Source organism: Pelophylax lessonae, assembly GCF_965119305.1.
Source record: "Pelophylax lessonae genome assembly, chromosome: 4".
Lineage (NCBI taxonomy): Eukaryota > Metazoa > Chordata > Amphibia > Anura > Ranidae > Pelophylax > Pelophylax lessonae.
Window position 1 is genome coordinate 168812068 of NC_138771.1, and position 72089 is coordinate 168884156.

The following is a 72089-nucleotide window of genomic DNA, read 5'->3' on the forward strand; positions in this document are numbered from 1 at the left end:
GTTTGCGCAAAAGTTATTGCATTTACTAACTAAGGGAAAGATTTTTGTCATTTTTGTTGATTTTTTTTAACGCGTAATGGCGGCGATCTGCGATTTTTTTGCGGGACTGCGACATTGTGGCGGACAGATCGGACCCATGACTGACATTTTTGACACTTTTGGGGTTACCAGTGACATTACTACAGTAATCAGTGCTATACATATGCACTGTTACTGTAAAAATGACACTGACAGTGAAGGGGTTAACTTTTTTTTAGAGGGAGGGGTTAAGTGTGTCCCTAGGGGCGTGCTTCTAACTGTGATTGGATGTGGCTTGAGGTGTAAGAACAGAGATCAACGGTCCTACATAGCAGAACCGTATGATCTCCATTCTCACACAGGGGAGAATGACAGGCGGCTGTGTTTACATTAGCCGCCTGCCTTTCTCCCGCTGTAACAGACAATCGCGAGTGCCCGGCGGACATCGGGTCCGCCGGGCACACGCGTGGGGGGGGTCAGTGGGCGAGCAGGAGCGCGCCTCCTTAGGCGCGCGCTCGCTCCTTAGAGCCTCACAGGTTAGCGACGTAGACCTACGTCGCTTTGCCTGTGAGGGGCTGACTCCCGACGTAAATCATCATTAGGCAGTCGGCAAGTAGTTAAGGAGGATACAGTATATTCAACATAGGTGAGTTATTTAGAGCTGTATCCAAGTGAACCCTGCACAAGTACAGACCTAACTATAATATTTTGTGTGCTGTACATAATTATTTAAGGCCCCTTTCACACTTATGCATCCTAAAAGTCACGCGATTTTACCGTGATTTTGCCTCATTTTTTTTCCACGATTTTGACTGGATTTGAACCAATGCCTATGGACCACTTTGAAGTCGTTGCGACTTGAAGTCATATAGATATGAATTGTACTCATTGGAAATCATGGAGTACAACTTGTCATGCGACTTTGGAGTCCCAAGTCACAGGACAAGTCGCACAAGTGTAAAAGGGGCCTTAATCAACCTCTGGATACCTCATTATCTTTGATAATTTTGGAAAAAATAGGGGAGAGATCTGACACATAAATCGTCTAAATGTATGTCTAGTTGCCTCCATCCCTGAGTTTATATTTGCAAAAGGAAAGGAAGTATGGGACTTTAATTGAGTGCAGCTAGACATATAAGATTCCAATGAAAAAATCATGAAAAACCCCTACAAAGGGGACCTATAGTGAGCTGACATATAATTAGATGTACAATTTATAATATACCACATTTATTAATCACATATACAATTATTATAATTAAGAATAAATACTCTTGTCACATATATAATAAAAATCTGTAAAAATATAGTGGATTACATATGACACCAAATTCTCTATAGGTACATGGTCTGGAAACATATAAAACACTTGAATAGAATATCTGAGTAAATGCAGGCTCGACGCGTTTCATGGACCTCCGTCCATTCATCAGGAGCTTAGAGGTAGGTGGGGTATCTAAAAATAATGATAGATCTGAATTATAACATAATGTTACTATGACCCCACCTACTTCTAAGCTCCTGATGAATGGACGGAGGTCCATGAAACGCGTTGAACCTGCATTTACTCAGATATTCTATTCAAGTGTTTTATATGTTTCCAGACCATGTACCTATAGAGAATTTGGTGTCATATGTAATCCACTATATTTTTACAGATTTGTATTATATATGTGACAAGTGTATTTATTCTTATTTATAATAATTGTATATGTGATTAATAAATGTGGTATATTATAAATTGTACATCTGATTAAATGTCAGCTCTCTATAGGTCCCCTTTGTAGGGGTTTTTCATGATTTTTTCATTGGAAACTTATATGTCTAGCTGCACTCAATTAAAGTCCCATACTTCCTTTCCTTTTGCAAATCTTTGATAATTTTATTAAGAAAAGCAGTTTCAAAGAAGAAGAACCAAAACTTTTTTCAACATTTCTTTTAAACGTACACGAAATGATGCATTTACCTTAGGCATCCCAGCAATCCCAGCAGTAAATTTACATTTTTTTTCTTAAATTAATAAATAATTTGAGCTAGATAGAGACTATACAATTATATTTTTATGTTTGTGGCCAGCCTACGGAGGTAAGAGTCAATATAGGTACGTTTATTAGAGCTGAACCTAATTGAAACCTGAAGGGCAGAAGTGCAAACCTGACTTTGCTATGTTGTGGACTGTGCATATTTAGATGAATTAACCTCTGGATACTCCATTGTTTTTGTAAATGGGTTGAAATTGTTGTTTTAAATAAATAATTAAATGAAGATAAATATTTTCAAAGGAGAAAAACCAAACCTTTATTTTTAGTATTGCTTTTAAATTTATACAAAGGCGATGCATGTAGCTAAGGTAGCCTAGCAATGTCTAAAAGGCAATTTTCTGTTTTTTTCTTTGATTATTCGATAATATAAGCAATTAGGCATTTTTTCATAATTAACAGTGCAGTTGGATGAGTAGCTTCCTATTTCAATGCAGACCGGCTTTTGTTTGTAATTGATTTGGTTTAAAAGGAAACACATATTCACTGCTTTTGACTTTTACGTCTAATGAAATGTTTCAGGTATGGGTGAGTTTTATGCCAGCCTCCTTCAGGCATGGGAAGTTCTTAATGAATGTCTCAACAGGAATGCCTGTCCAATATGACCTCCCTGACCTCTTACAGTCTTTTAGAAAAGTTTTCAAGCTTCTTTTGAGATCACGTGACTAAATCTTGTTCATATACTGCCTACTCGTCTGATCTCTATCTACACATGTATTGCCTACAGTGTATAGGCCATGTTAGGCAGGATACAATATGTATAAAAACAGAGAGAGGTCACGAGCTTAGGTCAATGTAAGATCTAGTGTAATAGGTAATTACACCTCTATTTGGCATAGGATATAGATTGGGCATAAATCAAAGTTGTGATAGCTAAGTTTGTGCCACTCCTTGTTATTAGATGTGTGTCAGTGAGCAAAGTTCTGATCAAAGCCAACAAACAGGCAGCCAGGGGTCGTGAAGCATGGCTGAGGACTAATTGCTAGTCTGAGTGGTGAAGGAAGTTTGTAATAAAAGACTATTACCTAACCTACTCTCAAACCACTGGAGCGAAAATATGGGAGATTATATTTATCAATAGTTTTCTGTCAAGGAATCTGAATTTCTTGTCTAGAGACAAGACCAAAAAAACTATCAGGTTTACATAGAGGGATTCACCTTTTTATCCATTACATTAAAAAAAGAATCCATTTCTCAAGCCCTCTAAACTTTTCATCAGCTGTAATAATAATAGTAATAATAGTCATCATTCTATTATTAATAATGTCATTATTACTAGTAGTATTTAAAATGAAACTCAGCATTGCTGTTAAAGTGGTTTCAAAGCCTGAACGTTTTTTTTTAACCTTAAAGTAGAACTATAGACAATTTTTTTTTTTTTTTCCATTTTGGATAGAGCAAGGGAGGATTATAACCTCTGTCAGATTTTTTTTGCCATCTGTGTTCCATTGAGGAGATTTCCCTTTACAATAGCCAAACAGGATGTGAGAGGAAATCCCTAAAAATTAAGGGAATTCCTTGGGGACCCCCAGGTCACCAGAACTAGTGTCCCCATTGGAAAATTTCCACTCTATTACTTTTCTTTGGAAAACCCAAAATTTGGGATTTTCTTTTACTTTCACTTTAAATGATAATGGTAAACAGGACAAAAAGAGAGGGTGAATCTCCTTAGTGTGGGTACAGACAGCAATAAAAACTGACAGGTGTTCTAATACCTCCCCACTCTATCCAAAACAGAAAAAAGAAAGTTTTGGCTTTACTTATACTTTAATGCATTCTCTGCATTAGGGTAAAAGAACAGGGGCGTAACTACAGGGGTTGCAGGGGTTGCAATCGCTACCGGGCCCCATGCTCCAGTAGGCCCGGTAGCAAACCAGTGGGTGAACTTCTAGGATCTCAAAGGTCACACTTGCGACCGGGCCCTGGCATTTCACCACTGTGGGGAGGCCCCAAGATTGCAGGAAGGGGGCCCACTGCAGAACTTGTGAAAGGATCCTGATGGCCATGCAATGAGATTAAAGAGCCCCAGGATTAGTGGGAAGAGCCCCGGGCTTGAAGGGAAGGGCCCCGGCCAGGGGTCTGGGGGGCCCTTCATGGTTTCTTGCATCGGGGCCCTGAAGGTTCTAGTTACGCCTCTGTAAAAGAACCTTCTTTGTCCAGCCCCCCCCCCCCAAATACTTACCTGTGCCAAATCTCAATCCAGCAATGTGCACAAAATCAGAGGCTTTCTCTGCTCTCTCAGTCCTCATTGTTTCTGAAGCAGCAGTTGGAATCACAGCAAGTGAGGAGGGAGCAAGGGGTGAGCGAGCAGGGCTGAGCTACACTCTGTGAGCCTTATGGACATATAGAGCCTGCTCGAGAGTGAGCATGTGCACCTGAGTGCCCCAGAGCAAGCTGCTTGCTATGTGGGCACTAGGCGTGGGAGGAGCCAGGAGCACCAGCGGGGACCTGAGCAGAGGAGAATCTGGGCTGCTCTATGCAAAGCCATTGCACATAGCAAGTGAGTATGACATGTGTGGAGTATATCAAAGCAGTTCAGGGAAATTAAAAGAATGTAACATTAAGGTAAATGCATACACAAACACATGTAATAATATGAATGAAAAGCCTGCTAAAATGAGCTTACAATCTAGGGGGAGGATGTGATGTATTAGATAAGGGAAATTGAAGAGTACTAGGTGCACTGCAAGAACAGTGCTTGTGGCAGAAGTCTAGGAAATAAATACATTCAAATAGGGATGTTGTAGGTCTAGCCTAAATACCACTTTGACAGAGAGGAAGAGAAAAATAAAATGTTCATGGGTATGGTGAAACTACAAATTGTTCAAAAGCTTAAAATACTCCAAAGAAATAAACGACCATCTCCAGATTTTTCCATCTAAGCCCCCGTTCACACCGAATGTCAGTGCGACTTCAGGTGCAACTTGGCTGACAGAGATGTCTATGCAAGTTGCACCTGAAATCACCGAAAATAGTGCAGGAACCTATTTTTAAAATCAGTGCAGCACTGCAAAGTTGCGTCACAGCAGTTTCAAAAGCTTCATTGCCGACAATAGGGTGTGACTTGCCATGTGATTTGGACCTGTCAAATCACATGACAAATTGCACCGGTGTGAATGGGGGTCTACTGGATCAGGAGAAAATTGGGATATTTTTATGGAAATCTAAATAGGAGATTTCTTAAGAGCTAAGTTCAACTTTTCAGACAAAATTTCACTTTTCATAATAAATAAAAGCCTTTTCTAATGTCTTTTCAGCTCAAGCCTGCCAATGTGCTTATCTGTCACTTACCTAGTCCATGGCAGCTTTGAATCTTCACTTATCTATTCAACATTTTTAAAAATGCATTCTATATGACCTGACTTTCTGTATCATCATGTGATAATCCAGGAAACATCATATCCCACCATGCACTGCCTTACTGCATCATAGACTAGGGTGTGTTTTACTTCTGTGCACCTCCCTCATTACTTCTCCTTCTCTTTTTTATTCCCACTTACTTTTCTTTCTTTTAAGGTGGCCATACAGTATATTGTAAAATCTGATTATATAATATCCTTTAGATCTACAATCAGCTATGTAATGCATGGGCCTACTTGATTTGATACAAAATGAGTGGATTGTTTAGATGTGTCCTCCTATTTCATAGATTGGGTAAATCTAAAGGAAATTGTACATAAATTGTACACAATCAGATTGCAAAGCGTATGACTAACTTCATAATGTATAACTACCCATTTCACTTTCAGGCCCATTCACAGATATGTAGAGGGAGTGCGTGTTTTTCGTGCATTTTTCCCATGACACGCATAGGGTCGCCTGTTGATTTCAATGGGCTGCCCTATGTGCAACAAATGCAGCTCACTGGGCATTCTTGTGTGTTGCAGTTTGCATGTTTTTTACCATACATTTTGCCAAGTTTGTTGCATATTTTTGAACATGAAAAAATGTGATTGCTTCTGTGTTTGGGGTCATGTTGACAATTAATGGCACCAAAAAAGTGATTAGATCATTTTAGGTGTATAAAGGTGGCCATACACTATGCAATCTTGCTATGTACAATCTCCTTTAGATTTACTGAAATTATATAATTGGAGGACACACCTATCTATCCAGTATCCTCTGTTTATCTTCTGTATCCATTCAGACAGGCCCTTGCACTACATAGTTAATGGTACATCCAAAAGGAGATTGTACAATCGTATTGTATATTGTATGGTGAGCTTTGCAGACTTCCAGGGACACACTTGTCCTGTTTTCAGTACTACAGTTCTGCTCCATATTAAATGTTAGGCTCCTATGTGATAACTCAGCTCCTGCACACACTGCTAAATGAATGATCAATGCAAGAAGAAAATAAGGTATAAAACAAATAATTCAGTGGAGGAACACACTGGCATTGTATTCAGTAAGAATGGCACTCCCGAACAGTGATTGCATGCAACTAGGAGGGGGAGGGCAGGTGCAGGGTGTGTGTTAATGAGGTTAGATACTGAACTACTTCCTGCCTTTTAGCAGCTTTTTTGTCCCACTTCCATGGACATATGCCAGGAATTAATGGAGGAATTTTTTTTAGTGCAAACTGAAGGCTGGCATATGTCTGACTTAGAATATATAGAAAGCTTTTTCTTCTTTGCAACAGAAGTGAAATAATGGTATATTGGTACATAGGGAAGGTGGAATTTAGGGAAAAAAAGGTAAACTTAGCCTATAACCATTTCAGCTCCAGAAGGTTTTACCCCCTTAATGACCAGGCCATTTTTTGTGATTCGGCACTGCTATACTTTAACTAACAATTGTCGTGTGATGCATGTACCCAAATACAATTGATGCCCCTTTTTTCCCCACAAACATAGCTTTCTTTTGGTGGTATTTGATCACCTCTGTGTTTTTTAGATTTTGCGCTATAAACAAAAAAGAGTGACAATTTTGAAAAAAACACAATATTTTTTACTTTCTGCCATAAAACAGTCCCAATAAAAAAATAAAGTTTTTTTTATCAGTTTAGGCCAATTTGTATTTGTATTCTGTTACATATTTTTGGTAAACAAAATCCCAAAAAGCTCATTTTAATTGGTTTGCGCAAAAGGTATTGCATTTACAAACTATAGCATACATTTGTGGACTTTTATTTATTTATTTTTTATTAGTAAAGATGGCGATCAGCGGTTTTTGGCGGGACTGCGACAATGCCGCGGACAGATCGGACCCCCAACTGACATTTTTGACACTTTTTGGGGACCAGGGATATTAATACAGTAATCAGTGCAAAATAATATCCACTGTTACTGTATGAATGACACTGGCAGGGAAGGGGTAATACTGGGGGTGATCAAAGGGTTAAATGTATGTCTAAATGTGCTTACTAACTGTCAGGGGGGGGGGGGGCTCTGTGACAGGCACAGAGAGATCAGTGTTTCAGCTTGGCTGAAACATACAATCTTGGTGTGCCTGTCTGACAGAAGAGCCATCTGCTTTGTTTACATATGCAGGCGGCTCTCCTGTCAGTTTCTCTGAAGATCGCAGGGGTCCCGTGATGATCAAGCCTGCACCTCCCATGGTCTGGCTCCCGCTGTGTCCAATAACAGCTGGAGCACGGCTCAGGCAGTGCGCACGTGCCTCCAAAACCGCGGAACATGATCTACATAACAACATGATTATGCGCAGCCGAGCCGCCCTGCCGCAGTAAATCTGCGTGGGGTGGTCGGCAAGTTATGCAAAAGGATAATAGCAATATTGGTATTGCTTTGCCAATAGAGTTTGGCTATCCCATAACTTTCAAAGTCACAGTTTTTGTTTTGAAAAAGTTACACAATATTCTTAGGCAGTCCATAGATGAGTGATTTTATTCAGTTGGTTGAACAAAAAGAATTGGATTACCCCATTCACACAATCAATGAGAATGAGGGAATCCTCCCCACTAAGCTATTGCATTAAGACAGATGGGAGACATCCCCGTCATCAGAATATACTGATCAGTAGAGTTGGGAGAATGGTTTGGCCAAAGCATGAGTTCAGGCTGAATATTGGCTGTTCGCCTATCCGACGACTATCCAAATTGTCAGGGCGTTTGATGGTTTGTTCAGCCCGCCGAACGACCACAATGCACTGCGCAGCTGCACAGGGCATTGGAAGCCCTGATTGGCTGAAGCAATTAAAGCTTTGCCCAATCAGGGCACATAGAACTGTCAGAGCCATGATTGGACACTGTCATGAAGACTCTATGCAATCATGGCTTGTTGCTTTTAATCCCACCCCACACTATAAAAATATTCTTCCCATAGCGGCCATTTTCAGTGTGATATTGGCATGGAGAGAGGTAGAACAGGGCTCTGTCAAGTGCTGCTAGTGAGTTAGTGTGCTATAGTGTGCTATTGTGATTTTATTGCGAGTGTAGAGCATCAGTTTAGTGTGAATCTAGTTATAGAACAGTGTGAGTGTAGTGCAGCCATTCATTTTTACTTTAGTGACAGTTTAGTGTGCATTTAGTGATAGTGCAGCGTGAGTGTAGTGCGACCATTCCTTTTTACTTTAGTGTCAGTTTATTTTGTTAGGGCAGGTTTCCTGCAGCATCTTTCAGTGCGTTACTACACGTTTAACGCAGCATATTTCAGTGTGTTAGTGCACGTTTAACAGTGTATTTCAGTGCATTGGTGCGCGTTTACCGCAGTATATTGCAGTGCATTAGTGGACTTTTAACACAGTATATTTCTGTGCGTTATTGCACGTTTATCACAGTATATTGCAGTGTGTTAGTGCATGTTTAATACAGAATAATGTGCAGTATATTTTAGTGCATTAGTGCACATTTAACACAGTAGATTTCAGTGCATTATATTTCAGTGTGTTAGTGCACATTTAACGCAGTATATTTCAGTGCAGTATATTACAGTGATGTATATTTCAGTGCGATAGTGCATGTTTAATGCAGTATGTTTCAGTGCAGTATATTGCAGTGCGTTAGTGCACAATTACCGCAGTATATTGCAGTGCGTTAGTGGATGTTTAACACAGTATATTTCAGTGCATTATATTTCAGTGTGTCAGTGCACATTTAACGCAGTATATTTCAGTTATGTATATTTCAGTCTGTTAGTGCAGGTTTAACTCAGTACATTTCAATGCAGTATATTTCAGTGTGTTAGTGCATGCTTAATGCAGTATATTTCATTGCAGTATATTTCAGTGCGTTAGTGCACATTTAATGCAGTATATTTACATGCAGTATATTTCAGAGCATAAGTGCATATTCACCGAAGTATATTGCAGTGCGTTAGTGCACGTTTTTCACAGTATATTTCAGTATGTTGGTGTATGTTTAACACAGTATATTGCAGTGCGTTAGTGCACGTTCAATGCAGTATATTTCAGTGCAGTACAATTCAGTCCGTCGGTGCACGTTTAACGCAGTATATTTCAGTGCATTAGTGCACGTTTGATGCAGTATATTTCAGTGCGTTGGTGCATGTCTAACGCAGTATATTTTAGAGCAGTATATTTCAGTGTGCTAGTGCACGTTTACCGCAGGATATTGCAGTGTATCAGTGCAGTTTTAAGATAGTATATTGTAGTGTATCAGTGGAGTGTGTCTGTGTAGTGAGTACTCAAGTTAAAGTTCACTAAACACCACTTTTCATTGTTTAAAGTGCATCAACGTACACATTTCCCCTTCTTTATTACATTTTGTTATTAAACCCCCTATCGTGCCTGGGAGGCTAACAAGGAGAGGCAGATGTTCCAATAGCACTGTGAGGGAGCCAGCAGTGTCTGTGTCCACAGGCAAAGGTGGATGTGGTCAGTCATCAGGCAGAGCATCATTTCCTCTGTTTAGTGATGTTGCCTGTGCTATCCAGCCACATCATGCAGAGTAGGTGGTGGACTGGCTTAGTAAAGCATCCTCATCCTCCATCACCCAAGCAGAGACTAGTGCCCAGTCCACTGCAGCTGCAAGAGTGGCTTATTCTGCCTCTTTGTCAACAGCTACTCCTGCCATAGCCACAGTATTAGGCATGGAGAAATGAAATGAGTTATTTGAACACAGCATCAGCCAGGAAGATGCATGGCCATTTCTTGATTCAGATCTTGGTTCTACATTTGAGGAAAGTAGAAACATGAGTTTACAGAGAGGAGAGAACACTGGTAAAAAACAAATTGGCAGTCATGTTTCCCCAGCCACAGCGTATTGCCAAGTTGGCTCAAGTGATGATGAGAATGGAGGGGATGATGATGATGATGATAATGAGGCCACTGACATGTCTAGGAGCAGAGGAGGAAACTGAGGGAGAGGCACAACCCCAATGAGGCAGCCATCATGGAAGAATAGAGAGCAGCCATGCTATTCCACCAGATTGTGGAGTTGTTATCTCCCTGCCCACTTCCCACAGCTCAGCTGTCTGGGCCTTTTTTAGTACATGTGCAGCCGATTGCACTGTTGCATCTTGCAAACTTTGCCTCAAGCAGATCGAGCGTGGCAGAAACACCAGCCATTTGGGTACCACATGCTTGACAACGCATTTAACCTCCCACCACTCAGCAGGTTGGCAAGAGCACCTGAAAGCCACACAAGAAGGATGCAATCTGCTTCTCCTCACTTCTGACCTTTCCAGTGTACCCCCGCTATACCTCATGACCTCTCAGCAGCCTCTACTGACAGGGATGATAGTATAGCTAAGGGTGTCACAGGTCCCTAAAAAACACAACAAAAAGGCGCAGACACTACAGTTCTCATAGGCTTATAGGTAAAATCCATAAAAGTCCATGTAATATGCAGTATACACTAGAAAGTCCAATCACTGAGGGCTGCCAACAACATTGGAATAGAAGCAAGATTCCAGCAAGGCTGCAGGTAAACAAGAAGGAGAGACGCCTCTAAGTGTAGGATTAAAAGCAATTTTAATAGAAATCATGTGATTGGCAATTTCATGTTATCAGATAAAAACAGGCACATCTTATGATATGGATATCCAAAGGATTGTCAATATACATGGAGTCCGTCTGCTTGTAGCGCCATGAAGAGAGTACCCCTCTGGTCACTGTGACTAGGAAGCCGACCATGCGGTGGATGGATTCTCAGACCGAGGTTTGAGGCACAGATGACTAAGTGGCATAGGGCAATGATGTCCCTGAAGTGTGGCGCGTTTCCGAGCATGCACGCTGCGAATGTTATGGCAGTTGCGCTCCTTCATCAAGCATAATACAGGGATATGCGCTAAGCTATAAATACCACTAGGGGGAGGTACCAAAGAATCAAATTATCATACAACACAGTCAACTCACAAAATTGAGAAGCAAACAAAGCTCAATTGCTACATGATTTGAATAAGAACTTATAAATAGAAATGTATATATAAAATAATTAATATTATGTATCTACATCATTAACCAGGCTAGCGGTAAACCCGAGCGTGACTCGGGGTAGGAATTTCCTGCTATTATCGGTATCCCCGAGTCACGCTCGGGGTGGATGTGCAGACAGCGCAGCGGAGTGTCTTACCTTTTCCTGGCGATCCAGCGATGAGCTCTCATTGCTGTGACCGCCAGCCGAGATCTCCGCCGCTCGTCTGTCGGAAGGAGGACTTCCTAGTTCCGTTCCCTGCAGCAGCAATGCTGCATGGGAGCGGAACTAGGGAGGGAAATTAAAAAAAAAAAAAAAAAACGTTGCACAAAACACAAACACATTTTATATTATATATATATGCATATATGTATATATGTGTATATATATATATATATATATATATATATAAAATTATATTATTGATTCGATTATAATTCATGCGTTATATATATATATATATACACACACACACACACACACATATATATATATATATATATAATATATAACGCATGAATTATAATCTAATCAATAATATAATTTTATTATATATATTATATATTCTATAATAAAATTATATTATTGATTAGATTATAATTCATGCGTTTGTGTTTCAAATTTATCACATCTGGGATGTCTACTAGAGTCTTGTTTTGGTCAGGTTTAAGTCAGTAATTACTAAGAATTGTAGGCCTATAATACATAACGCCAAATTTCCATGAAAAAAATTGTACCGCTTTTGGTACAGAATTCCTGACAGAATCATACCGCCAGGGAGGTTAACAGCAATTAGTTAAAAATATATATCTTTGGATATACAAGCACAAAGGCAAGACAGAAAGCAAAAAAAGGAGGGTATATAAGACATAAATGTATCAAAATAAGAATATAAGGATAGGAAATATATATATGGCTCTCTGCACATGTGGGGACTCATACATGTTGGGGAATAAAATAAAAGCTGATACTGTAAAGGAGGCATGTACAATCTCCACATATACTACTATGTATGTATGAATGTGAGTTAGGGACCTTAGATTGTACGCTCCTTTTGGGCAGGGACTGATGTGAATGTGTAATGTATATGTAAAGCGCTGCGTAAATTGACAGCGCTATATAAGTACCTGAAATAATAATAATAATAAAAATATACAAAAATATATGTCTACAGATTTTGATACGAAAAGGGGGAAGGGGGAAGGGGGAAGGGAAGAAATTAATTAAGCAATGGAAACTTTAAATAAGGACTATAAAAGAGATAAAAGCCCTATTGTTAGGTGCATGTGCAGACATACATAAAGAGCACCTTTTACAGGTCCTTATAGCATGTCTGGCAGTAGCACACCACCAGCTGTAGACTATAGCAGGCAAATTTCTCTGCCCCATCTGCTGCATTGAAAAAACAATACAGCCACATGCCCAGCATCTAAATTTCAGCTTGTCAAAGCTGCTGGATTTACAACTCCCTTCTTTCCATTTGGTGGATTCTGCCCCTTTCATGAATTTGAAGAATGTAGTTTCAACCTCACTAACTATGTAACTATTAAAGACCACAACATACAGGGGTATACAATGTGCGGTTAACAGTAAACACCCACACACATCATAGGTTGAACTGGATGGACTGATGTCTTTTTCAACCTCACTAACTATGTAACTGCTGTACCACAATGGCAGGTTCCAAGGCGCTATTTATTTGTACATAAGGCCATTCCAGCTCTGTACCATCACTTGGAAAGCAATGTTGTGGCATCGTTGGGCAAAGTAGTCAGCTACAAGGTCCACGTTACTGCTGAAATGTGGTTCAGCGAGCATGGTCAGGTACGCTATATTTTGTTCATGGCACACTGGATAACTTTGCTTGCAACTCGGACAGGTGCAGGACAGGGCTCAGTGCTGCAGCTTGTTGTGCTATATGTCTCCATACAGCTAGTGGTGATGATGCAAGACTTGTCTTCTCCACCTCCTCCTCCCCCTCCATGCCTTCCTCTGCTTAATTATGCTATGAACCACAAGTATCTCCTAAGTGTTCAATGGGCTATTTAATGAGTCAGGCTAAAAGGTGCCATGCAGTGCTTCAGCTGGTGTGTCTGGGGGACAGGAGCCACACTGCAGCAGAGATTCTTGCAGCTCTGCATGGGCAGGCCCAGGGGTGGTTCATGCCATGTCAGCTGGAGCCAAGAATGGTGGCGTGCAATAATCCTGTCCATCTTTAGATGGGGAAAGTTGACACATGTGCCATGCCTGGCACAAGTCCTCAATTTGGTGGTGCCGTGTTTCTTAAATAGGTACCCAGGGTTGGAAGATCTGCTAAAGCAGGCCAGAAGAGTCTTTAGCCGATTCAGGTAGTCATATACAGTGGTGTAGTGGTTAGCACATTCACCTAGCAGCAAGAGGGTCGCTGGTTCAAATCCCAACCACGACACTACCTGCCTGGAGTTTGCATGTTCTCCCTGTGCCTGCGTGGGTTCCCTCCGGGCACTCCGGGGGGCTAGATTTGCCCCAAGCGTCGCCAATCTCTTCATGGCCCATTGGGAACAGGAGCACATCTTAAAGGACCGCCCACCGGAATTGATACGTTACAGAAGATTCATGGATGACCTCCTGATTATCTGGAAAGGGGATTATAGATCCTTCAACATGTTTAAAGAGAAAATGAATCAGAATAATAAGAATATACAACTCATCTGGAATATCAATGAAGAAAAAATAGTCTTCTTAGACCTGGAAATTTTCAATAGTCAGGGAAGACTATATACAAAAAACCACTTCAAATCCACTGATAGGAATTCCTATCTTCCAGTTGATAGTTGTCATCATAAAATGTGGCTCTGCAATATCCCCAAGGGTCAATTTGTCAGACTACGAAGAAACTGTACAAATGAAATGGATTACGTAGCCCAATCAGAAATGTTGGGGAAGAGATTTTTGGAAAAAGGTTACACCGTCGAAAATATAGAAACAGCTAGAAGAAAAGTCCAACAAATGGATAGAAACTCTCTGGTAGGAAGGAATAATGGAGGAAGAAGAGAGAATCAGAATAAGGACTTTGAATTCAAATTCATTATGGATTATAATGTGCAATATAAACAAGTCGAAAAAATAGTGAGAAAACACTGGGACATTTAGAAAAAAGACAAAGTACTTGGATCAGTTTTGCCTGAGAGACCGAAGTTCATTTATAAAAAAGCCCCAATTTTAAAAGCTATATTGGCCCCAGGAGCTATTGATCCTATTTATAAGAAAGAAGGATTGTTTTCATTTGTTACTGGCTTTCACGCATGTGGAAGATGTTCGGTCTGTAGGCATGCAGTGAATAACCAGAAGAAAAAGAAAGAATTCATTTCGAACAGTACGAAGAAGAAATACCCCATAAAAGATCTGATAACATGTAATACTGTAGGGGTAGTCTACATGCTTGAATGTGGCTGTGTACTTCAGTACATTGGTCGCACATCTAGGAGTCTTAGCGTGAGGATCGGGGAACATGTTAAAAATATTAAAAAAGGTTCCATAACACATAATGTATCAAAACATTTCTGACTAGTTCATGACCGCAACCCCAGCTCTTTAAAATTTTGGGGGATTGAGCGTGTAGTCAAACACTGGCGTGGTGGTAATTTTATCAGACAAGTAAAAGAGAGTCGTATTGGATATACGAGACCAAAGTTCTTATGCCTAGAGGTTTGAACGTTGAGTTTGATCTTAACTGTTTTATCAGCGACAAATAAACTGCTCTTTATCCCCCCTTTTTTTTATTTTAATAATTTAATTTATTATTATTATAGGTTAATTTTAATAATTATATAAAGATAATATTAGGGTCTCTTGCCGATAAAATAAAATGATTTTAATATTAATATTATTTATTTCATATATGTCTTTAGGGGGTATTATGAATTAATTATTCATGTTTATTTTGGAATAAATTTATGTCAATGTATGTATATTTATGCTTGTTTTTCACAGTAGGCAATGAATGAGTTAATGTAATTAGATAGAACCTCCGTGGATTCGATGTGAGTAGGCTCCTGAATATGAAATATGCCGTAATGTGGATTTATCTATGCGGTCTCTTTTCTTTAAAATGTACAATATATTTGTCCAAATAAATGATTGTCCTGCTGTTAGTACCGCTATACCTAATGCGAGTATAGTCAGGGAATGGCGCCGTACATCACAGCATCTTTGCCAGCAGTTGGGCGGGCAATCCTTAGTATTGTACTGTATAGGACTGACGGCTACGTTTGGCTCCACCCCGCTGACGAAGTCATCTGACGTAAGGGTGGAGGAGCCTACTAGCAGCACGTTGGTCCTCAGAGGTTCAGAGATTGTTTACTGTCTGACACTGGAAGCCCGCACTGCTTAAGTGCTGAAATATGTAAGTCGATTTTTTACATTGGATTGAATAAAGCATTAGAAACAGAGAGCACTAGATCCCTTTTTCTATTTATTTTATGCTGAGTTCCTGGCGTACTTGGAGGGTCAGCTGGAGCAGAAGGAGAGGGGTGACCAGGCTGTATATCCATAACATCTTTAAGCGTGTATGACTCCTTTGAGTCTATCCCTAAGGTGAGGTGCTAATCCTGCACCAATCACCGGGAGCACCTGAGTGAAGCATGGAGCACTTTTTGCACTGTTAGATCACAGATGAAGATATACCTCTTTATATGATCTTTTTGCCCACTTATTATATAAGTTTTGCACTATTGGGACTTTTATTTATCACTTGATTTATAGCACTGATTGCTGAATGTTTTTATTTATATAAGCATTGGTTTGCTTTCATATTATGATTTTTATATGCATATTTATTTATCATTTTGATTAATTCACTTGGCGCAGCAATATTTATTATTTATTTACTCCCGTTTCCTCCCACACTCCAAAGACATGCTGGTAGGTTAATTGGATCCTGTATAAAAAAATTGGCCCTACTGTGTATGTATGTGAGTTAGGGACCTTAGATTGTAAGCTCCTTGAGGGCAGGGACTGATGTGAATGTGCAATGTATATGTAAAGCGCTGCGTAAATTGACAGCGCTATATAAGTACCTGAAATAAATAAATAAATAAATAAATATACAGCCTGTGCTCAGCTGGCTGAAATTCAGCAGGAATTCCACCTGCCTGTAAACCGTCTGGTTTGTGACATGGACATCAGATGGAACTCGACTTTGGCAATGCTGCAGCGGCTGCACATAAAGGAGAAGGCCGTGAACGAGTACCTGCTTCAGTATGGCACAACGACAGGCTCAGGCTGGCTCAGCTTATCTTCCCCACACCAATGACTGCTGATAAAGGATGAATGCACTGTACTGTTACTATTTGAGGAGGCAACAAGGATGGTGAGCCATGACAGTGCATGCATCAGTGAAACAATCCCTGTTGTGTTCTGCTGGAGCAGACTTTGCGTGGCATTATGGACAGGGCATTTAAAGCAGGGCAGCAGGAGGAAGAGGAGGACTTCCTTACCTCTCAAGGCCCACTTTATGCAGACACCATTCTTGCGGAACACACAAGAGAAGGAGGATTCTGGCAGTTTTGGAGGCATTACATAAACTTCTCTTAAAGGTGTCCTCAAGCGATTTCATCTTTTTCTCCCTCTGTGAGGATGGAATGGGTTCCGAGACTTTCCTCTTGTAACGGTGGTCAAGGCGGGTTGCCAACTAATAGTGATCCTTCTCCTTGATGCCATGTATTCTCTGGCCCTTTTGCAGGCTTTGAAAAATGAGGGAGACTATGCACCGCAAGTTTGCAGAGGCATGAGAAGCAGACTCTTCAGGATCACTGCGGATTACAGTATCTGGAACTGCCTCCTCCCAGCCACTTACTACTCTCAAGGGTTCTGGGGATAAAGAACACACATGGAGAGCTCTCTAGCTGACAATCCACTGGGTTTTTTGGCAAGCGGGTCTTTTTTTTTCAGCAATTTCACTTCCGGGTTGAGTGGATCGCACGCAGAAGTGTGCACGCTGCTGTGTTATACACCGACACAGAACTTAATGCCTCCAAAGTGCCTCCATTCTCAGCATCTAATATGGAATGCGAACATACATCTGTCTTTATTGTAAGTGCAATTTCTTGTATACTCTTTAATAAATCAAGAACATATTACACTATGTGGATCTTTTCTGTCTTACATACTATGAGTGACAGCCATTAGGATGCTCCAGAAAGCATCATCTCTATACTTACCAGATAAAGCTTGATAGACCCATTTGCAGTACTGCTAAGGGGTTCACACCTTTTGGTAAGTGGATTCACATTGGGGTGTGGAACACAGTTTACTGCATGAGAGTCACAGATTGGCACGGATTGCCTGATTTAAGAGCACATTTTATGGACTTTCACTGGATACATGCTTGTTGGATTTTTTGGGGATTTTTTCAATTTTGGGAATTTTTTTCTTTTTTATAGACTTACAGTATCTCACAAAAGTGAGTACACCCCTCACATTTTTGTAAATATTTTATTATATCTTTTCATGTGACAACACTGAAGAAATGACACTTTGCTACAATGTAAAGTAGTGAGTGTACAGCTTGTATAACAGTGTAAATTTGCTGTCCCCTCAAAATAACTCAACACACAGCCATTAAAGTCTAAACCGCTGGCAACAAAAGTGAGTACACCCCTAAGTGAAAATGTTTCAATTGGGCCCAGTTAGCAAATTCCCTTCCCCAGTGTCATGTGACTTGTTAATGTTACAAGGTCTCAGGTGTGAATGGGGAGCAGGTGTGTTAAATTAGGTGTTATCGCTTTCACTCTGTCATACTGGTCCCTGGAAGTGGAAGGCACCTCATGGCAGATAACTCTCTGAGGATCTGAAAAAAAGAATTGTTGATCTACATAAAGATGGCCTAGGCTATAAGAAGATTGCAAAGACCCTGAAACAGAGCTGCAGCACATTGGCTAAGACCATACAGCAGTTTAACAGGACAGATTCCACTCAGAACAGGTCTCACCATGGTCGACCAAAGAAGCTGAGTGCACGTGCTCAGCGTCATGTCCAGAGGTTGTCTTTGGGAAATAGACGTATGAGTGCTGCCAGCATTGCTGGAGTGATTGAAGGGGTGGGGGGTCAGCCTGTCAGTGCTCAGACCATACGCCGCACACTGCATCAAATTAGTCTGCATGGCTGTTGTCCCAGAAGGAAGCCTCTTCTAACGATGATGCACAAGAAAGCCTCGAAAACAGTTTGCTGAAGACAAGCAGACTAAGGACATGGATTACTGGAACCATATCCTGTGGTATGATGAGACCAAGATAAATGTATTTGGTTCAGATGGTGTCAAGTGTGTGTGGTGGTAGTGTTATGGTCTGTGGCTGCATGAGTGCTGCCAGCACTGGGGAGCTACAGTTCATTGAGGGAACCATGAATGCCAACATGTACTGTACTTTGTGCTGTGGTATATGTTTTTTTTTATTAGAATCCACTGGGTTACTGGGTCATGAGAAAAGACAACTGGCCAGAATTTGCCCAGGATGCAATTGAGCTGCTGGGCTGCACTGCATCCAGTGTGCTTTCTGAATGGGCATTCAGTGCTGTCAAAGGTTTTGTGACAGATAAGAGAGCACGTCTGTTCACAGACTTCTTGGACCGGCTGACATTGATCAAAATTAATCAGTCCTAGATTAGCAGCAGCTATCAAGCCCCTGATGCCGATGTCACTGATTAAGTGCTTTCTGGATCTTATATCTCTGAAATACTGTCTAGGCTACCTAGATTTGTGGGTGTTGATTTTTGACAGCTAGTCCAATTCTTGCTTTCATCAAGATTACTTCTATAGGATTATGGTGTGAAGGTACCACCGACACCCAAAGACTAATTTTCCCGCACCAGTTTGACAGGTGCATATCATTTCAATTTTTCACAGCAATTCTTGCTTTCATCAATAGTACCTCTATAGGGTTATGGTACGAAGGCACCACCAACACCTAAAGCCTAATTTTTCCATACTTGTTACTTCTATCCAAACACAAGTCAAAATATCCTAAAAGAAAGGAGTAATCTTACTAACCCAGTGACATATTGCGATAGCACATATGAGGTGAGCATGTCCAAAATATTATTGCCATCATATACAATTAAAAGTCGTAATTGTACTGTATATGATGCAATTTAATATGCTTGCTCAAGGACAAGGATGTTTAAAGAAATGAAATTATATTATTAACATGATGCCCACCATACCTGGGGGCAGAGGAGGGTAGACTAAGCATTAGGTTGCAGTGCCACACTTATTAGCATTGGCGGCCATCAGGCCAGTTGTAATAAGTGTAGTCGGCGGCCTGCGGTCTGTCCCAATGTCCTCATCAGCCAGTATTATCATACCGGCAGGTAGCAGTGTGACTGCTTTATGGGGCTGCCAAACTGATTTGCCTCCTAGAACCTGCCCTCCAGCCCAATTTGCCCCATAAGATTGGAATTATACTAAAAGTGCAGTGCAAGCCGGCGGGGACCCTTTTAGTGCGGAGGCCCGGAAAAGGCTGTTTTTTTTTTTGTGCGGGGTGCAGCTTTTTTGTTGCCCTCCTGCAAAGTGCCACCCTAGGCCTGGTCCTCGTTGGCCTAGGCCAAGATACAGCACTGTGTGTACACATGTGGACATGTATACATCATGCGTGGCTATGTAAACTATATGAACTTACAGTGATGGGTATGAATCATGATTATGACACTATATATGAAGAATATAAAAAAGGAACCTGAAAACATAAAAAAGATAAATAGAACATGATAATGTATCTGTAAATGTTATACAGACAAAATTATATTTGACATTTATAAAAGGGTTTCAATTTCCAAATCCTCATTAGTGATTGGCCGAACAACCCCCCTTGTTTGGTTCGCACCAGAACATCTCGAACAGGGAAAAGGTTCTAGCAAACATGCAAACTCTATTAAAGTCTATGGGACACGAACATGAAAAATTAAAAGTCCTCATTTTAAAGGCTTATATGCAAGTTATTGCCATATAACGTGCATGGGGACCCAGGAAATGCCCTGGGGGACATGTATCAATGCAAACATTTTTTTAAAAAACAATCCTTTTTACAGGAGCATTGTTTTTAATAAAGCTTTAAAGCGGAGTTCCGGCCACGAAAAACATTTTTCAATAAAAATACCCCCGGGACAGTCAGGGCTAGTACATTCCACAATGGATAGCCTCTGAACTGTCCCAGGTCGCACTTAACTGCAAGAAGAAATACTTACCTTTGAAATTTCTTCTCCAGCGCTGCCATCTCGGATGTGGGCAGCTGGAGCCAGCGCGTCCTCTTCTGGGTCCTCTTCCGTGTCCTCTTCTCCCAGAATGCAGCTGCACCGGCCCCGCTCGTCACTTCCGGTGCGGCGCCACATTCCTCCACAGCTTCTGGGCATGCTGGGTCTGGTATGGATTTTAAGGGGAACCCCACGCCAAAATTAAAAAAAAAAATGGCATGGGTCCCCGCCAAAATCCATACCAGACCCTTACCTGAGCATCCAGCCTGGCAGGCAGGATAGGGGGAAACAAGTGATCGCCGCCCCTCTTGAACCATACCAGGCTGCTTGCCCTCAACATGGGGACTCGAACATCCAGCCCATCCCTAATCCTCATTTAGAGACCACCAGAAGACAAAACATCCAAGGCATAAATCAATAGGTCTCCCTCTAATAGAACTCAATTGATCGGCCATGGGGAGGTCCCTGGATTCAGCCTCAATGACCCAGACCCTCAGGCCCTCATTTGCTTTATTGTGGTGTTCCAGAAAGTGTCTAGGTACACTGTGTTTATCCTTGCCCTCTGTGATGAAGTGGCGGTGCTCTCCAAACTGCTTAGGTAATGTCCTTATGGTTCTATCTACATAAAGTAGATCACAAGGACAGGACAAGCCATACACCACATAGTCAGATGAGCATGTGTGGAATTCTTTGATTAGATAGATCTTATCTTTGGTATGAAATGCTTTCTGTCCACGCTGAAACAAAACAGCAGGGTTTTTTTTTTCCGGGTTGACAGTGGTGGCGGGCATAGTGATTGACGATGGATTTACACCTGGGGACATTTTTTTGTTTGTTTTTTTAATGAATGACTTGTCAAAAACTGCCTCCTGTCTTTTTTTATGTGACACTTTTTCACATGGGGATTTGCAGGGATCTGGGGGCCCCCTTGTTAACCACTTGTGGACCACCCACCGTACATATACTGCCACAGAGCAGCCGCTCTGCTCCGGATCACGTACCTAGTATAGGATCCGACCCTTCCAGGTTGGGGGCACACAATGGGAGCTGATCTGTGGGTACCACAGACTTGATGCCCACCGGCACCCGCCGATCATTAGGCAGAGAGCTAAAACAGCGATCTGCCTATGTAAACAAGGCAGATTGCTGTTCTGTCAGTAGGGAAGGCATTAATCCTGTGTTGTTAATCCTGCAGGAACATGGATCAATGCCTTCCCCTAGTAAAAGTACCTCCCACACAGTTAGAAAACACTGGTTGGGCACACAGTTAACCCTTTGATCTCCACTGATGTGTAACCCACTTCCCAGCAAGGGTTAGTAGTACAGTGACAGTGAATATTTTTAGCACTGATCACTGTATTAGTGTCACTGGTCCACAAAAAGTGTCAAAGTGTCAGTTAGTGTCCCGACTGTCCTCTGTAATATCGCAGTCCCGCTGATCGCCACTATTACTAGTAAAAAAAAAAATTTAAAATAAATAAAAATATCCAATTAGTTGTAGATGCTATAAACCAATCAGTATATACTTTTTATTTATTTTTTGTTACCAAATATATGTAGCAGAATACATATTGGTCTAAATTGATGAAGAAATTTGATTTTTTGTTAATTGTTTTATTAGATATGTTTTGTAGCAGAAATGAAAAAATATTGTTTTTTTTTTCAATATTGTCAGTCTTTTTCTTTTGATTTTTTTTAGCGCAAAAAAAAAAAAACATGTTGATGATTAAATACCACCAAAGAAAAGCTCTATTTGTTAGAAAAAAAGAACACAAAAAATTGCCTGATCATAAAGGGTGATAAATCTTCCAGCGTTAAAGTGGTTAAAGGGGGCTTCCAGATTTGGATAAGCTCCCCATCCGCTGAGACCTGCAACCATCAGCTAGGGTTGTGGGAAGAGGTCCTTGTCCCCATCAATATGAAAACAAAGTGATTTGCCTCCCTCCCCCTTTCCTAAAATGCCAGGCTACATGCTTAGATAAGGATCTAATGTGGATTTTGAGGGGACCCCACGTCAATCTTTTTTTTACATTCAGTTTTCAGTGGGGAACCCCGCTAATAGCTAATGACTTATTGGTTATTAAAGACGCAACGGCCGCCTGCTCCTTAACAACCATGACAGTTACTGGTTGTTAAGGAAGCCAGGGGCCACCCAATCTTTAACAACTTGATATTTACTACTGGTAATAAATACACCAGCTACTGTCAAATGTTAAATTACCACATGTTTTCACTACTAAAATACTACTAAAATTACTTTATAAAATGCGGTATTTTAGTGAATGCCAGAAAACTTTTGAAAAACATTATGAGGTATCATAGCGCATACTCGGATGCGGTAATAAACCAATTTGTGAATGGAGCCCATTGTAAGCATTAACCACTTAGACTTATTTGATGGTATTTGCTGATAATTGTCCTTAAATTTCTGCATAGAGTAAGCAAAAACCCATCCTTACCTTTATCCCCAACCCCTCCAGCACCTTAATATGATGATTTGGCTCAGGAAGCTGACAGAGTAATTTTCCTTTTTTTTCTTATGCATATTTTTGACCAGTAACAGTAATAAAACAAGCACTGTTTTTTAGTAAATATTAATTTATCATGGAATAAAATTATGTTTCCAAAACAAAATGTTTTTTTATAATTTAAATAGGCTTATAATTATATGTTGGATTTAACTCTATGTAATTTAACACAGCCCTACATTTTTCATACCAATAAGTTGTTTTATTATTTTTATATAATATATATATAATTGTAACAGTAGTAGCATTTTAGTTTGGTATACCCTTTATTGAAATAAGTTTTCTGCACTGAATTTCAATTATTTTTACACAGGTTTTTTCATACTAGGTTCCCCTGCAGTGTGGTGTAGTAACTTAGAAGTTTTATACTGTTTCAGGATATAGCAGACTTCATTTGGGGCCTTTAATTGGGGTCACTGACTCAGGGACTCAAGATCCATTGATTCCTGATTAGTACACATATATGTAACTCCCTCTATGCAGTACTATGTTTATCAATATTTGTATCTCTATTTTTCCCGCAACAACAATTTTGACTTGTTTTTGCTGATGATAATCTTAAAATTAGGGCTTTTCTGAGAAGTTTCATTTATGATGTTAATCTGGAAACTACAAATACAAACAACTCTGCACTTTCCCTAGCATAAGCTAAAAATGAAAAAAAAAAAAAAAAGTTAAAGAAATTCATTTTTTTAGAAAACATCTAAAGTGATAGCAATCTAATTAGTAAGAAATTACATTTATGACATCAGTGCAGCTTAATGATTTCGAAATGTGCTTAGTAAAAAAATACACAACATTGTTTACTTGCATAATCATTTGAAATTACTTTATGAATATAAAGTATGCATTCACATTGACATTAAAGAGGCTAACAATGGCCAAACCTAATTTTTTTGTGAGCCTTCATCAGAATAGTTTTTTTGACCATAAAACAGTTTGCTTAGCACATTTCATAACAGAAAGTAAGAGAAAGAGTTAGAATTATGCAGTATACATTATATCTAACTTCTAGTATCCAGTTTTTTGTATTGTAATATGCAGGGACTGAGATCACCAGCCGGCCACTTGTGAAATTAAATAGTCTTTATTGGTCTCTCATATAGCTTTTTGCAGCAAAATAGGGACAAACTGTCCAGAATCCTGGAATCACGAAGCCCACACAAAATGCCTCACTACCACTATCTTTATTCCACATAGTCTCAGCCTCCATATAGTCCGCACTTGTTCACAGCATTGAACTACTCCACTCCACTCCACTTCATAGATGCCTTTCAGGATCAAAGTCTCTGTAATCAGGGTTTGAAGGCTCTCTCCTGAACGAAAGTATTTCCAAGCCTCCAAATTCCAGGTGAGGATTTACCAATCCTGGGAATACTGTAAATCAATCCTCTTCTCGCTGAACAGATTACCCTGGAACCCCTCACCCTACAAGGGTGAGAACCCTTAAATACTCAAAAAGTGCATGCAAGTTGCCCCACAACCCAAACAGTAGATAGATATACCTGCCTTCCAGGACACATCTCTGGCAATTTGAGTAGCTGGAAATGGGCTTTGGGTTTGGACCCATCCCATGTTTGGTCCAAATTTTAGCTGTTCAGAATTCACAAGGATGACTGAATTAATGGGCGGTTTAGCAGTTCACAGAGTCTCAAACCTCTGGCTTCATGGAAAAACAGCTTCCTCAGGGCACCTGGTTGTTTTGGAGTCAGCAGACACCAGCTTCCTAACAACTAAAATCTATCCTTCTCACCCATTTAGTTGTAAGCTAGATATTCCCCACTGAGAGCTATAATGTAAACAAAGGGGTGGGGATAGATGGCTGACATAATTTACCAAATATGGACATGGCCATAGTTGGTCAATGGGCGTGGCCAAATGTGGTCAGCGATACTGATCAATTGTGACCTCAATGTTTGGTCAGATACATCAGCAATCATCCCCTCCCTTACATTCACATTTTAGCTGTCAGTGGGGAAAGTGTATTGATGAGGTGCAGATGGGTCCTGCGGGTCTCGGCATGTTTTTGTTTTCATCAGGCATTGTTTATCATTATTCTGCATGAATGACAAAATGATTTACATTGTGGGACATTTTTTGCATTTTTTAATTTTATAATGAAGGCCTTGTCAAAAAGTGTGTGCTTATTTACTACTCAAATTTATTTGTGACTGAGTAGAAGTACTCTGTATCCCTTACTAACTCAAGGCAGGAATCGGTATATGTGGTACCCCTTATTTGTAAAATGGCTTTTAAATTCTGATAAACCCCCCACCTGCAGACCCCAGCAGCCACTGGGTCAGGGTTGTGGTGAAAAAGTCCTTGTCTTTATCAACATAGGGACAAGGTGCTTTGCCAAAGGGGTCCCCTCTAGTAGGAAGGTACCTTTCCCATGCTAAGGGTATGTGGATTGGTATGGTTCAGGAAGAGAGAAACATGCTCCCCTGCCCTTTCCTGGCCTTCCAGGCTGCATATGGCCTATTGATTTTTATGTGATTCCACCCTTTTTTACCTTGTAGTTTGCATGGGGTTCAACCTTTTCAAAAGTGCTTTTGTACATGTTCCCCAGGGCAGTTACCCCCTGTCATCGTTTGCCAATTTGTTTTTAACCATTTGTTTCTAACATTTAGCTCCCCTTTACTTCAGTGGGGTTTGGATTTGGTACCCAAACTTCAGTAAGTTTTGTCTATCCCTTTACTTATTGCAAAGGGGAACCAAACATCAACTTAGTGCAAATAAAACAATTAATTATAAAGACACAGATACAATTGACATAAAGCAAACCAACAATGACAAACAACATAATTAAACAACAAGTGCAATATAAACTAAGTAATAACTATATACAAAGTGACAGGACAGGAGGAAAGGGAAATCATGTAGATAAGCTGAAACATGCAGGAGTACAAGATTACAGGGAGCAGGAGCTGGGTACACGATAATGCAGGTACAGGGCAAATGAAGGGGTATGCAGTCTCACACGCAGAGTGATGAGGAACTGAGCATTAGATCAGGTGGGTCCAAATAATTTTCCAGCAGCCACATTTTTATGTTGACTAATTACCCCTGCAGGCAGCAAGTGTTTAGTTTGGCTGTTCCTTACTTTTACAGTGTAGGAGTGGGCCCTTGCAAATGGTGTCTGCCAGGTATTTTCACACTTTGAAATGTACAGAAGTGTACTAATCTTTACTAACTCTATCATTTTTAATTCAAAGTCAATGCTCAGCATTTTTTCTTAACAGGAAACTGTTTAAAATTGCATGTGTTATTTAAAGTTTACAAATATATTTTCTATTGAATATTTTTTGTTGGAGATTTTAAGATTAAAGACATTAAGACGCACACAGAGAGTGACAGTAGGAGCTAGTGGGGGAAGGTAAGGGGAGGGATAAGCAAAAGTGTTTGCATTGTAGTGTACAAGTTGTTAAGATGTACAAGATACTTATATCCCTCATCGTGTCCTCCTTGTTCTTACAGCCTCGCTTTGTTACCCCCACACAGCCAGGCGTCTTGCCTTGCTGTCAACTTTTTTCATTATACCAGTGGGCAAGAGATGAATATCTGTCACCACACGAATTTGACTCTGCCTTTTGATTTACATTCCTTTATCTCTCTCTAACATATCGTCAATTTTTTTTCTGTTTTCATTGGCTGTCTCTCCCCTTCTTTTTCTTCTCTGTCCCTCTCTTAGTTTGTCCCCCTCTTTTTTTTTTTTTACTTCTTTCTTTTTGTGGTTTGTGGTTTGTGGTTCCCCATTCCTGGTCCCTCCTAATACTGCCCTGCATATAATCCCCAAATTAAAAACTTTTCACAGACTAGTTCTGTGACCATACACATGGCCTTACCACAGCGCTCACCTCGACCAAGGTCATTGAAACTCTATTCTTTCAACGTGAAGGGGCTCAATAACCCCTAATAATAAAAAAACATCAGAGATCCACCAGGAACTGCACAAAAATCAAACACAATTTTTTTTTCTACAGGAGGAATATTTTAAGCACTCCTCCATGCCCAAACGTACTAACCATAGGTATCCTACAATGTACTATGCATCTAGTGCCTCTTTCAAACTAAAGGTGTCTATATTTTTGTTACTAACTCCCTTAAGTTTCAGCTCTGTTGACCACCTGTCATGTATGTACTGTCCTAAGGAAAACATGTTTAATTTTTTTTTTTGCAAGAAATGTGACCTACTGATGAGGTATGACTATTTTAGGGAGTGACATCAATATACTTCTCAACCCTCTATTGGTTTTCTCTACTGGAACTACTTCAATCCTTTACCAGGTGTTACCACAAATTAAAATGCTATTAGCCATATTATATCACTATGACTTTTGATGGATGCTTCAACCCAACAAGAAAGACTTCAACTATTTTCCCTGCCACATCAAAAGTATTCCTGGACTACTTCTTATGACCCTGATAGACTTGACCTACTTGCAAATGTCTGTAATTGAACCTATGTATATTTATGATGACAATGGTGTTACCATGACTTTATTGTTTCCAGACAATGAACATTGTGCCAAACTCTGGTGTCTCAATCCCTCCCTGTTACTGTAAGTGACCTGGTCAATATACAGATGTCTCAGAATGAATTAAAATAACATTTTTACATCAATGTTACACCAGATACCTCAGCATTAACTCAGTAGGAGGCTCATAAATGTGTTATTAGAGGAGACTGTAATGCTCTCTCCTGACAACTGAAGAAAACATCAGGAACACATTACAGTCCTGATCTAGTTCAGACACTAGAAGCTACACATAACAAGTTGCTAGCTAACAGTACTCTCCCCACCCTAATACAGATGAGGGAAGCCTTATTGCCTGAATTAGGGTAAACAGACCCATTGGAAATGTGTTATTCCTTAGTCATTAAATCGTTTATGAGCATGCCAAGAAAAACAGAAAACTTCTGTTCTAAAATGTTCAAAGCCAAAAAAGAAAGAAATGATGGTCCATTCAAATTGGGACAAAAAAGGGTGTTGCAAAAACCTGGCATATTGCACAGCAATTTACAAATTAATATGAGAAGTTGTTTATAACCTACACCCCCCAACCAACAGTCCCACGGGTCTAGCCTGCCACTAACTGATTATGTTTTTTTGCTCGCTCATGGTATGCTCTCTATCATCCCACAAGATAATGCTAAGTTTAAAAAAAACAATCATCTCAGCTGAATTAACACAGGCCATTAAACAGCTGAAGACTGGGAAAAGCCCAAAACAAGTGTATTGCCCAATACTACAAATGCATCATCAACACCTCACTTTCTCTGGATATTTAATTATTTTACTGAAGGTCAGCAACCATAGGCTTGTCTCTTAGAGGAACATATAACTGTGATGCATAGGAAAGACAAGGTCCCACACAAGTAACATTACAGAGCCATTACCTTGCTCAATGTCAACCTCAAATTGTATGCACAGATCTCAGTGAACTCCCCAGATTACCATCTTTGGTCTTTCTAGATCAAGTGGGGATTGTTTCTAGGTAAGGAGACATGCAGCAACACTATAAAATCCTTGAATATACATCATTGGCTTACTAAGAACAGCACACAGGGTTTTTTCTTATCCATGGACACAGAGTAGGCATTTGAGAGGGTGGCTTGGACTACATGACTTCTGTACTTGCTCCTTATGGCTTGGGGAAAAAATTTCATACTAGAATACTAGCCTTATATACAAAACCCCAAGATAGGGTGAAAGTCAATAGCCACCTGTCAGATGCCTTCCCAATAAGTAAAGTTACTAGACAGGGGTGCCCCCTGTCCCCAATCCTTTTCATCTTAAGGTTAGAGCCCTTCCTTGTATGCCTTTGCTTACATAATGATATTCAAGGGATCATAATTGCAGAGAAATAGTATAAAACAGCAGTTTATGCCAATGTTATTTTCATATTCCTTTCTGACCCCCATATATCCCTTCCAAAGCTGCTGGAAGAACTGAAGGAATGTAGGGCTCTCTCAAATGTAAAAATTAATTATTCCAAATCCTATGCCCTCATTATCACATTACCACAAGGCTTAGAATCACAATGTCAAGCAAACTTTTCATTTACTTGGAAAAAAGATTCCACTTATTTAGGGATGCAACATCTCCATAATCTGAAAGACTTATATTCTATCTAGCATTACTGACAAAGTTACAACAACATCTAACAACTTGGGATTTATCATGTTTTTCATGGTTTAGTAGAGAAGTCATGGTAAAAATGACAGTCCTGCCTAGATTCTTGTACATAATGCAAGCTGTCCCTATCAAATTACCCGCTGCATTTCTTGCAGTCATACATAAAAGCTTTAGTATCTTTCAAATGGACCCCCATAATCAGTCTAGCACAACTCTCCCTTCCTAAGGAAAGAGGAGGCATTGGCCTCCCAGATATGAAGTGTTTTAAAACCTGGCAACCAGGGGCGGACTGAGCGGTCGGGCAATTCGGACGTGGTCCGAGGGCCCGGCCAGGAAGTGGGGCCCGGCTGGAAAGGGGGCCCGCCGCCTAGTACAGAATGAATTCACCCGATGTTGTCTCTGAGACAACATCGGGCAATCGGAACCCAGCGGCCGGCGCGAATGTAGTGGGAGGAGAGGAGGGGCCCGGTGGCCGGCACTACTTCCGCTGGAGGAGGGGCCCGGGGCTGGGTTTCAATGGTGTCCTGTGAGTGGGGGGACGTCAATGTGCACCGCCTCCACAGGCCGGATTTTAGGTAAACAGCGTGCGTCGTCAGGAAGCTGTCCAGGGGTGACACATCAGGAGCACTGTGACCTCGGTAATTTAGTGGAGGGATTACAGGGCCGGCCACGAATGGATGGATGGATCTGATGCAGGGCCGACCACGGTTGGATGTGCTGCATATGCGGGAAGATTGTAAAGTCTCTCCATTCCCCCGCCGGGCCCGCCCACAAAGCCACTCCATGGCAACTTTGGCGGCCGCTGGACCGAAGGACCCGATTTGTCCAGGCGCAGCAGCTGGTCACCTGGCAACCAGGACGCCAGGAGAGAAGGAGGGACAGAAAGGTTCAGGCCTTCAGCACCACCACCTTCCAGTATATGCAGCTGCAGGACCTTGCTGACTTTCATGTGGGGAGGCGGATCTCAGTCCCGCCTCCTGCACATGAAAAATGGTGAGGAGCTGCAGCTGCTCAACGGGAAAGCAGTGTGTCTGGTGTATACCCACCTCTCTTCCCGCCCACTTCTTTTTCCGCTGGTGAAGGGTTTTGAATCTGATGTTCCAGGGCCAGAGGATGCTCATTTGATAATGGTAATTATATATTTTTTTTCCAGCCAGCTCATGGCCAGGCTTTACTTATCAATGTTCACCTGCTGTCTCTGGGCAGTGGCGTAGCATGGGGAGGGGGGGGGGGCAGCCAGGCTATGGCCCTGGGCGCAAAATTTAGAGGGGCGCCATGCCGAGTGTGCTGCCCTTGATGTCATGTCAGGTTCTGTCGGGAGCGTGCGGGCATCTATCTCCAGTGGGCGGCCCAAAGACAGGGGCTGCCTGGAAGGTGAACTCTGGGCACGGGAGCCCAGGAGGGAGAAGAGCTTCACAACCTCCTTGATCCCCGAAGAGGTGCAGAATCCTGACACCTCCCAAAGCCTGGACTGCGTCTTCTTCAACCTCCTCTGCAGTGAGGTTGAGGATGAGCGGGAGGCGCAGGGAGCCACTGAAAGGAGCAAAGCACCCCCAGATCAAGGAGGCATGGAAGGTACCAGCATCATACACTGATACACAGACCTGCCTGCAGACACAGACTGGAATTGGGGGGCAAAGGAGAGACTGCAGATAGGGACAGGGTTAGGGATCTCTCTCTCATTTACCCCCTCACCCCCTCTCTCAGCCCCCCTCTCTGTTAGTCCCCCCTCTCTCTCAGCCCCACCTCTCTCAGCTCTCCTCTCTCTCTGTTCCCTTCTTTCTCAGTCCCATTCTCCCTCTCTCAGCCCCCTTCCCTTTATCTCAGCCCCCCTCTCTCTCTCTCTCTCACCCCCTCTCTCTCATTACCATCTCGCTCTCTCTCAGCCCCCCTTTCTCTCTTTCCCCCTCCTCTCTCTCACCCACCTCCCTCTTTCTCCTTCACCCCTCCTTCCCCGTCTCTCTTTCCTGTGAACTGGACTGGTTAACACCTAGAGGGGGTGAAAGGGTAATTCATTAACAATGTCGTTAGTAAAGTGCAGCAAGAAGGGGTTAATGTTTTGTCACTGGTCACTGGATGGTGCATTAATGACCAGTGACAGTTATTTAACCCCTTTGTGCTGCATAAGTGACACCAGTGTCAGTGTTAAATTAACCCCTTTATGAAGGGGTTAAAAACACTGCCAGTGGCCACTAATGCAGCACAAAGGGTGTAACTCTGCCAATACCCACCAATGGGAAGAGATTCAAATGGAATTTCCAGTTTAAACCGAGGCAGCCTTACAAATTCCCCCATCACCCCCCTGTCCCCCCCCCCCTCTCCTAATGCCTATGCTGGCTAACCTTTGTAGAAAAGATATATAGGCCTATTTTCAGGCTGCTTCGGTCTGGGCACATTTTCTCCTGTGTGAGCCAGTGTTGTATGCAGGGAAGAGGAGAGAGTGCCAACAACAAATAGGACATAGGACCTATGGGTGATGTCACTGAATGAGGCTTTATCGCCTATCCCCCTGGGCTGCTCAGTCTTAAATGCCTGGGCCTGTTTTTTGTCCCAGTCGGGGCCTGCCGTATGCTGATGAGCTGATTATAGATATGCCTTTATCGGTAGCGCATCCTTCAGACATTGACTTCTTAATGAGCATGGGAATGATAGCATTTGCTTAAAACAGCAGATCATCATTGTGGAGAAAGAATTTGTGCTGCTTATGATAATGAGCAGCTCTTGTATGCAAATTGGTAGAGATGTGTTGTAATGATACCCCTATTAAAACAAGGAAAAATGTTTTGCCCATTTTATACACTCATCATGTTTCGCTAAATAAATTGGAGGTGGGATGTGGGTGTGACTGGAGGCGGGGCAAGGGTGTGGCTGGAGGCGGAACATAGGTGGGGCCTGAAGAGGGCCTGTGATTTATTTTGCCCGGGGGCGCTGAGGGTTCTCAGTCCGCCCCAGCTGGCAACTGGTTAGACTTGTGGACTGGCACTTACAGTATCTCACAAATGTGAGTACACCTCTCAATTTTTTGAAAATATTTTATTTTATCTCTTTTTATGTGACAACACTGAAGAAATGACACTTTGCTACAATGAAAAGTAGTGTACAGCTTGTAAAACAGTGTAAATTTGCTGTCCCTTCAAAATAACTCAACACATAGCCATTAATGTCTAAACCGCTGGCAACAAAAGTGAGTACACCCCTAATTCAAAATGTCCAAAAGGGCCCAAAGTGTTAATATTTTATGATTTTATGTAGCCACCATTAGTTTCCAGCACTGCCTTAACCCTCTTAGGCATGGAGTTCACCAGAGCTTAACAGGTTACCACTGGAGTCCTCTTCCACTCCTTCATAACAACATCGTGAAGCTGGTGGATGTTAGAGATCTTACGCTCCTCTACCTTCTGTTTGAGGATGCCCCACAGATGCTCAATAGGGTTTAGGTCTGGAGACATGCTTGGCCAGTCTATTACCCTTACCCAATAGCTTCTTTAGCAGTGGTCGTCTTGGAGGTGTGTTTGGGGTTGTTATCATGTTGGAATACTGCCCTGTGGCCCAGTCTCAGAAGGGAGGGGATCATGCTCTGTTTCATTATGTCACAGTACATGTTGGCATTCATGGTTCCCTCAATGAATTGTAGCCCCCCAGTGCCGGCAGCACTCATACTGCCCCAGACCATGACATTCCCACCACCATGCTTGACTGTAGGCAAGACACATTTGTCTTTCTACTCCCCACCTGGTAGCCACCACACACGCTTGACACCATCTGAACCCAATATGTTTATCCTGGTCTCAACACACTACAGGACATGGTTCCAGTAATCCATGTCTTTAGTCTGCTTGTCCTCAGAAAACTGTTTGTGTGCTTTCTTTTGCATCATGTTTAGAAGAGGCTTCCTCCTGGGATGACAACCATGCAGACCTATTTGATGCAATGTGGGGCATATGGTCTGAGCACTGACAGGCTGATCCCCCACCCCTCACTCATACATCTGTTTCCCAAAGAAAACCTCTGGATATGACGCTGAGCATGTGCACTCAACTCCATTGGTCGACCATGACGAGGCCTGTTCTGAGTTGAACCTGTCCTTTTAAACCGCTATATGGTCTTGGCCACCGTGCTGCAGCTCAGTTTTAGTGTCTTGGCAATCTTCGTATAGCCTAGGCCATCTTTATGTAGAGCAAAAAAAATTTTTTCAGATCCTCAGAGAGTTCTTTGCCATGAGATACCATGTTGAACTTCCAGTGACCAGTATGAGAGAGTGAGAGCAATAACACGAAATTTAACACACCTGCTCCCCATGCACACCTGAAGACTTGTAACACTAATGAGTCACGACACCAGGGAGTGAAAAAGGCTAATTGGGCCCAATTTGGACATTTTAACTTAGGGGTGTACTCACTTTTTTGCCAGCGGTTTAGACATTAATGGCTGTGTTGAGTTATTTTGAAGGGACGGCAAATTTACACTGTTATACAAGCTGTACACTCACTACTTTACATTGTAGCAAAGTGTAATTTCTTCAGTGTTGTCACATGAAAAGAAATAATAAAATATTTACAAAAATGTGAGGGGTGTACTGAATTTTGTGAGATACTGTACATTCCCCCTAAAAAGATTTGGTTAACCTAGAGAAATCTTTTACTTCAGGCACTTTGGAAACAATACTTTAGATTATTGTTGGCTGACCATCCCCTCATTGGGAGACCATACATTGTTTTTGCACAAACACTAAAACAACTACTCATTTTTTCCAGGTTTTATAACCTCCCTATTCTCTAACCCAGACTTCCCACCTGGATTACATTTATCCTTTTTTAGCTAGTGTGGCTTTAACATGGTACCATGGGTGAGCCTTTTTTATGAATGGGGGATTTTGTACAGAGACTGGCTCTTCATGCCGTTATCTCCCCCACCAAAATTACCACAGTAGCAAAAAATAGGGAACAAGAGGTAGGTTTGAGCTTCTCGGCACAAAACTGGGAAAATAACAACAAAAGCATTTCAAATCAGGAACACAGCTATAAAGTACAGTCCAGGTGGTATAGGACACTGGCTTTGCTGCTCAAAATATACCCACACGTATCCAAATGCAGGACCCTCCTTACCCTCTTATATTGAATTGTATTGTAGAGATGTACCGAACTGTTCTCGGTGGACAGTTTCCGGCAGACAGTTCCCGGCGAACTTCGCATGTTCGCGTTCGCCTTGGCGGGCGAACATATGCGATGTTCGGTCCGCCTCCTATACATCATCATTGAGGCAAACTTTGACCCTGAACCTCACAGTCAGCAGACACATTCCAGGCCAATCAGCATACCTCCCTCCCAGACCCTCCCACCTCCTATAAATAAGCAAGGGCAGCATCCATCTTAGATCATTTCTGAAGCAGTGTGTTAGTGAGAGCAGGGAGAGTGCTGCTGCTGCTGCTGCTGCTGTTAATAGCTAGGGACAGTTGTTAGTCAGTGTTCCCGGTCTTGTTAGTCATTGTTCTTGGTACACTCCTGCTGTAAGGACAGCACCCCAAAAAGCCCTTCCTATGGCTGGTATTTGAGGTTTTTTTTTTGGATATATATATATATCTATTGTCCCCAAAAAGCCCTGTTTAGGGCTGGTATTTGTGTAATTTTTTTTGTTCTGTGATATATATATCTATTGTCCTCAAAAGCCCTTTTTAGAGCTGGTATTTGAGTATTTTATATATATATATATATATATATATATATATATATATATATATATATATATATATATATATCTATTGTGCACTGCAGTTGCTTGCCCGCTGTGTGTGAGAGGCCACAGACCCACCACAGACTGTATTGTGTGCACACCACACTCATTTCGGGTGGCACAGGCACAGTACCTTGCATTTTAAAAATATTTTTTTTTCCTCTGTCATAATTGCAGTGAGTGCTGTGTCAGGTCCACAGAGTGTACTGTACCCACTGCAGTGCCCACCACTGATATATATACGGTGGCACAGCATCTTGTTGCAAATTGAAAAAAAAAATATTTTTTATTATTGCAGTTGCCTGGGCTGCCAGTGACTGTCAGGTCCACAGAGTGTACTGTGCCCACTGCAGTGCCACTGCCCACCCACTACTGATATATACGGTGGCAGGCATGACTTTTTTTGGATTAGTGTCTGGGGGGGGGGGGGGTCTAAAAAGCGTACCTGTGAAGTTTCAGCTCTGTAGCATGTCCAGAACCAGAAAAAAAAGATCATATAGGTGTAAAAGGGGTTCCCACCATCCCTGCTCTACTGAAAAATTATCTTTTTTTTCTGGTTCTGGACATGCTACAGAGCTGAAACTTCACAGGTACACTTTTTAGACTCCCTAGACACTAAATCACACAAAAAAAGTTCTTAAAAATTGTCATTTTTGATAGAGAGCCAATTATTGGAAAAATTAAAAAAAAAATTCTTTGGATTTAGTGTCTGGGGGGTCTAAAAAGTGTACCTGTGAAGTTTCAGCTCTGTAGCATGCCCAGAACCAGAAAAAAATATCATATACTTATAAAAAGGAGGGTTCCCACCATCCCTGCTCTACTGAAAAATGATTTTTTTTCTGGTTTTGGACATGCTACAGAGCTGAAACTTCACAGGTACACTTTTTAGACCCCCCAGACGCTAAATCCAAAGAAATGTTTTATTTTTTTTTTTATCTTTATTTTTTTTTTAATTTTTCCTCTCTATCAAAAAATGACAATTTTTAAGAACTTTTTTGTGTGATTCAGTGTCTGTGGGGTCTAAAAAGTGTACCTGTGAAGTTTCAGCTCTGTAGCATGCCCAGAACCAGAAAAAAAAAAAAAGATCATATAGTTATAAAAAGGAGGGTTCCCACCATCCCTGCTCTACTGAAAAATTATCTTTTTTTCTGGTTCTGGACATGCTACAGAGCTGAAACTTCACAGGTACACTTTTTAGACCCCCAGACACTAAATCACACACAAAAAAAAGTTCTTAAAAATTGTCATTTTTGATAGAGAGCCAATTATTGAAAAAATTAAAAAACAAAACAAAAAAAAACAAAAAAACATTTCTTTGGATTTATTGTCTGGGGGGTCTAAAAAGTGTAAAGTTTCAGCTCTGTAACATGTCCAGAACCAGAAAAAAATTAGAATTAGGGTTAACCCTCTAACCTTAACCCTAACCCTCTAAGCCTAGCCATAAAAATAACCCTAACCCTAATCCTAACCCTAACCCTAGTCCTAACCCTAACCCTAGCCCTAACCCTAGCCCTAAGCCTAACCCTAGCCCTAACCCTAACCCTAATTCGTAATTTTTTCTGGTTCCGGACATGCTACAGAGCTGAAACTTCACAGGTACACTTTTTAGACCCCCCCCAGACGCTAAATCCAAAGACATTTTTTTATTTTTATTTTTTTTTTAATTTTTCCGATAATTGGCTCTCTATCAAAAAGGACAATTTTTAAGAACTTTTTTTGTGCGATTTAGTGTCTGGGGGGTCTAAAAAGTGTACCTGTGAAGTTTCAGCTCTGTAGCATGTCCAGAACCAGAAAAAAAATTAGAATTAGGGTTAGGGCTAGGGTTAGGGTTAGGGCTAGGGTTAGGGTTATTTTTAGTGCTTAGGGTTAGACTGTTAGGGTTACTAATTCTAACCCTAAGTATCTCACCGTAACCCTAACCCTAGCCCCTAACACTAAACCTAACCCTAACCCTAACCCTTAAAGCCCAGTTCCTGTCCCATTTTGGTCGGTTCTGGTCTGTTTGCGGTGCGTTAAACGGGGAGTTTGGTCTGTCACTGTGAAGCGGGCATAACCCTTACACTACCTGATCGATACAACATCATACCTGATCGTATACACACACTGGATGTTTTAAAGCACGTTATTCCAAACAATTTAGGAATGTTAGGTGATTTATTCCCTTTATGGATTAAAACCCGACTCTGCGTCAACTACGTAATTTTCCATGGGAGTTTTGCCATGGATCCCCCTCCGGCATGCCACAGTCCAGGTGTTAGTCCCCTTGAAACAACTTTTCCATCACTATTGTGGCCAGAAAGAGTCCCTGTGGGTTTTAAAATTCGCCTGCCTATTGAAGTCTATGGCGGTTCGCCGGTTCGCGAACATTTGCCGATGTTCGCGTTCGCCGTTCGCGAACATTAAATTTTATGTTCGCGACATCACTATTGTATTGTACTGTCTCTGTTGTCATGTGACAACACTGAAAAAATGACACTTGGCTACAATGTAAAATAGTGAGTGTACAGCTTGTAGAACAGTGTAAATTTGCTGTCCCCTCAAAATAACAGCCATTAAAGTCTAAACCACTGGCAACAAAAGTGAGTACACACCTAAGTTAAAATGTCCAAATTGGGCCCAATTAGCCATTTTCCCCATGCTAGTGTTACAAGGTCTCAGGTGTGAATGGGGAGCAGGTGTGTTAAATTTGGTGTTATCTCTCTCACTCTCTCATACTGGTCACTGGAAGTTAAACATGGCACCTCATGGCAAAGAACTCTCTGAGGATCTGAACACAAGAATTGTTGTTCTACATAAAGATGGTCATAAGAAGATTGCCAATACCCTGAAACTGAGCTGCAGGACAGTGGCTAAGACCATACAGCGGTTTAACAGGACAGGTTCCACTCAAAACAGGCCTCGCCATGGTCGACCAAAAAACTTGAGTGCACATGCTCAGGGTCATATTCAGAGGCTGCATTTGGGAAATAGATGTATGAATGCTGCCAGCGTTGCTGCAGAGGTTGAAGGGGTGGGGGTCAGCCTGTCAGTGCTCAGACCATATGCTGCACACTGCATCAAATTGGTCCGCATGGCTGTTGTCCCAGAAGGAAGCCTCTTCTAAAGATGATGCACAAGAAAACCCGCAAACAGTTTGCTGAAGACAAGCAGACTAAGAACATGGGTTACTTACTGGAACCATGTCCTGTGGTCTGATGAGATCAAGATAAACTTATTAGGTTAAGATGGTGTCAAGCGTGTGTGGCTGCAACCAGGTGAGGAGTACAAAGACAAGTATGTCTTGCCTACAGTCAAGCAAGGTGGTTGGAGTGTCAGGGTCTAGGGCTGCAGGAGTGATGCTGGCACTGGGGAGCTACGGTTCATTGAGGGAACCATGAATGCAAACATGTACTGTGACATACTGAAGCAGAGCTTGATCCCCTCCTTTTAGAGACTGGGCTGCAGGGGTGTATTCCAACATGATAACGACCCCAAACACCTCCAAGACAACCATTGCCTTGCTAAAGAAGCTGAGGGTAAAGGTGGTGGACTGGCAAAGCATGTCTCCAGATTTAAACCCTTTTGATCATCTGTGGGGCATCCTCAAATGGATGGTGGAAGAGCGCAAGGTCTCTAACATTCATCTGCTCCGTGATGTTGTCATGGAGGAGTGGAAGAGGACTCCAGTGGAAACCTGTGAAGCTTTGGTGAACGCCATGCCCAAGAGGGTTAAGGCATTGCTAAAAAATATTGGTGGCCACACAAAATATTGAAGATTTGGGCACAATTTGGACATTTTCACTTAGGGGCATGCTCACATTTAATGCCAGCAGTTTAGACATTAATGGCTGTTGAGTTATTTTGAGGGGACAGCACATTTACATTGTTATACAAGCTGTGCACTGACTACTTTATGTTGTAGCAAAGTGTAATTTCTTCAGAGTTGTTACATGAAAGGGTATAATAAAATATTTACAAAAATGTGAGGGGTGTACTCACTTTTGTGAGATACTGTATATATTATTTAACATGTTGATTAAAAAAGGTATTTAATGTTGGAAGAAGATTCTCTTCTCTAAAAAAGGGGTGATGAATTATTATATTATGATTATTATTTTATTATGATTGTTATTATTCTTATTAATATTAAGAGTATTAACACCACAGCGAGACAATCCATCATATGTTTAAAAAATAGGAAAATGGTTATTTCGTTTGGAAATCTAAATCGCCAAATACATATTTGATTTGTGCATACAGTAATAAAATTTTGAAATTAAGTCTTCATTAACCAATTTATTGTATAAATTAATTAATATATATATATTAATGGATTCAAACATCTGGCCCCTTAATATGAGTCATTTAATAAAGTACATTTAGTTTTATATTTAACAATAAACCATTTAATTGACCTCTTCTTGTTAGGACTTGTATGATGGCATATTTTGAAACATCTGTATGTAATAAAAGCTTAATGAGAAAAACCATTATAATTGCTTTATAAAAGTGTATATTTGTGGTTTGAAATGCAATTTATGTAGGGCTTCGGGTTATATATGCAAACTGTTTTGCCAAATGTGCATTTTGAAAAGAGGCACATTCCAAACACAATGCTTAAATGGTATTGCTCCTTGACATAGCTTCATTTTTTTGTGATTGTATATTGACATTTTGAAGGATTGTAAATTTGGAGCCTCTTAGGCCTATCTTCAGAACAGTGCAAACAGCAATTGCATGTAGTAATCAGTGGCAACTGTAGGCACCCTTCCAACAGATCGGACAGAGTCTATATTTCTGCAGGTCATTTACCATGCACATTTTTGCTCTTGGATCTGGATTATTAAAGTGGAATTAAAGAAAGGATACTCACCCTCCCAATGCTCCTTTGCCAGTGTTCTCTTGAATAATGCATCCTGTTGAATAATGCCTCTGATGATCTGCGCATGCATCTTTTGATCAGCTGGTTTGACGTCAACATTGCACATGCGCAGATCATCCGAGGCATTGTCAAACGATCATAAAAGTGGGGAGGGAGAATCTAATTTTCAGATTCTGTCTCACTCTCTCTGTGCTAGCGCAAGACTTGAGCATCAGGATCCACCCTGCAACACAGTCAAATACGCCCAACAGCAATAGTATTCCGCCTGTGACTCCGCCTATGACGTCGCTCAAGTCTCACGAATGTGCAGAGAGAGCGAGTTAGAATCTAACAATTAGATTCTCCCTCCGCGCTTTGCAGATCATCAAATAATGCCTATGACGATCTGCGTATGTGCAGTGTTGATGTCACGCCAAATGATCAATAGAAAAGCTAAAGTGACGTTAAGTCGAGTTGATGCATTATCTGACAGGATGCATTATTTGACAGAACACCCGTGCAGACATCTTTTCCTGTGTGTTAGGTTTCAGTTATCTTCTTCGCTTGCCGCTGGATGATGTCACTCTTGTGTATGTGCAGGACCAATCATCCTGATAAGCAGGATCAGCCCAGCTGCTGTAAGTGAGCAGGCAGGTATATATTTAAGCACTTTATATGTTTAAGCATTTTATTTGATTAACACGGACATTATTTAATGCATCTTATATTTGGATTTATTTATTTAAAGTTATAGTAAATGGAATTAATTTGTATTTCATGAATATTTAATTCTATGTGCAACGCACCATACATTATTTATAATTATTGCTGGATTCACATTTAGTATATACAAACCCAAATCCAAAAAAATTGGGACACTGTACAAATTGTGAATAAAAACAGAATGCAATGATGTGGAACTTTCAAATTTCAATATTTTATTCAGATTACAACATAGATGACATATCAAATGTTTAAACTGAGAAAATGTATCATTTTAAGGGAAAAATAAATTGATTTTAAATTTTATGGCATCAACACATCTCAAAAAAGTTGGGACAAGGCCATGTTTACCACTGTGTGGCATCCCCTCTTCTTTTTATAACTGAGGAGACAAGTTGCCCAAGTTTAGGAATAGGAATGTTGTCCCATTCTTGTCTAATACAGGCTTCTAGTTGCTCAACTGTCTTAGGTCATCTTTGTCGCATCTTCCTCTTTATGATTCGCCAAATGTTTTCTATGAGTGAAAGATCTGGACTGCAGGCTGGCCATTTCTGTACCCTTCTTTTACGCAGCCATGATGTTATAATTGATGCAGTATGTGGTCTGGCATTGTCATGTTGGAAAATGCAAGGTCTTCCCTGAAAGAGACGACGTCTGGATGAGAGCATATGTTGTTCTAGAACTTGGATATATCTTTCAGCATTGATGGAGCCTTTCCAGATGTGTAAGCTGCCCATGCCACATGCACTCATGCAACCCCATACCATCAGAAATGCAGGCTTCTGAACTGAGTGCTGATAACAACTTGGGTTGTCCTTGTCCTCTTTAGTCCGGATGACATGGCGTCCCAGTTTTCCAAAAAGAACTTAAAATTTTGATTCGACTGACCACAGAACAGTTTTCCACTTTGCCACAGTCCATTTTAAATGAGCCTTGGCACAGCAAAAACGCCTGCGCTTCTGGATCATGTTTAGATACGGCTTCTTTTTTGGCCTATAGAGTTTTAGGTGGCAACGGCGAATGGCACGGTGGATTGTGTTCACCGACAATGTTTTCTGGAAGTATTCCTGAGCCCATGTTTTGATTTCCATTACAGTAGCATTCCTGTATGTAATGCAGTGCCGTCTAAGGGCCCCAAGATCACGGACATCCAGTATGGTTTTCTGGCCTTGACCCTTTCGCACAGAGATTGTTCCAGATATTCTGAATCTTTGGATGATATTATGCACTGTAGATGATGATAACTTCAAACACTTTGCAATTTTTCTCTGAGAAATTCCTTTCTGATATTGCTCCACTATTTTTCGCCGCAGCATTGGGGGAATTGGTGATCCTCTGCCCATCTTGACTTCTGAGAGACACTGCCACCCTGAGAGGCTCTTTTTATACCAAATCATATTGCCAATTGACCTAATAAGTTTCAAATTGGTCCTCCAGCTGTTCCTTATATGTACATTTAACTTTTCTGGCCTCTTATTGCTACCTGTCCCAACTTTTTTGGAATGTGTAGCTCTCATGAAATCCAAAATGAGAAAATATTTGGCATGACATTTCAAAATGTTTCACTTTCAACATTTGATATGTTATCTATATTATATTGTGAATAAAATATAGGTTTATGAGGTTTGTAATTTAGTCCATTCCTTTTTTACTCACAATTTGTACAGTGTCCCAACTTTTTTGGAATTGGGTTTGTATATTGGGCACAGTTTTTTATGATTTTCACTTTGAATATAAGTACATGTATTTAATATAGCAAGTGCTATGGGAAGTGTTTTCTAGTCACACTTATTAATTTTTCACACATTAAGTTTTTTTGTCCACAGCTGCTGCTTATCATCACTAATCACATTTAGCAATTGCATTGCATGTCTCTTCCGCAATAAAATGCCAGCCTGCTTACAGAGTATTATAGTGGAACTTTAGTTCCACTTTTGCCGACCGGCGCACGACTATATACTGTGGCAGTCAACCCCTACTGGGCAAAATTACGTAGGGCTACGTCGCTTGCCCACGAGCCTCTATGTCCCGCCCCCTTTCGTTCACTAACATCCCCGCGCGAGTGACCGGTTGCTCCAATGTCCGCCGGTCACTCGCGATATTCCGCTGGAGAGGGAGAAAGGCAGGCGGCTAATGTAAACAAAGCTGCCTGTCATTCTCCCTGGTGTAGCAGCAGAGATCATACGATCCTGCTATATAGGATTGTATGTCTCTGTGGTTACATCGCAAGCCATGCTCCCCCCCACAGTTAGAATCACGCCCCTAGGGATACATTTAACCCCTTGATCACCAATAAAGTTAACCCCATTCCCTGCCAGTGTCATTTTTACAGTAACAGTGCATATTTATAGCACTGATTACAGTAGTAATGTCACTGGTACCCCCAAAAGTGTCAAAATGTCAGTCAAGGGTCCGATCTGTCCGCCGCAATGTCGCAGTCCAGCAAAAAAAAAAAAAAATTGCAGATCGCCGCCATTACTAGTAAAAAAAAAAAACAATAAAAATGACCTAACTCTTTCCCGTAGTTAGTAAATACGCAAACCAATCAAAATACCCTTATTGCGATTTTTTTTTTACCAAACATATGTAGCAGAAAACAAATTGGCCTAAAATGTTAAAAAATTTAGATTTTTACATTTTTTGGGGGGAATTTCATATAAAAAAATTTGAAAAATATTGTTATTTTTTCAAAATTGTCGCTCTTTTTTTGTTTATAGCGCAAAAAATAAAAATCACACAGATGATCAAATACCACCAAAAAAAAGCTCTGTTTGTGGGAAAAAAAGGATGTCAATTTCATTTGGGTACAGCGTCGCACGACCGCGCAATTTTCCGTTAAATTCACGCAGTGCCGAATCGCAAAATAGGCCCTGGTCTTTGAGCAGCCAAATCCTCCGGGGCTTAAGTGGTTAAGGAAGGGTTGTACAGCTAAAATGTAATTATATTAAAATGTGTTGTTAAACAAAATAGTTAGCTCCCCATGAGGTGCACGTCACCTCCAAGATAACTGTCTTTTGTTTATTAATTAGTTTCATTGATGCTGATAGTATAGCTTTCACTAAACTTCCAGGGCATTTGTCCTTTCACAGAATGCCTCAATTTCTGTAAACCATTCCCAAAAAAACAGACAAAAAAAAAAAATGTATGGCTTGATATACACTTTATAGTAGATATAAACTATCATCTAAAGCCTTATCGTGGTAATGTAATTTCAAAAGATGTTTTCAATCTTATTAAATCCATAATTGTCTTTAAAATATTGTAATATATTCTACCATGAAGGAACACCGTTCTAGCCAAACTCCTGTATTGTCACCCTGTTATGTTCATTCTTGCTGGAGACCCACAAGTGGTCGTGACAACACACATTGTACAACTATGGTTGTTGTTAGTACTATCGTTGGACTGGTTCAGAACACTGACTTGCAGCCAACACCGGAGTAAGGGCATGTAGCAACTGGCTGAGAGAGGCTGGGGGGGATCAGGTGCTCTGAGACGTAAAAGGAGGAAAAAATTGGCAAAACAGTATTAAATGAAAAATAAAAAACAAATCAAAATCAAAACAATGGCAACACCTGTACAATACACAGTACTCTAGCACACCGTTTCTCAACTCCGGTCCTCAGGGCACACTAACAGGCCAGGTTTGCAAGAAAACTGAAATACATCACAGGTGATATCATTTGCTGCTCAGTGATTTCAGTATTCTAGTCTGCATCTCCCCAAGGTAATACTTAAAATCTGGCCTGTTAGTGTGCCCTGAGGACCAGGGTTGAGAAACGCTGCTCTAGCAGAATAAATGTAATCTAGTAAGGCTCCATTCACACCTGAGCGTATTGTTTTCAGGTGTTTTTGTGGGTGTTTTTCTGGTGGTTTTTTTGGCGTTTTTAAGGCGTTTTTTCAGGTGTTTTTCGGGCGTTTTTCAGATGTCTTTTTTTAAGGTGTTTTTGGAGGCAGGCAGTGACATCTAATAAAAATGCTTGTAATCTGCCAAAAAGAAGCTCTTACTTTTTTGAGCTTCAGGCGTTTTGCTTCAGGCGACAAAATGCTTATATGTGAACAGGGGCCATGGAAATGAATGGGATTTTGCTTGTTGGACATCTTGAGACTTCAGAGATGAGCGTTTTATGAGCTGAAAAACGCTCAGGTGTGAATTGGGCCTTAGCATTTAGATCTACTTTTAAACAATTCCCTGTTGTTATCGTTACCTATGAAATGGAAAAACAGTATCAAAGCTCCAAGGATGTAGGTATGTGAGTGTTATATACTGTTCAAAGCTGGCATGACTGTTTCATTTTAGTGACCCAAATAAAATGAACAAAAAAAACCCACACATGAATGATGTCTATCTTGCATTCCCGGAAAACGTCAGCACTAAACATAATACAACATATATGTTAAGTGGAGTTTTATTACAAAAGCAGCTAGTATATTTCAGAGAGAGCACTGATGTTGACATATGTAGTAATTTGACAGTATATAGGTTATTAATGTATAAAACACAGATATATCTATGATAATCAATATTTCTACATCCATAAGGTGGTAGAACATTTTTTTTTCATTGGAGTTTAGAGGGGATGACTTTTACTTTTTTTACTTTTTGGTATGCTTTTAAGCAGCATGTGACTTATGATATTTCAAATACCCAATTTTTAATAGGTGTAGAGATTGATAGATGTATGTAGACTTCTTTTTAACTCTAAAGTAGATAAAATATTTAAATTCAATGCATTAATATGATAGATATCTACTCTAAAGCAATATTTAAAAATAGTAAATGTTTCTATCAATAACAAATATACAGTATACCACTACATGAGAAAATGTTGCCCTATAACATAATAAAATCCTAACAAAATAGAACATTCTACAAAAAGAGCAAAAATTAAGCAAATGCAACACATCCACAGCAAATAATGGGTGTAGCTAAAATGTGCTGAACATTGGGTGGTACTTAAAGGCACATGGGTAAAAAGAAACTGGGCCTACTCACAATATACACTGCACACATTTACTGCAGTCCTTGCACCCATCCACAAAATACCTTTTATATACTGTGCTATGAGCGAGAGTCTCACAGAGGTACATATACCTGAAGTATCATTTTTAAAGCTAAGCAGAATATTAAGCTAATGTTTTTTGTGAGCCTACCCTAATATAACAACTTCATCTAAACAGATGGAAACTACATGGCAACCAGCAAATATTGATATATTTTTTTTGTGGGGGGGGGGGGGGTGGCTTCCCTCTGGTTGTTTTTTTTTTTTTTTTTTTTTCTTTTGTTTTTTTTTTTGTTTTTTGCTTTTTTTCCTGTATCCCCATTGTGGATATTTGCCTTCACTTCCTGTCCCTGTAATATGGGGTAAGATTAGGTGAAAATAATGGGAAATCTGCAGCAATATCAATTGAGTAGAGTGGTAGAGGGATGCTTTGTAAGGATTTTTTTATTGTCTATCCAAGCAATCCATTCTCCTAAGTTTGTACCCTGATGTCACATTGATAAAAGTGAAGGGAAATCACAAGGTCCATTTAACCAACAGCATTAGTCTGCATTGTCTATAACAGTCACAACACAAGAACAAGACAATTTGTCTTATATTCTAATGTCAATGTGCTTCATTGAATGGACTACCTTATGAGGGTTTGTCAGATGACAAGCTTCATGGGATTTTTTTTAAAGGTGTGGGATAATGGCACCTTAACATGTGTCGCATGTTGTGTAGGGATCGCCACTTGATTTGGAAGTGTGAATGGACGCTTAATGCTTTTTTTTTTCTTTTTTTATAACAAACAAGGATAACAGGGCTTTGCCTTTTTAAAATGTTGGCGACTGCAGATGTCAATTTTAAAACTAGGCCTACATTAAAGCTATTAAAAATTGTGTTTTACAGTACATAAATTCTGCTCTATAGAATTTTCATTTGTATTATAATAATTATACAGGATTTATATAGCACCAACAGTTTGCGCAGTGCTTTATGATGTTAGGGCAAACAGTACAGTTACAATACAATTTAATACAGGAAGAATCAGAGGGCCCTGCTCGTTAGAGCTTACCATCTTTTCATTTTTGCATATTTTTTGGGAGGTCAGAAATATTGCCTATAAAATTTCAGATTAGGTTAGGTTATAAAGTTGGTCTAATTTATGATCAGTTAATCAGGCAATCTGGGTTAAATCTGTCCTTTTGCCAAACAGTTTATTATTGGTGAGCAAATCTAAATTTTTCGAATCAGTTTCCACCCATGGTGAACATCACCACTAAAACCACTAAAAGATATGGTTTCATGTAAATATGGTGGATTTAAGCTGGATCGGAAAGACTTCATAGATTATGTGAGATTATATAAAATTACAGGTGTCACAGCACGCATAAAGGAAAAAATGTCTAAAGGCTGTTACTTCAAGAATTTGTAATCCACTTATTCTTCCAAATGGTAAGTGAATTTTCCCTTGTGGGAAACAGTACATCAAATATTACACATAAAGGTTCTAGTATAGAAGCACTACTTTCAGTAGCAGTCAGATTTTTAATGTTAGGCTGCTAGAGCGAATGAGGACTTTCTTAGATGCTGAAAAACTCTACCTTGAATTAAGCACTTGTGGTCTCCCAGTCAGGTACCAAACCCTAAGGTGGAAACCCTCCTCTCAAGAAATGTGAACTCCAGGGTGCAAATTTTTTTTATCCCAGGGCAAGTGATAAAATTGCATTTGGTGTAAGTGGTCCAGGAAAACTGAATGTCAAACTCAATATCACTGCAAAACAAAAAATTCCAAACTACCCAATATATATGCACCATTTTGCTTTGTTTAATGACTTTGAAAAAAAAAACCCTTTTAATTAACACAGCAGTGATAGAAGCTTGCATGTTTACTGAAGAACATTAAAGACTGCTGTATGACCTACACTGTAAGAATTTATTTTGTTCAGTGCAACCTGAATGTTAAAACACTGGGGCTGATTTACAGATAGGTAAATGCTGATTTGCAAATCCAGTTCGCCTTTGGTGCAAAAGTGCATGCATGTGAAATAGCTAAATGGTGAGAAACGCACAATGATAATTTTAAAAGTGTTCAAATTTCCATCTGTGCAGAGCAACTACCCACAAAACGTTGGTAAATGGCAATATTAGAAGATGAAACTAATGTAATTGCACCTGTTGCACAATGTTATGTACCAGCATGGCCCAGATGAGGTCCTTACTTTCTTCCCCATAGGGACAACGTCCCTTGCAAACTCCTTATCAAACTCTAATTATCTAACTCTAATAATCTGAAATGGTGTGAGCTTCTGCCCCCAATTAGACTGCTACCTAGGTAGTGCCTATTAAAGGAATTAAATGTAAGGGTTGGTTTGTGGTGTTGCTCTATAAGCAATATAGAGATCAGTGTGCTTGTGCAATAACATCAAAAATCCCAATTCGCACTAATTATATTAAACATGTGCAATATATACAAATTTTGTGCAAAAACTGCTCCTGTTGTGCAAAAATACGTATTATAAAGTATCGTGCAAACCTGGCAAATAAATTTATGCGTAAAATCCACCAAAAAATGCAAGTGCTATAATCAGTGAAGCCTTCAAATACGCACAAATTATAATTGATTACTGCATGAAACACAAAATTATCTGTTGTAATAGACTTTCATAACCAATAAACACACATAAAGCACAGTGTTCAGTGCTTAATAAACAGTTCATAACTATTGTGAAAGTGTCCTTTAAGTTTCACTCTCCTTGTGCTCAGTGTTTCCACTCATGCCCTTCTCCTGATATCACACTCACCAGATGTCTTTCCCCTTGCAACAGGGGTATCCCGCTTTAACAATTGTGCCTGGCTTGTATACCGCATCCACAGCTTCAGCTTTCAGATGTCTTTCCCCTTGTAGAAGGGGGGAATCCGCCTTGGCAATTGTGTCCAGCTTGTATACCGCTTTCATGACCTCTCCTTGTGTTCCCCCCCGCATTCTCCACCTCAGTGGGCACACAATGTCCACACTCACACCCCCTCCAGGAGGGTTCTCATACTGCTAGAGAGCCTCTTCTATGTCTACAACAAAATGGCTATGTAGCAATATTTGGGCCTGATATGGGTCTGCCATGGTCACCGGTAACACCAACAGCACATTTAAGCTGATTGTCCAAGTGTGAGATCTGGCATCTTTGGTTTGTTTTGTTTATTTTATATAGGGATGGGAGAAGGGAATGAGTGGGAAACTCCTCTGAGCTCAACTAGGTACAAATTGGGACAACTTGAGAAAAATGCCTTTCAGCGCTGACTTGGCGCTGGCTGGATGCCGACCAACGCTTGCTGGTGCTTGAAATCACTGACTTGCTTCACTGTATTGAAACTTGACTTCTGACACTCTGGTTAGCTCAAAAGTCCTTGGCTGTACTGAAGACTGACTTCTGATGCTCTGGTTAGCTTAAAAGTTTCTGACACTGCTCCCTCCAGTCCTCCCTGACTGAGGTAGCCTTTTTAACACTGCAGCTGCTGCTGCAACTCTCAACACTGTACACTGCACGCTGTACACTTCCATTGTACACTGAATACTTCAGGGCCCACTCACTGGCACCCCCTTTTCTCTTCAGGGTCAACACTGGCACCCCTTTTACTCTGCTCCTGCAGCGCCTAGCTAGCTCCTGGATCCCTCTGACTTTCTCCAGGGTGTTACCCTCTCACTAGGCAGACCCCCCAGGGGCAGTTTGTAGTACTCACGACTGGGAATGCTTTCCTGAAACTCGTTCCCTCTCAGCTCTGCTGGTCCTCAGCACACTGCATCCTCTCTGCAGCTCAGCTCAGCCCTCTGTCCCCTCAGGCAAGTCACCTGGGACACCCCGATTCCTCTTGACAGGAGGAGAGACAGCCGGACTCTCCCTCCTGGGACTCTGCTTCCCACTAAAGACGCTGCGTCATGTGCCCCCCTCAAACTTATACCCACTCCCAGAATGCTGAGCAGCAGAATCTGCCTTTCTAGGGTAGATACAAGCCTGAGTATGCCATTGGCTGGGTTTTCTCCACTGCCCAATAAGAGCCATCTCATTGAGCACAGTGGGGAGACTCCCCAGTCTCAACAGCCACACCTGGGAACCATGACAACCTAGCTGAAAATCATGGCCCTGCTGATAAGCAGACAAGGCCTACTACACTTTACCTAGCACCTACCTTGTAGGGTGCTACATCTACAATCAGTAAAGCCTTCAAAACATAAAATGATCTGTTGTAAATAGACTTTCTTAACCAACAAATGCACATAAAGCACAGTCTTCTAAAAATCAGAGCAAGTGCTCTAGGAGGGAGGAACAGGATGAGCTGCTGAAAGAATAACTTGAAAGACTTCAGTGCTTATGTGTTGAAATTTGAAGAGAAATTGCTCCACAGTGCCTGCATACATATAGAAGTAATGACGGTGATCAGCGACTTATAGCGGGACTGCGACATTGTTAAATCAGACACTAAGGCCCCTTTATATGCTTATGACACCAAGTTTGGAGTTCCCATATGATGTAGAGGAATATATCTGAGTACCTGGTCTTTGAAGGAGGCGATCCATTTGGATTTATTGTTTGGCGTATGTGGCCTTTCCATTAAGTTGGAGGCCTCAGCTTCTGGTAAGCTGCCATCTTGTTATTTCTATTTCACAAATTATCAATTTATTTGATCACTCTTTTAACCACTATTAGCGCAGGATTTTTTGTGTTTGGTTCTGTGCTTAATAAACAGTTAATAAATATTGTGCAAGTGTCCTTTAACCTCCTCCCACCCGGCCACTGCATATACAGTAAACAGCTGGGTGGGAGCTCCGTCATTCTGAGTGGATGCTTCCATACATCCCTCATAACGAGTGCCTGCTCGCAGGAGTGAGACCGCGCAGTGGCGCGATCCTGTAATCAGAGGACACCACAAGATGAGATCGGGATATGGGCGCTGTGATTGGCCCTCCCGATCACATGACGGCTGTGTCCATATTACAGCCTTCACGTTGTAAACAGAGACACTTGTCTCTGTGACAGTTCTCCCCACTGAGCTCAGTGAGAGCTCACTGGGGAGCGAGGGAATCTGCAAGATCTGTGACAATCTCTGTGTTTTTACAGATAATTTTACACACAGAGCTGTCACAGATTCCCCACAAACAGTACACCAAGCACCACTGTCACCCCTGTCCCCATAAACATCTGTCAGTGTCCCCATAAAACATATGTACCAGTGCACAAAACATCTGTCAGTCTCCCATGACATCTGCACCAGTGCACAAGACATCTGTCAGTCCCCCCTCACATCTGTACCAGTGCACAAAACATCTGTCAGTCCCCCATCACATCTGTACCAGTGCAAAAAACATCTGTCAGTGTCCCATCACATCTGTACCAGTGCACAAAACATGTCAGTGTCCAAAAACATCTGTACCAGTGCACAAAACATCTGCAATAGTGCACCATTGTAACATCAACATCTGTCAGTGTCCGCGGGTGGCCAAAAAAAATCTATCAATGTACCACCAATAATATATAAAACATTTAAAGTGAGATAAAGTGTAGGGGGTGGCGCTGTCTGTTTGCTGACTTAGGTGAATAATAAAGTGCCAAGTGAATAAATAGTATCAATATATGGTTGGCAATAATAAATATCATATATAAAATTATGTATATAAAAAATGTGTGTGGTAAACCGTAAATCAAAGTAACATGTGCATATACGTCCCTTAAAGGTGACGTGTGCTGAGATGATCGTAAGAGATATAACCAGGTATTGGTATAAGGTAGCAATATAATAGATATATGTGCCCTGACGGACGCGTGTCGCATCACTTCCGGTTCCCAAAACGAGGCTTGGATCGCACAGCGTTCCGGATGCTCGGATTCACCGCCTGTATACTACTTATCGTTTGTGAGTACCTTTTACCCTGTACACCTAATAAAAGCTGTATCTACAGTATTACACTATGTGCCTCTCTATCTTTTGACCACTTATCCCACACCATTACGGATACCTGGAGTGGATACCCCCGGACCCCATCAGACCCCATAACATATAGCCCGAACCCTTTACCCTTGGACCACCAGGGATCTTTCCAGACATCCCGTCCCGGACCTGGAGTAGGAGACAAGACCCACCATCTATACATCATAACATACCCGCCTTGTACCCCTGTGTGCGGTGGGTATCTCTGGTGAGTGTGCTGTTTATCGAAGGGGTCACTGGGCACCTCACCACCCACCACGGGGCCACACATTATTGTGTACGGTATACACGAAGAATTCTATAGTCACTCCCTTAAGACGGTCACCCATCACCTATCACCGTTCTCACTTGAAATAGACTACTATCGAACTATTATTGACTTGTCACTAATTTATCCCGTTGTTGTCATTGGGACACATCACTTTGGAGTCTCAAGCACTTGCCACTTTATAGTTACTATCGGATCACTATATTGCCCCCTTTTTTCTTCACTTATACTCACATATATATATATAATTTTTACGTTATTTATTTTTTATCCTTTCACTATTTTCTTGGATTATTGGCACTTATATGCATATTTATATATTTTGAGGAAGATTGTAATTATCTATTTGTAGTTCCATGCAATTACCAACATTTGTCACTTTAAATTGAGGATGTTGCACGTGCCACTTTATGTATAGTTGCACTTATATTTATTTTTGTTTATTTATTGGTGCTAATGTCACATTTCTATACCATTTGTTGAGTGTATACATACTATTACACTTGTATCCTTGAGGACACATATATATATTATATTGCTACCTTATACCAATACCTGGTTCTATCTCTTACGATCATCTCAGCACACATCACCTTTAAGGGACGTATATGCACATGTCACTTTGATTTACGGTTTACCAGACACATTTTTTATATACATAATTTTATATATGATATTTATTATTGCCAAACATATATTGATACTATTTATTCACTTGGCACTTTATTATTCACCTAAGTCAGCAAACAGACAGTGCCACCCCCTACACTTTATCTCACTATATTATATAGTCTTCTGACTATATTATAGGGAGGCTGCAGTCTATATTGCCAAATATATCCATAACTCCATAAGCGCGGAGCCCACCACCTCTAAAACATTTAAAGTGCCCCCATGCTCGCGTGTAAAGGTGAATGCACACGTTGGTCCCGTATGCATCGTAAACACCATTAACACCACACATGTCAGGTATGAGAGTGAGAGCAATAATTCTAGTACCAGACCACCTGTGTAACCTTAAACTGGTAACCAATAAAGGCTTACAAAATGTTGTCTATGTAGATTTCCAAATACCGAAGTTTGGCGCCATTTCACTAGTGTGCGCAATTTTAAAGTGTGATGTGTTTGGTATCTATTTACCCAACTCAATGCCATATTTTATATTTTACTGAAAATATGGGTATTATATTGTCTCTGTGTGCATTGAAATGTATTAAAATGTATTTATGCATTAGTGTTTACAATTGCGTTTGAAAAAACTGCTGCGCAAATACTGTGTGACATAAAAATTTTCAAAACCCACCATTTTATTCTCCAGGTCCTCTGCTATAAAAATATATAATGTTTGGGGTTTGAGGTCATTTTCTAGCAAAAATAAAGATTTTAACTAAACAAAAAGGGTCAGAAAAAGGCCTGGTCTTAAAGTGGATTATGGCCACTCCAGCAAGAGTCAGCAGCCATTTTGTTGTAGACCTAGAGGAGGCTCTCCAGCAGTGTGAGAACCCTCCTGGAGGGGGTGTGAGTGTGGATATTGTGTGCCCACTGAGGAGGAGAATGTGGGGGAATGCAAGGAGGGTTCGTGAAGGCGGTATACAAGCCGGACATAATTGCCAAAGTTTGATACCCCTTCTACAAGGGGAAAGACATCTGAAAGCAGAGGCTGTGGATGTGGTATACAAGCAGGACACAATTGCCAAAGCGGGATAGCCCTGTTGCAAGGGGAAAGACATCTGGTTAGTGTGATATCAGGAGGGAGCACGAGTGGAAACACTGAGCACACTGTATGCCGGGGCACCACCCTGATTGTAACACCCCCATTTAATGTCCCTTTATCAAGGGCACTATCAAGATCAGCAAGATTATGAGGAGAAACGAGGAGAAACTTAAAGGACAATTGCACAATATTTATGAACTGTTTATTAAGCACTGAACACTGTGCTTTATGTATTTTTTTTGGTTATGAAAGTCTATTTACAACAGATCGTTTTATGTTTCATGCAGTAATCAATTATAATTTGTGTGTATTTGAAGGCTTTGCTGATTATAGCACTTGTACATAAATTTATTTTCACCCTCTGCCAAGTTTGCACAATAATTTATAATACATATTTTTGCACAACAGGAACAGTTTTTGCAAAAAATTTGTATATGTTGCACATAATTTGATATAATTAGAAGGCATTTGGATTGTTGATGTTATTGCACAAGCACACTGATCTCTATAGTGCTTATAGTGCAACACCACAACCCAACCCTTACATTTAGTCCTTTCCAATGTTGACAAGCATTTGTCCTTGCTTTCCCAATGCAAGAAGGAGGGAGGGGTGGGTGCATCTTTGCTGCCCTTCCTCTCCTGACCACCAGGCTGCGTGCATGGATGCATGCTGGGTTTTTTCTTTTTTTTTTTTTTCTTTTTTAATGTAATTTTCAGAGGCATTTCCAAAGCATGTCATTTAAATGATTTGTATTCTTTCAAATGTGGATCTGGAAGCTAAACGGAAACTCCTTCTCCTTGATAAATCATGTTTGCTAAATATTTGTGTTTTATGTACATGTGCATATGTTCCATGACACTAACAAGCTCACCCTGCATTTTTTGTCAATAGTTTGACGACTATTCTTTGAAAAGGCCAGAACTGAATTACAACAGCTTCCTACCATATGACATGAATGTGTTCCCCACTAAAGGTGAACATGCATGACTTAAATTTCCAACAATTCCCACTGAATCCTAAAAAATGTGAGCTGTGTGTTGTCCTGTCATCACCACCAAACTTGACCAAACCACACTGTTGGTGTATTCAAACATATGCAAGTTGTGTTTCAGCAAGAATGGATTGAATAGGGAAATGAACCTTCTGTAAGAATTCAACCGGCAGGCTGAGAGAGTTCCAAATGAAAAAGGTTTATTATTCAGACGTATCTACTTGAGAGCACACCCCTATAAAGCCGCCCAGTATGCTCTGATCTGACCGATCTCAGATCCTCCTTTTCATAGGGTATCTTATCACACATTACATATTTAGGGTATGGCACATTGATACATGGCAACTTGCCCAGGACGGCGCTCTCCTGATAACATCTTATTGAAAACATGTTTTTAACAAACTTTCAAACGCCATTTTAGTTTGCACTTATAAATATAAAATTATATTAAGATATGCATGTATATTATCCTAACTTGTCATAAATCTTTCATATCAACACTATATAGGTTTATTCAAAACGTGAATTAAAAGTGTTATTATCATACACTATAATGTAGGTATCAGTAAGAATCACTTTATCCTTATACAGGAGGAATTAACTAATTTCTCATGTTCAGCTCACAACAGAGCTGAACAAGATAAATCTAGCCATTGTATGACTAGTATAAATTGAGTTTTCTGCAATTTAGTGCACTAAACGTAGCACACTATAATATCGCCAAGTTTAGGGCACCTTGAGGGTTTTTAGGCTAAAGTTACATTAATCAATATATTACAATGACCAGGGAACATACCACATAATGCATAGGAACATAGTGACAGACCTAGAAAAATAACAGGTATACTGGTAAGCATAAAAAAAATGCCTCTTGGCCAACCATGGTTTAGTACACACACATTTACAAACCACAAAGACTTCAAATAGCCATAGCAGACCCTGGCTGTGTGGGGAAACTATTAGGCACTGCCTACGTGAATTCATGCGGACTTAGGGGTGAACATGTTCTGAGCAGGCTTGCATGCGTCTGATCCTCTTTAGGAAAAATAGCAGACTGAGTGACTAGGAAGGCGAATAAATCATCAACAGAAGTAGAGGGCTACATGATGCAGTGGAGGACAATGGTTCCCCCCCCCCCAAAAAAAAAAGGGTTGGGCAGCTATAAAAGTTCTTAGTCCATCAAAAGCACCCATCTCATGTGGCCATGATTACAAAAAATATGCTGAGCTACTAAGCCCCCGAATTATGCTCTTTCTTCAGTGGCATACAGAAAGGCCCATATTTATCTCGAAACCCAGTAAGGACTATGGAGATTGCAGCAAATATTGACCTCTTTATTTAACGTCGATCTAAAGATTATGAAAAAAAGTTTAGTTACAAGGATTTTTCCTTTCTCACTACATTCACCCTGGTCAGGTGGGGTTTGTTCCCCTCAGACAGGCATTAGATCAAATATGGAGAATATTTCATATTATTTCAGCTATCCATTCAGGTTGAACTGGATGGACTGGTGTCTTTTTTCAACCTCCCTAACTATGTTACTATGCTACTATGTTAAGTATGTTGTATAAGGATCCAATGGCCTCATTGACAGTGAAAAGCTATAGATCTCAGTATCTTCATACAGTATCTCACAAAAGTGAGTACACCCTCACATTTTTGTAAATATTTTATTATATCTTTTCATGTGACAACACTGAAGAAATGACACTTTGCTACAACGTAAAGTAGTAAATGTGTACAGCTTGTACAGTGTAAATTTGCTGTCCCCTCAAAATAACTCAACACACAGCCAATAATGTCTAAACCGCTGACAGCAAAATTGATTACACCCCTAAGTCAAAATGTCCAAATTGGGCCCAAAGTGACAATATTTTGTGTGGCCACCATTATTTTCCAGCACTGCCTTAACCCTGTTAGGCATATAGTTCACCAGAGCATCACAGGTTGCCACTGGAGTCCTCTTCCACTCCTCCATGACAACATCACGGAGCTGGTGAATGTTAGAGACCTTGTGCCCCTCCACCTTCTGTTTGAGGATGCCCCACAGATGTTTAATAAGGTTTAGGTCTGGGGACATGCTTGGCCAGTCCATCACCTTTACCCGCCTGCTTCTTTAGCAAGGCAGTAGTCGTCTTGGAGGTGTGCTTGGGGTCGTTATCATGTTGGAATACTGCTCTGCGGCCCAGTCTCCGAAGGGAGGGGATCTATCTCTGCTTCAGTATGTCACAGTAAATGTTGGCAATCCTAGTTCCCTCAATGAACTTTAGCTCCCCAGTGGCGGCAGCACTCATGCAGCCCCAAACAATGACACTCCCACCACCATGCTTGACTATAGGCAAGACACACTTGTCTTTGTACTCCTCACACACGCTTGACACCATCTGAACCAAATAAGTTTATCTTGGCCTTATCAGACCACAGGACATTGTAACAGTAATCCATGCTCTTAGTCTGCTTGTTTTCAGAAAAATATTTATGGGTTTTTTTTGTGCATCATCTTTAGAAGAGACTTCCTTCTGGGATGACAGCCATGCAGACCAATTTGATGCAGTGTATGGTCTGAGCACTGACAAGCTGACACCCCACCCCTTCAATCTCTGCAGCAATGCTGGCAGCACTCATACATATATTTCCAAAAGATTACCTCTGGATATGACTCTAAGCACATGCACTCAACTTCTTTGGTCCACCATGGCGAGGCCTGTTCTGCGTGGAACCTGTCCTGTTAAACAGCTGTATGGTCTTGGCCACCATGCTGCAGCTCAGTTTCAGGGTCTTGGCAATCTTCTTATAGCCTAGGCCATCTTTATGTAGAGCAACAATTCTATTTTAGATCTTTAGAGAGTTCTTTGCCATGAGGTGCCATGTTGAACATCCAGTGAGAGAATGACAGCGATAACACCAAATTTAACACACCTGCTCCCCATTCATACCTGAGACCTTATAACACTAACATGACGCCGGGAAGGGAAAATGGCTAATTGGACCCGATTTGGACATTTTCACTTTGGGGTTTACTCACTTTTGTTGCCAGTGGTTTAGACATTAATGGCTGTGTGTTGAGTTATGTAACTTATGCAAATGTACACTGTTATACAAGCTGTACACTCACGATTTTACATTATAGCAAAGTGTCATTTCTTCAGTGTTGTCACATGAAAAGATATAATAATGGCCTCTAGACCAGCCCTCAAAATTAACACTCGCCTGCTCGCAGTTGGCGAGTAGAAGTTAGTGGAGAACCTTTGCCATTTTTTCCAATTATGTTGGGATGTCAGCCTAACCTTTCACTAATCTGACCAATATCCATTGTAATTGTTATTCTATGTTTGTACTGAATCCATATTAGCTAGGGGACAGTCTATGTGCTATTTTTCTGTACTTAGTGCTCATCTTTAAAGCTTACTTGGAAAGGAGAGACACTCCTGCCCTGACTTACACAGTATATTTTAATGCAAGTTGTTCTCCCATAACCCCTAAAAAAACAAAAAGGAACTTATGTAGGGTCAGCCTCTTCCTTTTCCTCTTTCTTCTCCTCAGAGGCTGTTGTTTGGGCAGCTACCTCCTACTCTTCTGCTAGCTTAGAGGTGTGCCAAGTCTGGTAAAGCAATACAAATAGACATTCTGTAGAGGATACAAACATAATTACCTAACTAAATTAGGTAAGAATGTAATTATATGCAATGTCCCTTTGTGCACACAAAGGACTACACTACACAGGCTTTGCTATGGCCCAAAGGCAGCAATTTTAACTAAATTCTAAAATCCTAATATTATCATACATTAAAAATAAACAGCTTTGTGCTGGTCAAATGTGCATTGAACTTTACTTTCTGGTAAACTAATTCAGCCAGCATAATTACCCCAAAAAAAAAATTCTAGAGGGGAAAAGAACCTTAGGGGACAAAAGAGGCTAGAGTGCCACCATGTGACATGTCAGTGAGTCTACCCCTCCTCTACAATTCTAGAACTCTCTGTGCTACATTGAGCACAATTGTGACTCTCTGTGGCTAAACAGGCTATACAGCAAGCAAAAGATTACCAGAATGAGCGCTAACATTAAGGCTGAAGTTTAAAAGTTAAGTATGGCTGGCAATGTCCCATCTGTCCTTCCGTCCCCCTGTCATTTATAAGACATTTTTGTGAAGGGCTGGAGCATGTTAAATTTACAGAGTGACAATTTATATAGCTAAGTGAATAAGCTGAATCTAAGATAAAATCTAAGAACAAAAATATAAATAGGAAGGTCATAGGCACATAATTTTTCTATGATTATGAGGCACATCCACACCTTAAAATCTAAGGTCATGCACCCAAAAACGTTCTATCTATACATCAGTGATTGTGGCTTTCAGCAAGCATTCCCAGCCCGAGAATCTCTCTCATAGATAGAAGATAATTTTTGTGAAGTGTAAGATTCTCTGCTGTATAACTTTACATTTTAAATTGCATTTATTAGGCATCTGCGTGTGTTAATTTTTTTTAGCTTGTGATAGAATGATGAAAAGTTTCAACCCCTGAAAATTTTTACTGCTGTTTAAGGGACCATTCCCCTCAGTTCCTGGGGTCAGCATTTAAAAAAAAGTTTTGGACGGCTATGCTCTTTTTTGTAAAAACAATTATAGTGGCTAATTATCCACTGGATAGCTTTTATGGGCATTGGAAAGAGGTTCCCCTCTTCCCCTGCTGTCTTCACTTGCTCTCCCATCCTACTGGGGAGCTAAGGACCGCAGCCAGTAGTTCCGCTGGTTAATCATAGAGCTGATCGATGACCGGAACATCCCTAATCATCTCTATGGTCTAAGAATCCAAAAGCAATGAGTATTTCATCACTTCCAGTATTACTGGATGTAAACAAACCATTACTGGCTTGGGAAAGCATCAAGCCAAACTGATCTTGGTTTCATCTGATGTTTTTTAAAGGGCAGAAGAGAGATCTGGTGTTTAATAAACCCCAAGTTTCTCAGTAAAGAGAATCTGTCACTGCCCATGCAATCACAAATCCTTGTTCATCCCTTGTGATATTCAAACAAAATGGTGCAGCGCAAATCCTCTTAACAACACATACAATATATTATATGAGTAAAGGAAAGAAGTCCCAAAAAAAACTGCAGAATAGTCCTTAGATCCACTTGGTGTTGAAAAGAGATGTAGGAGACAGCAACTCCAAACTGTGATCCCCCTCCACCAGACAGCACATGTATGCCCTCACCTCAAATTTTGACCCCTGTGTTACCTGAAGGCCAAACAACGCAGTATACGTCCAAATCAATCAGCGGGCTCCAGGTTTACAAGCATGTAGCACTTAAGGAGCTATGGACCAGGCAGAGAACATATATCAAATGCCCCAAGCAGTAGTAGTGTTCACAGAAGCTCCGTGGGATGTATGCAAAAAAGAAAAGCGGGACTTCTAAGTGTAGACTGTAAACAGTTTCAGACTTTAATAGATAAGAATTCACTTACAGTTAGGCAGCATAAAATAGGGACATCGGCATATAGCGGTACACAGCATCAGCAATCTGGGCTCTGCACAGCGGCAGCCAGCCACACACGCTCGAGACAGCAGCAGCGGGTGACGTCAGAAGGATGCGACTCCACCTCCCGTACACGGCGTTACGTCCAACAAGACTTCGTCAGCGGGGGTGGAGTCAGTCAGTCACCACCATCATTAAATAGAAAAACCACTGCTCACATGATGTCGGGACAAAGTAACGAAAAACCACTGAAGAGGATATCTAGTGGTCAGTTATAGGTATTACATCCTCTAATACATAATACCATAGGGCTCCATATAAATTCATAAATACGAAAAGGTAAAATATCTAATATTTAATTTGTTTAATATTCCAATAAATAAGATACTTTAAAACCTTGACATCAACCGCTGCTGTGAATAATAAACGGATAAAAGTTAAAAACGTCTACCCTTAATAAATATATTGCATAAAAATAATAACATAAAAAATATTTTGCATAAATTATCTAAAAAATCCAGAAGATAAGAACAATTAAAAAGCAACATCAAAAGGAGTACATCATCTATCAGAGATAAAACAATTGAGATCGAATTCAACATTCAAGCCGGACGGATAGGACACTCTAGATTCATGGATCCAATAGGATTCCTCTGACTAAGGAATCTGATGAAATGCCCTCCTTTCCAATGCCTGTTCACCCTCTCTATCCCTTGTGATAGCAACAAAATAAATAAAATAAAATAAATAAATAATATTTTAAAAAAACAACAGTGTCCTGAACAGCAGCAAAACCCAGCAACAAGATAACAGTGTCCTGAACAGCAGCAAAACCCAGCAACAAGATATTTGACAGAATTTAAAGGACACCCTTTAGAATTTCGTCAGGGTGCAGCACTGAAAGACACCAACAGGTACATTAATGTGCCCGTGTCTGCACTGGGGAAGGGGGGTCGTTTCTTAAAGAGATGGTGGTAGGAACTAATGTTTCCGACACTGGTGCAAATGCTGGTCTGAATTTGGTGCAGATAGTTCTTAAGGGAACTACCACCAGAAAACTGTTGCTGGACCATGTTGAATTTCCTTATTGTGCTTTTACCCTCCAAAGATGAAGACATGTGAAGATGATCCTAGCCTCTTTCTCTTCAGACGTGAAATACAGAGCAAGGTCTTGCAAATGCAAAGGACAACATGTGGCAAGAAAAGAAAAAAAAAACATGTTAACACTTAAATTACTAGGTGTTTTAGAATCAGGAGCAAAAAATAGAAAATAGGGTTAACTAAGGCTAAAAGGTGCTAATTCTACCCTACTCTATAAAAAATGAATACCGAAGTTTGTCCTAGAATATCTCTATAGGTATTAATTTAGTAAGGCTGTATAGCAATTTCAATTTAGAAGATCGTTTTTATTGTAAAATAACATCTGGGCTTTGTATATTAAAAAAGAATAGCGCGCAAATGCAAAAGAAATAACTACCAAATCTGAAGACAATCCATAAATAAAAATGGGGGTTTGGTCCCACCATATGGCCATATCGTGCTCAAGCCCACTACTGCGTCAAAGTACCCCATTATCAGTGGGTCCTACACTATCCATGAAAAAGAGATGAATCCAGCCTTTCTAACCCTTGGAGATAAACCACCCCCCCACACACACCTGTACTCAATCAGTGTCCACCATCAAGTGGATATAGGAGGAGTCCCCTGTAGTGCATTTGCACATCCTTCCCAGCAAGGAGTATTATCTCCAAGGGTTAGAAAGGCTGGATTCATCTCTTTTTCATGGATAGTGTAGGACCCACTGATAATGGGGTATTTTGACGCAGTAGTGGGCTTGAGCACGATATGGCCATATGGTGGGACCAAACCCCCATTTTTATTTATGGATTGTCTTCAGATTTGGTAGTTATTTCTTTTGCATTTGCGCGCTATTCTTTTTTAATATACATGTCTTTTGGTTCATAGCTGCAGCAGCTTTAGAAATACATGGGTATGCTCCCCCAAATTTTTTGCCTGTTTAACATCTGGGCTTTACTTAGTGGAAATTGTAAAACTTCAGTTGTTAAAACTCATCCAAACAAAGCCCACTCACATAAAAAAAAACATTGAATGCTAGATATTTGTATAGACATGATTGGTTAATTTAAATAAGCAAAGCCTCATATACTCTGATCTAACTGAAAATTTCATTACAACAGGTTTTAGCACTTTCAGTGCTTTGCTTTTTAAAGTATATCCTGACACACAGGGCCACTGATAAGGCAGTACAATCAGTGCTGTTGTACTGGGCCCCGGCCCCATCAGCTAAAAAAGGGGCCCCAGGGCAGCTTTATTGTTCATTTCTGACTAAATGAATAAATGGATTGTACTAGTGCACACCCTCACTCCTGCTTGGGGAGGAGGGACTTTTTCAATTTTTGAGGTGTATGCAGAAAAAAACAGTGCTTCTTTTCCACTAACACCCTAGGAGATCGGGGGGCATCAGGAGGGGTATATGGGGCCCATGATTTCTAACAGCAGCCCTGTTGACACATATTATAAATATGTTAGTGTAGGTTTGGAAATAATTTTTTTCTGCTACCCAGGCTGCCATTCTATAGATTTCCCATCACTTTCTGTGCTTAAGAACATTATGTTTGTCTAGTGCCCTGTGGAAGATGTTCTCTTAATTATAGTCAGCAAAAACCTAAGTGTGTAGCCATTTAAAGAGGTATTAAACCCAAAAGCAAACATGTAATGCAGTATATTGCAGTTTATAAAATTCTTAGATGTGATGGATGCATTCGTTTTCTTTCTTAGGCTTTTTCTTTCCTCTATTTTCATCTGGTGATCTAGCCAGTAAGTCTTCTGTTTTTCAACAGAAGTAGCAGTAGCAAAAGTAGCAGACTATCAAGACAAACCATTTAACACTGACAAGGGTGCTTGCAATGACCAGCTTTTATTTATTCATATAAAACCTTTATCCTAAAAGAAAGAAACTGTTGCTGTAACTGCTTGCGTAACTGCAGTGCAGATTTATCCAAATCTGCTAGAACATCTAACACTCCTCTCCCCCAAAAACTGACAATGCTGCTGTCCAAATGTGTCTCTCTGCTTCTTCATCTAGAGTGGGGGTACTCTAATACAGGAGGTGTGTTACTGGTCAGATCCCCAGGTGAAACCAGAGGGGGAAAAGCCTAAAAAAGTAAAAGTAGTTCACTGGGCTAGAGGCAGGTTGCTATGATCCATAAATGCTATACATTTAATTATTAAATCCTCTATTGGGATTTTAACTACCTCAATACTGGGCACTTTCACCCCCTTCCTTCCCAGACCAATTTTTAGCTTTCAGTATTCTTACACTTTGAATGACAATTACTCAATCATGCTACACTGTACGCAAATTAAGTTTTTATCATTTTGTTCACACAAAGAAATCCAATTCAAGGACAACCAATGAAATCAATATACTCTTCTTTATAAACACATTTTACATCTTTAAGTCCAGAACTTTTAAATGTTTTGGAATTAAAACGGTGCGCATGTGCCTGATGTCACCGGCCACTACAAATGTGAATATTGCCTAATAAGTACCCCTTAGAAGATGTTCACTGTACCTACAGGTACCCCCCTGTTAAAGGCTTACCTGTAGGTACAAGTCATAAAGCGAAATTTACTAAACTTTAAATAGGTGTTCATTTGAAACCATAGTTATGAGAAAATTCAAAGGAGCAGGATGTAAAGCTTTTCTCAAATGAACACATTTCTAACACTATCATTATTATTGTAATAATACAGGATTTATATAGCGCCAACAGTTTATGCAGTGCTTTACATTATAGAAGGGGACAACCCATCTGATATGATTAGCTTTGGCCAATCACAGGTAATCACAACAAAATGCACTAAATAAATCAGCTTCATTTTAGTAAAAATGGTTGCTTATACCAATGAAATTCACTGTTATAAGTAATCATAATGTGTAAAAAAAAAAAAAAAAATCACAATCACGTCCCCAGAGTAGTACAGTATTACTATGGTAACTCTGTATTGCTCACAGTGTGTTAAAAAAAAATCTAACAAAAAAAAATTATTACTTTTTTTTACATACTGTCACCAGTCACTTTTCCAAATCACCACCACATCAATTATATCACAATGCTGTACTGCACTTGTGACAGTATAAAAAAAAATAGTTTCTGATTTTCCAAAAAATTGTGACAAAAAATGACAGCTTCAAAAAACTTGCTATGCCTCTTACTAAATACCTTGAACTATCTACTTTTCAAAAAATAGTAATTTGGGGGCATTTGTACTGCCCTGGCATTTTTTCACACTAAACCGACTATTTGCAAAGTAACTCCAAATGCTCTGTCTTATCAGAAGATGGATTGGGGACAGTGGAAGAAGGGGAGGATCAAGGAATATAGGATCAAACAGCCTTTTTTACACAATGTGGAGAATTAATCCCTTAGGTTCCACAGTGGGTATAACAAGCATGCTTTACTGCATATAGAGATGGATTTTACCGTTGTGGCTTTAGTAACACTTTAAGTTACAGAAAATAGCTGACTTAGCAAAGCCATTCTATTCATTGCTTAATATTCAATGGGATCAAATATTTTTATTTTAAAGTACACAGAAAACAAACTGAAGCAGGCTTTAAACATCTGCATTTACAATGGGCAACAAATATAAAAGAATACATTTCAAACACATATCCGTGCACTTCTATGGTCTTGTTCAGAGTGTTACGCCAGATTAAGCTTCAGCTCACCACCCTCACCTTACACGATTCATGGCAAGTATTACTCCCCAGTGTCAAAGAATTTTATATATTTTTATTTGACCTACGATACGCTCATAATCATGTTTAACCACTTGACCTCCTGAACATTTACCCCCCCCTTCATGACCTGGCCATTTTTTGCGATACAGCACTGCATTACTTTAACTGGCAATTGTGTGCCATTCAACACTGTATCCAAACTTTATTTACTTTTTCCCCCACAAATAGAGCTTTCTTTTGGGGGTATTTGATCACCAATGAGTTTTTATTTTTTGCCCTATAAACAAAAAAAGACCAACAATTAAAAAAAAAAAAAAAAAAAAGAAATGTTTTACTTTCTGCTATAAAACCTATCCAATAAAAAAAATGTAAAGAAAATCAAATTTCTTCATAAATTTAGGCCTATATGTATTCTGCTACATATTTTTGGTAAAAACAAATACCAATAAGCATATATTATTGGTTTGTGCAAAAGTTATAGCGCCTACAAACTATGGGACATATACGGAAATTTTATTAATTTATTTTATACTAGTAATGGTGGTAATCAGTGACTTATAGCAGGACTGCAATATTAAGGCAGCCAGACTGACACTAACTGCCACTTTTGGCTAAAAATATGCACTGTCACTGTACTAATGGCACTGGCTGGGAAGGGGTTAAACATCTAGGGTGATCAAAGGGTTAAATGTGTGTTTTTGTGTACTATGTGTGATGTTTTTACTAAGGGATCTGATGGCTTTTATTCCCTGCATTGCAGGAAAAGAAAATCCATCACATCCCTGCTGACAGAACAGAGCTCTGCCTTGTTTACATAGACAGAGCTCTGATCTGTGTCTCTCCTCGCCGATCAGCAGGGGCCTGCGGACACCCTATTTGCTGGCACCCTCTGATCGGCTTGTGCTGCGTCTTCTTTTATATATACATTTTATTATTGTAATACTGTTTACAATAAAAAAGAACCATTTCTTACAACATTATTCATAAATCCAATGATTCAAATAATCCCCATACCTCCCCCCACCCCCTCCCCTTCTACTTTATTTAATCGATATGCAGTTTGATGTCTCTTCCTATCTTTCCCCTGGTTTACCCAGTGTTTCTATTTCTTTAATGGATCTGAAGAACTGATTTCAACATATTTACTGGATTTTTTAAAATTCTACCCACATTTCCCATTTTTAAGAATTCCCTTTCCCTACTACCGATACAGTATACTCCATGTTGTAAACGTGGTTGGTTCTGGTACACCATTCTTTAAGGGTTGGACTCTCTACTTCCAGCCATTTTTTAGGTATTACTCCCTTAACCACTTACCGCCCGCCCGCCGCCGTTTTACATTGGTCCTTTGATGCTAAATACTGGGGTTACGGCAGCAGATATCTGCCATAACCCCGGTATTTCTTTCAATAGCAGGCGATTGGTTTTCAGATAAGGGTGGTCCCATTGGCGGATTTGCTGCAGGATCACCCTTACGGTGTGGCGGAAAAGGTGCCCTCCCTCCTGCCACATCCAGGTCCTTTTCCCCGCTTACTGGACCCGCCAGCAGTGGGGAAAATGATCCGTTCCTGAATCCTCTTAGACAGGAAGTCGAGTGAGGGCAAGATGGCCCTCACTCGACTCTATGGTCTTGGAGGACCGCAGCGACGTCAAACTTCGTTTCTCTAACAACCGCCTTAAAGAGCTGATCTTTTTTTAATCGTTTTTTTTTTCTCCTTTTTTTTTGTGTACTTGTGAGATCTGAGGACTTTTTGACCCCAGAGCTCACAATAAAGAGGTCCTGTCATGGCTATTTCTATTACAAGGAATGTTTACATTCCTTGTAATAGGAATAAAAATGATCAAAAAATTTTTTTTAAGCTGTGTAAAAAAAAAAAATTAATAAAATAAATAGGAAAAAAAAAATTAAAGCGCAATGTCCCCGTTAGCTCACACGCAGAAGCGAATGCATACGGAAGCCTTGCTGTTCAAACCACACATGTGAGGTATTGCCGAGATCATTAGAGTGAGAGCAATAATTTGAGCCTTAGATCTCCTCTGTAACTCTAAGCTGGTAACCTGTAGAAATTTTTAAAATGTTGCCTATGGGATTTTTAAGCACCAAAGTTTGTCGCCATTCCACGAGCGTGCACAATTTTGAAGCATGACATGTTGGGTATCTATTTACTTGGCATAACATTATCTTTCACATTATGGAAAAAAAATGGGCTAACTTTACTGTTTTCTTATTTTTTTAATTCAAAAATAATTTTTTGCCCAAAAAAATTGCGTTTGGAAGACCGCTGCGCAAATATGGTGTGATAAAAAATATTGCAATGATCTCCATTTTATTCTCTAGAGTCTCTGCTAAAAAAAACATATATAATGTTTGGGGGTTATAAGTAGTTTTCTAGCAAATAAAACGGATTTTAGCTTGTAAACACCAAGTGACAAAAATAGGCCAGGTCTTAAAGAGGTAATAAAGTTGGAACCAATGTAGTTCTGTATTGTTTTAATGGTATTGTTGTTTTATGAAATAGGCACAGCCATGGATCATCAGGGATGGCTACCTCAGTGCCCTCCCTGATAATTTGCCTGACTCTCATCCAATAATCCCTGATCTTGGGACAGCCCCACCAAATATGGAACGTCGTCCCTAGACCCCCACATCCTCTCCTGCATTGATCCATTTTATCTGATTGATATTTGTGTGCTCTTACTGGTGTAATGTACCATCTTGACAAACATTTGTAGTTCAGTTCAATGGTACCTACATCCATTGCAGAACAGTGTGCGACTCTCAATTTAACATCTAATTGTGACCCAATCTCCTGTTCCCATTTTGTCATGAATTGAGGTTTCTCCAAGCATATCCCCTTTGTTAGCATCTTGTAGATTTGAGCTATACTGTGTTTTAACCTGTTAGTCATATTGCACAATTTTTCCACAGTATTTAAATCTTCCTCAGATCTGATTGGCTGAGGTAAAGACCTCACAAAATGCTTCAGCTGGAAATACCTCCATTCATTTAATTTTATATCATTTTTATTTAAGTTTAACTCTTGGTATGTCCTAATATCACCATTGTGAATGATATCTTTTAGCTGAGTATTTCCTATCCAACTATTAAAATATTTCTGGTTACCAGGTGCAAAATATTTTACTGATATCACATATGATATCTAAATACAGCACAGACCTGGCCTGAAAGTTCCGGATCACACAATAGGTATGTGATCTAGAGCAGGAGAGCCTCCTTGCCGTGGTACATCTAAGTGATGTGGTCAGCAAGCGGATATTTCCTCTCCTGTCTGTTATTTCAAATTTAAATAAAATTATTATGGAACCAAAACCTACCAAATGGCTCAATTCTAGTGTAAAAAGGAGCATGGTCTTGTTTTAAAAATATATAAATTAAAAGCTTCAAAATATGCCAGAGCAATCATTGCAGCTAAAACATATTATGAAAAACATTTCTAGAGTAAGCAAAAGAAAAAAAAAAAAACCTCTTTAAATATGTTAATAGTTAAAAAAAAGGACAGAACAATAATACGCATGTGGGAGATGGTCATATTGAGACACTAAAATTTACAAATAGTAACACTGCAAGAATTGTCACCAAAACCTGAAACTGGAAATACACAGTTCTGAGTAAACATTTTGTAAGATTTCTATCCTGTATTTATGTATAAGTATTTCCTAAAATATTAAACACAGTTTAAAAAAATTATTTTGCATTACAATATCTGTTTTAAAACACAAGCTCGTTGAGGGAAAACCCTTTCTATTTAGTAACCATTTAAACCTCTTTAACTGGCAATACTCTTAGCCAAATTTCTGAAACTTCTGATCCAAATAGCACAGCAGTAAGGAAAGATTTTGTCTAATTCGCAAACACTTTGGAATGTCTCCCAATGTTTTGGATCACACCATAGCATTTCACTGGGATCAAAAGTCAGCAATAGTATGGGCAGTTGGACACTGATGTTGGAGTCCTTTGCCAATGTTGGGGGTTTGGCATGTCAGCAACGGGTTGTGCGTAACTCCCTGGATGAGTTCGCAGCATGGTTTAAAAGGCACAGCAGACAGCAGGATCTTGGTAAAACACAAGTGTGGTTTATTTATAAAGTATGTATCCACAAAGTACAGGCATCAAAACAGCAAAATAAAACAAGAAGATAAAATAAATGGCCAGCTAATTACAAGCACTGGATTCCTGCTATTTGCTCTGGAGCAAACTACAGCTGCACAGGCATCTGTCACTCAGACTAAGGCCCCTTTCACACAGGCGGACCGTTCAGATCCGCCTGTCTGTTTTTTTGGCGGATCTGAATGGTCCCCCCATGCATCTCTATGGGGGATCAGATATCAGCGGAGACATGTCCGCTGACATCCGATCCGATCCGTCAAATCTGGACGGATGGAAACCCTATTTTCCATCCGTCTAGCGGATCGGATGGGATCGGATGAGAACGGACCGACGGTCCGTTCCCATCCGATTTCCCCCATAGAGATGCATGGTTAACTGACAGCTGTGTCTCTGCACACAGCATGGAGACACAGCTGTCATCCTCCTGCTCAGCGGGGGATCGGCGGCTCGATCCCCCGCTGAGAAAAACGGAATCTGTCCGACAGACGGATAGTGTGAAAGGGGCCGAATCTCACCACACAAGAAAGTTTCTTCTCCCCAGTCTGTCCTGCACAGAGATCTGGTTCCAGGACAGAGTATCCTCCTTAAGCAGCCTGGCAGTTTTATGGAGCCCAGAGTTCTCAGACCTGCTTCAGTTGAGCTTGTTAACCAAACAAATTCATCACACAGCGCAAAAAAGAAAAACTGTGTATATTGTTTGACCCTGGGGCAAATATATTTCCCATTGTGAACACACCAGTAATTCTTCCTGGCTTCCTATCACAGGTGGAATTCCTTTTCATACAGATTCAAGTGTAGCAAAAACATTATACAAAACTTTTAAATTAAAGATTTAGGGGATGTAATGTTATGGAACTAGCATCGTTTTCAGGGACATCCTCACTGAAAGCGTACTTTAGAAATATTTTTTTGCTGTGTACTTAATTATTTTTTATTTTACGTCTAGTTTTAATTACATGTAGCACAGTTCCCATAGGGCTTGCTGTGTGTTAACTCCTCATGCCCCGTACACACGTACTGATCGTCGGCCGAACGATCGGCCGTCTTTTTTCCAGGGCTGTCGTGTCTGTTGAAAACTGCAAAAGACTGCACATGAATTTTGTCGGCCAACAACAGCCGACTGCAGAAGTGATGTCATGTGATGGTTAACTTTCCTTGTCTTTTTTCTTTTCTGAGCATGCCCAGTCTTGCAAATCTGTTGTCTGTACTGTCTGGCGAACAATCAGCCGTTCTGGTGTTGCCCAACAAACATTTTAATGCTTGCACGACAGATTCTGTTCGTCCGAAAATGCGCTGTCGGCTGTCGGAAGCATCATACTAACAAGCATACAATCGGCCGATCGGTTGTCGGTCAAATATTTTCGGCCAATGATCGGTACGTGTGTACGGGGCATTAGGCTTCTCTCTGATTACCTGCAGACAGTTGTTGGGGGTTTTAACATATCCCTCCTTTCTCCCAAATTAGTTGTTGCTCAATAGTCACTCAAGCATTCCAGGGTTTTTGGGTTTTATAGTTTTTGTGGAACTTGGATGGGAGAAGGAAATAGTGGGATACTCCAACTGAACTATTCATAATAGATAAGGACAACTCTCACTGGGCCTCACCAGGTTACTTGTGGAAGCAGACACACTGCATTCTTCATACTGCCACTTGTATTGAAGAATTAAGTCTTCTTGCTCTCTCTAGCAGCAGACTTGATGCAACTACTTTATCTTCCGGACACTCTCTAGCATCCCCTTGACTGACACCTGTCCACTGACTCTTGTACTTGAAGGGGTGGCCCTCTCAGAACAGGCCCCTGACACAGATCTGTACTCACTTTAGGCAGATTCAAATCCCTTCCAGTGCCTCACTTCCAGTCAGCTTGTCAGGACATTTGGGTTTAGCTCCTATCTGACTTTCCGGCCCTCAGATCAACCACCCAATACGGGGGGGAGGGCAGCCGCCCTCTCCCTTTGGGATCCACCCGAAGACCCAAAGCGCATTTATACAGTCACCCAGCATGCACCGAGGCACTTTCCTCTGCCAATCACCGGGGCTGTAACAATGCCTGTGCCCTCACTTGTCAGGTCCCCTCCCACTGTCCAATATGCCTCTCTATTGGAGCAGTGTGAAACATTCAGACAAGCTGAGCTACACCTGAGCACCATGAGCAGACCCTAACAATGGATTCTGCTCCTTGCTATGCAGAGAGCACTATAAATGTACCTGGAAATCTTCCTGGTAAGCAGAAAGACCCAAAAACTATACTTTCTTCTAGAACCTACCTAGGAGGGTGCTACATACAGAACCCAACAGCATCCCAATCTACTTTTTTTTAGATCCAAATCCATTTTAAAAAGGCCTTTTCTGGTTATTTTAACAGCAACATGCTTAATTTTATTAAGCATGTTAGGCCTGCTTTCGGAGAAAGCAGCAGCTGCAACAAACTTAAATGCAGAGTGGGAAGCCATATAATGGTGTTTTTCCAAAATAAAAAAATCCTTTAGATATGAGTGAGTAAAAATTGACTTAACTTATTATTTTTACTATGTGGATAGGAGTATGACTTTGGTGCACACTGTTTTTGCACTTTTGTTATTTTAATCATTCATTAGCATGCTGCGAATAAAAGGCATCTACCATAACAGAAAAAAAAAACTCGAACAAAATAATATCCAAGGTACCTCCAAAAAAATAACCCTAAAATACCACCCCCAAAACAAAATCCAACTGTTTGTTTAGTTGTTTTAGGCTTTGCAAAAAAAAACAGCTATGTTATGGACTGGCTGGCAGGAAAAAGGGAGTGCTACCTTTAAGCCAAGCACAAACTAAAATTAAAGAAAAAAAAAAAACACAAAAGCCTGGCAGAAAAAAGAAGGAATGGACCACAAGCTTGAAACCAAAGTTGAACTAGAATTTTAATGACTGAGATTCTCAAGGGTAGAGTTTACATGCATGAGAATGAAAAAGAACCCTTCAGATAGCTTCAGAAGACACAAAACAGCTACTTACAAGATAGGAGCAGTCAGAAGTAGGTGACAGATCATCAGGCAGTAATTGTGTCATGATGTGTGTAGGGTCAGCAGAAGGCATGAGCTCCCTCTTTGGTCTAAACAGACTGAATTTTTCTTCTTGGGGGATTTGTCTAAACACTGATCTTTAAGCCCACTGGGCAATAACACACTTCATATACACTATATCGCCTTTAACCCGC